The following is a 62,535-nucleotide window of genomic DNA, read 5'->3' on the forward strand; positions in this document are numbered from 1 at the left end:
GTTTTTGTTTTTAAATGGAAACTTAAAACACCTTGAATCTTAGAACACTAAGTTCTTAATAGAAATTAAGTCGATCCTGTAGCTTAGTACCAACAAAAAGAAGCTTTTAACATCGCCGTTATCGAAGTAATCGGTTAGAGAGGAATTTCCTGCGGTTTGTTCGAAACGTACTAGTTTTTAATCATCTTAACCTTTCGTATACACATATATGAGGAAATTTCAAAAGTAGTTAAAAATGTCAATAGTACGATTCATGCCGACAAAAGTTCAAACTATACAACAAAACTGTTCTGCTTTTAAAAATCTTCAAACAGACCATACAAAATGTCTATTTAAAAATGACTTCAATCAAACCAATAAATCTGTTTTTTTTTTTTATAATATTGTTTGTCAATGCCTGCACATTGCAGTTTTTTTATTTAATGATAAGTGTTTATAAATTAGATTAAAAAACTAAAATACATTAAGGCTTAAAAAATATTGTGATAATGGCTTTTTGTTGATTTCTTTCTGTTTATTTTGTTTTTCCTAAACGAATTCGTACTTCGCCTGCTTTTGTTCGAGAGAGAAAAAGAACGAAAGTTAAGAGTTTTTCTTTTTTTAATTTTTTACAGAGATGTTCTTATTTTGTGTTGTTTTTTATTTGTATTTTTTTTACTTTATTTCTTATGTTATTGTTCATTTATTTCGTTATTTTCTTTATTAATTTAGAGGAATACTATCGTTTTGTGTTTTTATGTTTTCTCTTAACAAAAATTTAATTTTTTTTACTTAATTTCTTTGTTCTTAAAAAGTAAATTAGTTTAACTTCGATCACGACACAACAATTTTTTCTTTTTGTTCTGTTTCAACACTTTTTTACGTTCAGTTTATAAACGTTTATATATATATGTATAACACATGGTACATATATATTAATATAAATTTAAGTTGATTTATCCGTTACTCATGTTTGTGTTTTTTTTTATTTCTTTCTTTCATTTGTTTATTAAAAAGAATCATGTTCTCCTCATTGCAATAAAGTACATCTTTTTTATCGCTTTAGTTTTTTAGTATCTTATTATTAAATTTATTTATATATAGATATTTTTTATATCAATCACTTTCTAGTTTCAGTCAAAAAACGGGTTTTTCCTAGACCTTAAGATAATTTAAAACAATTAAAAAATAACTTTTTTTGTTTCCTCAATCGAAATAGTAGTGTTTTTTTAGTTTTCGTAAGTTTTTTTGTTTTATTTTTATTTTTGCTTAATTTACATATTTTTTATCATAATTTTAATTTTATATTTATCTATTTTACACAGACGCATGGGACACAAGGTAACGTGCTAAAATCATAGGTTGATCATGTGAGTTTGTTTTATTTTTATTTTTTACAAGTTTTGTGTATATATATCGATTTTATTTAATTTCATTTCAGTGCGGTTCATTGTTAGTTGGATGCACTTTTAAGGGTTGTTTTAATCTAAAACTATTAATTGGTTGTGTCCTTTAAAGAATTGAATAAACAGAAATCTTATATTATATCACGAAGCATGTGGTCTAAGTATGGAATGCGAAACTAATCGTTTTATAAAATTTCCTTCTTTTTTACTTGATTCCACTATTTAATATTCGTTATTGAAATGTCATTGAATTGCCAATTCGAAAATCAAAGTTGATTCGTTAAAAGCTAAATAATAATGTAAATTACAGAATACTCAATTGAATTCCACAATCATAATTCGCACGGTTAAGTTATTGTTTAAAATAGTAACAATACACAAATGAAGCACAGCTTCAAAAATCAAGACACATACATATGCATATAACTTAAATTTGTTTTTAATTTAATCTGTTTCGTTTTAAGAGATGATTAAAATACCTCACACTTCAATGATGCAGACTCAGCTAGAGTTTATTTGAAGTTTATGAAAGCTGTTTAGAAATTTATTTATTAATTAAATTTTATAAATTAGCTCGAGTCTAATTTTGAATTAAAATGAACAGTAGAATAGTAAGGCAAAATATTTAGCTCGGTACCCACGATTCAACAAATTTTAAGATAATACAGAAACAATCATTATGAACCGAAAGCCACACAGCAAAAGTTCGCTCACAATCCTTATTTTCGAAATACAAGTCAACGCTTGAATGAAATTGCAAAAATTATTTCAATGTAAAAAAATTGTTTTGTGAATGTGCGCCTTACAGAATTCCAAAATGTTTTGTTGTTTTAATTGAAACAAAAAGTATTCCAATATAAAATAATTGCTTTGTGAATGTGCGCCTTACAAATGTTTGTTTTAAATTTCTTGAGAAAGAGAGACGTGGACAGAAAATTATTTAGAAATCAATGAAATTCTTTTTGGACGAAGATAAGGAGATACGAGTAAATGATCCTGTTTTTGTGGAAATTGATAACTTTCCATATTATAGAAAATTCAAATTCTCTAGAGCCGTTAATTCCCAAGTCTCAAAATGTAGAAGTCAAAATTTAAATCCTTTTAAGGTTTGTACTTTTTGTATTGATATAAGAGCAGGGGTTGTTTTCACAATAAGAAAAAAAGGCAAAACAATTAATGCACCAAAAATTATATCTGATACTTGTTTCAAGAAGATTTTTCCTGTAAGCTTCAGGTTTGAACTTCTGCCGATATGGGTATTCGACAATTTCTTGAAAAGTTAAATCTAGACACTATTTTGTTTTCGTATGAAGTTTATAATGCTTATCTTTAATTCTATCTATTCGCTTATTTTATTCGGAGCTAAACATGTAGCAATTATTTACAGCTCAGTTTTTTGTACGATATTAAAACATTTAAGGCTCCATCTTCTTTTGGGTAGTGATATTTTGTTAACTTATCAAAAATCAAAAACTTAAATAAGCCAGTCCAGAAAATGGAGAACTTAAGAACAAACAAAATGTACATAAAACAGAATACAAAATATAAGAAAATAATAAAAATTATATAACTTTAACATCAAATACCCCGAAATATACAAACAAATACATTTAAACATTTCGTGAATTATTAATGTGGGTAACGAATCTGGTGTTTATATCACATGTTACTACTACATACCAAGTATTTTCTTGTACTGATATTTCAAAACATAATACAAAATGTGGAAAGATGTGAATTTTTTAAAAGTATATACCTATGCATAGTATATGAAATAACAAATTAATCCCAAGTATTCGAAAATTAATTTGTGACTCGCAATTTTAAAATTTTTTTGTTGCAATTTTAACAAAACTCTTCTTAAATGAAATTTTTTCTTTATAGGAATTACTTTGACCTTATTGCTCTTCATGATCGTCAATTACATATGTTAATATTTGAAAAAATACAAATATAATAGGTATAGTAGGTTTTAATTTTGTTTAACGTGCGTCTGAAAGCTAAAAGAACCGCACTGTGCACTCGCTTAGAATTCTTTTTCAGCATCTGTTTCAACTTAAATGAATTTTTCATATACATATTTGTATTTTTTTTTAAATTTAAATATATATGTATATATGATTATATATATGTGTGTATGTATGTATGACTGATTCAAAAAAACTATAATGTCTTATTTTAATATTGTATTGCTTCCATAAGCAAGTGTTATCTGCTAATTTCAACAGGTGATCTAAACAAACAAAAAAAAACAGTGGAAATCGCTAAAACCTTAATAACTTAAATCAATAATTAGAACTGCACTCTTTTAAAATATCATTTAAATTCTCTTAAAAAAAGACCAAGGTTATATTTTAAATAAAAAAAAGTTTTAAGTTATGAACCATGAAACAAAAAAAGGGCTCTTTTAAAATTTGTAAAGTAAAGTAAAAAGTATTTTGAATCTGAAATTTGAGCAAATTATTAATTCACCAAGTATAAACAAAAAATCTAGTTGAATCGAAAATGAAAGACATTTTAGGTTTTTTTAAATCAGTGTAATGTATACATTCCGGTTCATTTAAATAAAGACAACAAAAAACAGTGTTTCATGAAATATGATTTTTAATTTTTCACAAAGCTGACAAATCTCCCGATGTATTCTTTAATAAATAAATTTCTTTTTTTGAAAACTTTATAAAAAAAAGTAAGATAACGAATTAATAACATCATTTCATATGGAAATTACACCCATTTCTTATTTTAATTGGTAATAATTAGGAGTTATCATTTAAAGCACATCGCTCTTTTAAATTAATGTACAATTGTGGTCTGGTTCAGAGATTAAAACGAGTCGAGTTATTTTCATGAATATCGAGTACTCGCTCGAAAAAAGCGGGTTTGACCAAAAACAGTCTAAACACAACCAATACCCTTACGAGTTTTCAGTATCGAGTATGATGAATTGTGTACAACACACAAAAAAGCGAGCACAGCGATCATGGGCAAAACAACCAAGATCAGGATGATCTGATATAAAGGATTCATGTAATAAAATATGTATTCTAGATTTATGGGTTTTGGGTTTCTTAAAATAAATATGAATACAATTTTTGTTAGCAATGTTTTATGATTAGGTAACAAATAATTGCATAATATTTAGTTGAAATGAACGAAGTTGAGACAAATACAAATTAAGTAGGCAAGACCCAAACGGTAATAAATTTGGGAGCTTAAGTATTAAATTTTTGAAATTACAATATACAAAAAAAGGATAGAAGCTTTTTGTTGAACACTTATATCCTTAACACCATAATCGCAGAATTTCTGAAGACTTTTATATAAAAGTTAGGTATGTAAATACATTTGTCTTTGATATTGATGATAATTTCTTGATTATGTTTGTTCATACATGTATCTCTCTACCTGCTAACAAACTTTTGAAAAAATATATTCAATACGAATGCAATTTTCTTAAACTTGCCAATTTCAGTTTTCAACCACCCAACGCTCATCGGAACAATGTACAGATAAAATAACCTATCCCTAAAACCAAAACAGTCGTGACTTTTCACGAGCACTTTTAATGAGTTTGAGTAGAATCTAGCTCTGCTTTGTATTAGTTGGACTGAGGACATGTTGAAAAATTTACTGAGAGCGTTCACTACTGATGGCTGCCCAAATTAGACCTGTGTCAATCGTGATTGATTCGGTCTTTATGACCCGTTCATCAAAAAGATTGAGTGATTGCAATTGTATTAAACCAAATCAATCGTTCTTAATGTCAATCGTTTCATCATGCTGTCTTTCGTTTTAAAGGAAAAGAAATATGTTTCGTTCATCCAACTTATTCTCATTCAAATGAAATGATATAAAATGGGAATTAGACATAGCTTTGAAACAATCAATCAATTATTTCAATACTAATTGTTTAAAAGACCGAAACTGAATGAAAATGAAGTACCTTAACCTTACCTACTCTACTGCAAAAAGTTCCATAAGGTTCCACTCGCTTATTTTCCATTAAAAACCAAAATGAAACAGAAACCTAAATGATTAAAAAAGTGAACGATTGGAATAGAATGAAATTTGTCCATTTTATTCGCATCCAAATGAAACAGATACCAAAATGATTGAAAAAATGAACGATTGAAAAGAACGAATCATTGAACTGAACGACATATGAACGATTGAATCTTTTAAAATGAACGGTTGACACACCTCTAGCCCAAATAAATACTGAAACGTAACGTTGTTATGCTTCAAGCTTTATAAAGTTGGTACTCTCTACCATAGTCATTCTTTCAAACAACAAGCGCCATCTATACGTCAGGTCGTAACAACGCTCGTAGAGATAAAACGATCGAAAATGTAATTGTCTGATATTCGAAAATACACATTTTAATCTCAGGTCGGCATGCGAGTTGAAATAGGATTTTTTGCAACTGAAAGAAATATGACCATTCGACCATTCACACCATTCATGTTAGAATGCATCCATTTTTTATAAACGGCCTTCTCGAGTTGTCTGTTCAAATCTGAGAATTCTCCGATTCGGAAGATTTAAAAACAAATTTCGTGCACATTTTTTGAGTAACTTTTGACACAATTTCTTTGCGAAACAAGTTAAAACTTTTAAAAATTTGGTTTTCCAACACTTTCTTAAAAACTAAGAAACATTTTGTGTGTGTAAATTTGTGTGTTTAAGAGAAATCGCTAACATGAAAACAAGCACGCATCAAAAAGAACGTCAAGTGTGCAGTAACAGATCGCATGCAAATGAACATCCAACGAAGCATGTGTTTTTAATAATTGTCTCCTCCGAACGGACAATCTCACTAGGGCTGATATATGAATGTTTTTTTTTTACAGAACAGAGAATTGTCAAATAAACAAGTAATTACATCAAGTTTTTGAAATACATTATAAATTTAAAAAACTTATGTTGAAGACCATCATTTTTAAATCAGCAGAGCATATAGCAAAAATCACAGTTCGGATTCAGAATTAGCACCAACAAAATGCTAAACGTATTTTTCAACATTTTTCAAAACTTCATATAGAGTCAAATGATGAATTTTGAAGAACTTATGAGAATTTCCAAAAACTAACTGAGATATCAAAATGTATCTGTATCTGAAAGATTAAGGTTTGTATTGTGCAAAATTATCACTTTTTTGTTGTATTCAGCCCTAGCGTTAAAAATACCGTATTTTGTTTTTCTTTTACAGTTTTAAAGACGTATATTTCAAAGACCTGACCAGAAGAAAGCAATTTATTTTGAGAAATGATTGTTTGATTTCTGTGGCACAATATTGACCAATTTTAATGAAAGTTGATGAAAAAATTGTTTTGCAAAGAGTTAATGAAATGAGGGTATCAGAAGTATAACCAAAGTAATTTAACATTATAAAGCCCCCAACCATACTGAACACAGAGAAAGGCGCTTTTATGCTGAGTCAGAATTTTTAAATTTGTTACCACATGCATTTGACTTGACTATCATAGTTATGTAGTAATTTTCCTGTCTTCGATTCACTGTTTAATTAAATTAATGTGTTGTCTATTGAACGGGAGTATATATATTTATAATATATCATTCTTTGTTCAGGGACACTAAAAAACTATTTTATTTTTGTATATATAGTGAACAATTGATTTACTGGCAGGAGAGACCTTTAGACTAAATTGCTATTCACCTAATAACATGGTGAAATGCTTTCTTTACTTGATGGGATATGTCACTATTGCAACCTTGCCGTTTGGAAAACAATGTATATAACATAAGTTTGGTAATTATTTGTTATTCGTGGGCGAAACAAATTATTAAATTTCTTCTTAATGAGCTGAGTTCGTTTGAGTTGAGTCAATATGTATAACAAAAATGCTCGTTACGAAGTGTGCAACACACAAACTGATACACGACTAAAGGATCTATAAAGATTGACATTAATTTTAGTAACTGGGATTTACGTGTCTTTCCTTTTAGCCAACAAATGTATGGTAATTGAAAATAAAGTTTACACTGCCATGTATAGAATATGTGTTTTCATTATATACAAACAAAATACCTTTGTGGCTCATGGTGCATCAAAAATTGGTATATTGGCTTTTCACTTGTATATATATGTAAATAAAACTGAGCACACGGCTACAGAAGAGTTTCAAAATTGTTTTTATGAGCTTGGGGTGGAACAAACATGTTTAAATCGATTGCAAACTCCTGCTCTACGCCTAAAAGACATTATGGTCTATGTTGTAAATTTCCGGCCATACTTCAGGATGCTTCTATTTGGCTTGGCAATGGTACATTTGAGGTTATGCGTTAATCTCAGCTTTCCTGCAAAGTACAAAGGAATGTTTTATATCAGCCTTTCGTGCCAAAGCCTCGCCGAAAATTTAGTGTTAATTTCGTTTATTAAAGTTAGAATTTCTTATGGAATTCTCTTTTTTAACATTTGTATGGCATTAAGTAACATTACTACAGAACTTCGGACTAGTTTCGTGATCTCATTTATGAATATGACTTTTATACAGTGGTAAAAATAATAAAAGTTTCTATTGTTTTGGACATGACCTTGGCGATGATACTATATAGTCAGTTTTATTGGTGAGAACACTTTAAAGCAGCACCAGTTATGGAACAAGCGTTCGAAGATACCACTTAAAATTAAAATAAAACATTAAAAATGTTTAAAAACGATTATAGTCAAAACATTAGTAAAATTAATGGAAGATAAAATAAATGCATTATAAAATTCAAACAAGCTCTTAAGATCTTAAACATTTGCTTGGCTATCATATTTTTTTTGCCTTTAGACTTTTGGCAAAGATCAATCAATTTTTCACTATAAACAATGAAAATAAAATAGTTCTTTTAAAGCCCACACAAATTAAGTATACGCACATACTTTATACAACACATACATAAGGTATGTATAAATACATTAAATATATACATGTACATGTATATTTATGCGTTTATGTAAGTATATATATATATATATTTATATGATTTATATGCATATATAAATTTTGTTCCTTAATTTTATGTTAATATTTATAATATTATTAATGATAAGAAATTTTAGTTGAAAAAAAAATTCAAATTTTTTTTCTTCTTTTATAAACTATGTGTTGTTTTCTTTTTTGTTAAATTAAATTAATTTAAAATTAAAAAAAAACATTTGTTCAATGTTTACCTTTTTAAGTTATTTTTTTTGTTTAGTTTTACTTAATATTTTTTATTATTATTTAATTAAATGTTTAAATAAAAAAAATTAATTTATAGTTCACCGTAGGGCTTTTTCCATTATGCAACAATCTGCAGGTGAAAAGAGTATATTTTTTGGTGGAGATAAGGACGAAAACTTGGGCGCGAGCTTATTAGACGACGTCCTCGTTGGTGGTGGCACTTTCGATGATGTTGATGATGATGAATTACATAGCCGCATCACACTCCACGATGATGAGAATTTATATTGAAATAAGTTTATTAAAGTAACTAGGACTGTTGTTGTTAGAATAATAGGATTACAATCAGAAACAAAATTCATAAAGGTATTGATTGTATTGATACGATTACGGTGATTGCTTGTGAATAGCAATATTTGCAGCAATGATTTAAATTTCTGATAAACGCTTTTGCTTGAAGTTTTCGTTTTGAAACGCAGGCTGTATTTGCCGCTGCTGCTTCTCGCCGTCGCAATTAGTGGTTTTGTTGTTCCTGATTCGTTTGGGAGTTGGTGTTGTTGTTCTACTATCCTTCGACGCCGAATTTTATATAAAGATGGTGCTGCGCTGTTGTATGTGAGTTCTTCATTTTTGACAACTTCATTCGGATGTTTGTCGTAATCATCTAATACAAGAGTAAAATTGTGGGAAAAAAGAAAGAAAGAACAAAAAAAGAATTCGAAGAACATTTAAGGATTATTTTAGTTTATTTAAGTTGGAAAAAATGTAAATGTTTTTAAATATCGTTGGTGGCAAATATTAAATCAAGTTGTGCAAGTTACGTTGATAAGATTTTATATAGTATTTTGTTTATAGTACTGCGCAAGTAATTTTAGCACATTCATATAATAATTCAAGCTATATATTTGCATTATATAAAAAAATCTATTCATATAAAATCAAAATAGTACATAAAGGAACCATCATCACACTAGGGAAAAAGTCTCTTTAGTATTTTCTAGTAAGAAACTTACGTTACACTTGTTCTAATCGGTAGCTCGAAAATATTCAATGTGGTTTTCTTAGTTTTTAATAGCAACTCCAATTATTTTTAAATTATATACATTTCCTTAAAAAATTATATGGGCAAATTTACCAAATCTGTCTTTAAAAATAAATGTATACTTCAGTATTGGGCAGTTAACTATGCTTTCGAATTAAAGGCGCAAAATTTAAAATGATTTAGTGATTTAGCTAATTTTAAACGATTTTAACATCATACTATCTCTTAACAATTTCTTTAAGTAAGAGTATTAATTTTTGCTTTAGGAAAAGTTAAAATCCCGGAATATGTAATCTTTAACTCAAGCAATTTGCTAAATCCATCTGACAACTGTACATTCATTCTTATAAGAGCAGTGGATGGAATGGTCCAGTCAACAACGTATTTGCTGCCTTATTTATTTTTATGAGCTGTCGCTTTTACAACATGTTTGGATGCTCGTTTTTTTAATAGAGGGAAATCAGCAATTTACTAGTAATCAAAGGTTTGCAATTTTGAACTTCCTTAGTAAATCGCTAAAAATTTAGCAAATTACTAACTAGTAAATTGTGCAACCCTTAACAATAGGTTCTTTAAAATTTTGCGCCAACATATTTTGGTTGAATAAAGCAAAATCTGTATTTATGGCACAGTCTACTTGGCAAAACAACTTTTCTTTAAAAAAAAATCTCATTTAAATAGTTATTGATAAACAAAATTTTAATAAAGTATGTTGCTGATAAACGCAGATACTGTTTTATTAAAATATAAGACTGCAAGCAAAAAAAAATTAATCAATGACTGAAAGTTTTTTTCCCATGTTTGCTTCTGCGAATAAAGACTCTTTGATTTGGTAAACTTATCGCGTAGATGTAATTGCAAATGAAAAAAAAATTAATATTAAAAAAAAACTATCGGACGTTTCTATGAAAAAATAATAAAAAGTAAATTTACACACTTAAAAATAAAATTAGATTTTATATCAATTTATGGTAGGGAAACAAAATTTACAAAGCTACGTGAATAAAATAAATATCTACTCAAACTACTACAAAACAATACAAATGACACGTTCGCATACGTATTCATGTATCCTAATTAGTATGGTGATTCCAATTTTACCCGACAAATAAACCTTACTCTTCAATTCCCATAAATAAATATTTTTGTTAGAAACTTCTGTTCTACTTCTGCACGCGTTTACTCAAAAACAACACACACACAGTGCGTAGTCTCACTTTTAGGTGACGACCTGTTTTATATTTATAATTTTATTTATTAATTAAGAAGCAGAAATCGCTTTTTTTGTTCATAAACATGGCATGGGAATTAAAGAGTAATATAGGTCAAAATTTGAAAACCAAAGGCTTTTATTATAAACATTTCAGAAAGGCACTGTTTGGTGTTAAAATGTCATTAAACATGGAATATATGAAAATATACTTTTTTTTTTAATGTGTTACAAGAAATTAAGTGAATTAAGTGGAGAAATTAGATACTGCACCTTTTTTGATTCTTTAATGGTAAACATCGAGTAATCAAAAAAATTTAATTAGTAACTGTTTCATGACTTACGACAAACTTTTAGAAATTTCCATTTTAATTTTGAATCGAAAATCATTGGTAACATTGTTTCACAGTAAATCTCGAATGCACTGTAATTATGTACACTATATATATTACAAAAAAAAATCTACGAAATTCGGGATAAATTGGAATCATAGGTATAATCTATATCTATTTAAAAAATACATATTTGAATATAAAAATAGTAGACAAATTTATAATATGCATTTATGTTTCAATATTGATAGCTAGTATAACTGTAAGAAACCAGTTGGTAGGTAAAACAGTTAAAATAATGGCTCTCCTCTCTTTTTACTTTATAATAATTAAGTGGTTCTCATCATAGCACCAATATGGACCACGCTTTAGAATATGAAATATTTTTGTTTTTTCTTGTTTGTATAGTTGAGAAATTCAAGACGGCAGTGATGCAGTTTAATTGATTTTTTTTTTTGTAAGTAACTTACCATAAGCTTTTTTATTATTGTTATTATTATTTATGTTTATATTTTCTCTGAAAAACGAGTAGTGACAATTGGTTAGCCCGAAAGTATAGAAACTTTCGCGATATGAAAAAATAATTTCTTTTCTTTTGTAAATTTAGACATTTTAGCCAATGCAAATATTACCCATCCCATAGCGCACCCACTGTCGGAAAAAGAGTTAACAATAAAAGAAAAAAAAACAAAAGTTTTTTTTTGTATTTTTTTTGAAAAGTTTCATCAAAATTGTCAAATCGAACAGAGCCAAAATAGGTTTTGTTTTTACAAAATAAAATTTAAAAACAAAAATAAACCAAAAAATTTGATGCATTCAAAATTCATAGCCACAAATGCTGTCCAAAGCAATTTAATCAAAATTTTATAAAATATATCTGCATGGAGGAGGATCTTTAAAGAGGAATAATGAAATAAGAGCAAGCGAGAATTTGTAATTCAGAATTTTATGAAATATATGTTTTTGTATTAAAAGGACTCCAATTTTTTTAAATAAACATACTGTTTCTTTCTCTCTCACTCTTCTGTCTTTCAACTATTCCTTCTAAATTTTTCCTACATGCGTTTAATCGTTTTTTTTTTATAACCAAAGAAGGGAGTGAAAATACTTGTTTTAAAAAACTCAGTTGGATAACTAAAAGAAAGAATTTTTGTTTGTTTTTGATTTTTTTTTGGGTTTTGTTTGCTTTGATTTTTTTTCTTTTTTGTAGTTTTTCTGTTACTTCTCTACTTACTTGTATTCTTAGTTGGCTTATGGGACGGTGAATAATTGCTATCGCTGTTATTAACAGCGACGCTATTTATATTAGAAGGACGTGGTGAAGTTTTATGAGGTGGATAGAAATGCGGGTGAATACCAATTGTTGATATAGATGTATTATTTAAAGCGCCCGGATCGCTGCCGTCTTGGTCCCCATTATGATTATTATGGTTACCCCAGTCGGGCCAATTTATTGTGCTTTGCACAACGTTACTGCTATTTGTATTAATATTTGCCATTGGCGCAATAAAACCCCCATGCATACCATTCTTTTGTGATGGATGTTGCTGTGAAGACGGCACGTTATTGATTCGAATGCCAGTCGGATGTTGTCCATTGATGCCATTCATTCCACCACCGCCACCAATGCCGATACCGTTCATGCCCATGTTACCATTACCAATGTTGTTGGGTTGCTGTGATGGTTTTCGGTTGTTGTATTGGTCGATATTGGTGTTGATAGATGTGCCACTGTTTCCGTTGATCATCAGACCACCATTGCCGCCGTTAATAGCACCACCACCCATGACAGGCAATTTAGGCAGTGGCAATTGTCCAACACCATTTATATTTATATTATTATTGTGCTGTTGTTGTTGTATTGCGGTATTGCTATTAATGTTCCCGCTATTGCCACTGTTCACGCCATTGTTACCAATTCCTCCTCCGCCGCCGCCACCACCGCTACTACCATTCCCTCCGCCCATGTTGCCATTCGTTCGATTATTTTTATCTTCTGGTGCACAACAAACTTTAAAGACAACTTTCATGTTGTTCGTTGAACACCGACCTCCTATCCGACGGTAGAGATCGTCTTTTGATGATGTCGCTAGAAAAAAGTTTGTGATATTAAATCAATCAAAAATCTTTATAAATTATATAAATATTAAATTGTAGTGCTATTTTTTTTTAAACTATTGACACATTAGTAATTTAAAAATTAAATTCACAATATAAAACTTGGTTCAAACAAAATAGAACAAACAATTTTTGTTTTTATTTTTTTTTTACTTACAAATGAAATAGTAATCATTTCCAGGAAGGAACTCCAAACCACCTGGCTGTGGGGTGAATGGCCGGAACGTTATTGTAAAAAACATAAGTCTTTGTGGCTTATCACAAATGGCTATGACACGCGGATCAGCATTTGTTATTCGACATGTTTCGTATTCAACTTTCGATACATTATAAATTATGTATTTTTCCGTTTCGTTTTCAAATGTGCCAGGCTCATAGACGGGACAAATTATGTGCACTTGATCGAATTCAAAGGCAAGATTACCTTTATTCACATCGATAATATGGTCTGTGTTATCTATACGAAATCTGTAAACGAAAAACAATATTGAACAAAAGTGATTAGTTTTAGTTATATAAGATTAATTTCACATTTTTTAACATCTATTAAATATACTCGTAGTAGCTGTGACAGACGTAGGGGCAGTCAAAATTAATTAAATAAGAGCTGTGTCTCCTAATTTGCTGACTAAAGTTCAATCGAATGATTGCGTGATTGGTAACTTCAATAAATCAAATAAAAGTTTTATATATCTTTTCTATCGGACTAAGTAGTAAACCTATATACAAAAAATAAAGCAACATTGCCTAAGAAGCCGTATTATGTGTAAATTTAAAGCTTAAACCTTTATAAACTTTGATCAATGGGCAGGCAGATCAAAACACGGTTATGTATTAAAGAAGCATCTAACTAAAGGACTTGGGTTGTTTTCAAGACCAATTCCAAAGGTACAGATGTCTTGTGTTATTTGATGTTTTTTTCAAAATTTTTGGTTAACACGTTTAAGTCTATAACATCAACAAGAAACAATTTTAGTATGTTGACGCCATATGTAAGGAAAAAGTAATTACTTTGCTTGATAAACAAGGATAAAATGTAGGAAAGCAATCCTGTATAAAAGTCAACAGTGAATTGATTTGTTGATGGAATTATTTTGCTACGCTTTGTTGAGCTTAAAAAATTGACATAATAAGCATATTCAAATTTAGTCGCGCAGTGTCTCTATTCCGTAGTGATTAGTTATGTTATGTAATGTAAAAATCAGGTCTTATGTCTTATTTAGTGTAAAGGGTTAGGTAAATGTTTGGAACTCTTTACCGTTGATGGATGAATTTATAAATACTTATAATTTTGTTTACGTAATTCTTGATTGATCACGCAAATTGACACTAGTGATGAAAAAAAAATACTTTTGAAACATAGCAAATATTTGTATCAAGAGCAAAACAAAGCCTTATCCCTTTCTTTTGTACTGCATGCTTAGCCGCATCACTCGCACGACTCGTATCACTACCTAGTTGTAGCCAAGGTAGCACTTTGGCATTTAAAATGCCGAAATGAATATTTCATTGACGTTTGATTTTGTTTTTAATTTTATTTTTAATTCGCTGTAAAAAGATGAAGAACAAGCTTTGAGAATTGAAGTAAGCTCTTTAAGGCGTTTATTTATGTCAGCAGTAATCATACTTTGTTCAAAACGGTGTAAAGATTTGTCACACCGCACGGTAAGATAAACCATGAGATCACCAGAAAAAGGTTTATAACAAATAACATTCCCGATACAGTATCTTTGCTATATTTAACATTATTTTCTTGCTTTTGAAGAAAGTTCAAAATTAACAACTACAGAATCACTTTATAGAACTACAGAAATAATGGAAGAAGTTTTCCATTATTCAGGCATTCACAATATTTATTACGCTAAATTAATAGCCGAAGTTCTTTAGGCTTGGGACAGAATTGCGAAACATTTATAAACACAAATATTCAATTACAATTATGTACTTGAAATTGTCGATTATTTTTAATTGTTATTGAAGAATATTAATTGCAAATTATATGTTATTGAAGAGCTAATATAATTACATAAATATAATTGAAAATAAAAGTAATGATCAAAAAAGCAGTATATGATTACACAAAAATGTAATTAAATATTATTTTCGTCAATTAAGTTTGCAAGATAATTTAATGAAATGCTTAATTTATTTGAGTATGTTGCTTTGAAATAATAAATAAATAAGCATTCCTCTGAAGAACTTGAATTAACCTATTACATTTTATAATTTCTTGTAATTATTAATACAATTACTTATAATTCAAATAAAAGTTAAGATGAATTACGAAAAGAAATCATTGTTCAACAACTCTGCTTTGGGATTAATACAAATATGACAATAATTGTAGTTTGTATTCAATACGACAACCGAAGATGCTCATACATAAGAAACATTCTTTTTTTTAATTTCTTGTATCATAAACAAAATACTTGTTTTTTTTAAATATATATAAAATATTGATAACAAAAATATTCAGTATTATTTTAAGTGTATATCCATACCTTAAACAAAATTAAAGAGATACTAAGTGACGGAATTCTTTAAAAATTAGGTTAATGAGATGCAAGAGCGAAAAGCCTACGAAACATCAAGGCAGAAACATTTCTACAGAACACTACCAACAGAACCAACGACATTATGAGTTGAGTGGGTGGTTGGTTGTACTATCCACCCTTATGTGAAATCACAGACTTACCAACATAAACACACAATAAATGTATATTTAAATCAGAATTCTCGTAGGTACTCTTTGCTTCCTCAATCATATCCAGCCTTCGCGCATAGTTAACTTTTTTTACTCGCATTGCCGCAAAATTTTCAACACTCTCAGTATGTTATTAAAAAAAATCAGAAAAGAAACCTTTTCAAATAAATATTTTTTAACATACCATGGATGGAGTCAGTATTTCAATCTGAAGGAAATTCATTTAGTTATTATAAATTGAAAAAATCCATAAATATCCTTAAAACTCTAACCTTGCGACCTGACAATTTTAAATCTGACTAGCAGACAAACCCAACCTTCATACATCGACCTCGTATGAAATATTAAACATGCAACCAAACACAGCTTTTATTTTTGCTTAAATGCTGAAATTTGATCAGACCATCATCGGAGAGTTTAAATTTTGTTCTTATTACTACATATGGAACACTGACCGGCAGCACCAGATATTTTGGTTTCATTTTAGAAGAACCAGGATAAAACCATATAATCTTTGATGTTAGGCAAAGAGAACGTACGAATAACTCAGAAACTGATCACACCGGCTCAATTAACTAAAGACGTTATATCAACACGTATATGAACTTTTCTGTCTTATGGTCATAAGATTAAATTAATACAATATTTAGCAGTTTTTCTAGTCTCAAGTTCCTGTTGTTAAACAAAAGGCCGTTGAACCAATTCAAAAACCTAAAATGTAATTTTTTGACTTGAGACCTTTTTATTTAACGTCAACAAAATAATCATTAAATTTTCAATTTTTTGTTTTTTATTTTCTTCCCGATTTTTGTGTGTTCCAATACAATATTTATTAAGAAAAGAAGGATCATAAATTAAAGGGCTTTTAAAAGGTGTTCACTACAAATTAGATCTTCAAACCAATCAAAGCCCCATTCTGGATTTATGTATGTCTTTTGATGAATCAATAAGTCCTAGTTTTCCGTTAATGTTTAATCAATACAATTTTGACATGGTGTATTCAAAGTTTTGAAAAGTTTATAACAACAGTGTCAAATATGTATTTTCTTAATAGTCTTTGAAGCAGACGGCTGTTAATAAGCAAAGAGACTTATAGTTTCACAGAAAGGTGATTATGTTGCCATTTTTATAGCATTGATTTTCAAAGTTTTTCATTCACATAAACCAACCATTCATTCATATCAAACAGTCAACAGCAAGTATTTTATCTGAGTCCTCTCCATAATTGGAGAATTTTGATGCAAATAAGAGATTCAGCGATAGTTTTGGCTATTTGATTGAAATTCAAAGACGTTGGGTTTTTTTTTATTTGCATTTCGAGCACAAGTGCACCCAATAATCAGTAAACGATCACTTCTGAAAGTTAGGAAAGATGTTGCGTTCGGTTTTTTGAACCTTTGTTACATATGAGTGCTCGGATATACTCCAAGGTTTTTACAATATTTCAAGATGTCTTCACTTTTTTCGAACTGGCTCCTTTTTTCCTACACACAGTCAACAAATCCGTCCAAAGTAAAAGCTTTGAGAAAGCCATTTATGTTTTTAGAATGCATTTTTATTTTAAGCTAAGAAAATGTTTTCAAAATCTTTTGCATTTCTATTTGCGACAGGCAAAGAATCGTTTAAGATTTTCCTAGGTTCAATGTGGGAACAGATACTTTTTTTTTTTGGATAAACGCAACATTTTACACGGCATCCGTACTATAAGTGGCTGGGACGAGACACACACTAATAACTCGTCTGTCGACTAAAACTTTAACAAAATATTTATAACAATATTTTGTGTAGTATAAATAATTTGAAGTCAATATCTTTTCTTATTCTCCTAATACTTGAGCCGAAACCATTTCTTGTTTCGTGTTGTGTTAAACTCAAAATTAACAACAATATTTTGAATATGATGAAATAGTTTGATTTTGAAATTTATTTCTGTTAACGAGATTTTTAATCAAAAACCAATTCTTACTTCTCAGTACCATTTCTTGAAAGTTTTTATTTCTAATGTACAAAAATACACGTAAGGTTTTACTAAGAAAATTTTTCACAGAATGAAATAATTTTGAAGTCAATACCTTCAATTATTCACGAGATATCGAAAATCGAATATCTGTGTTTACCAATTTTGCGTACTATTTTTTGTCGATTTTAATTTTTATGAATAAAACTGACTTTTGTGCTTTTATATAAATTTTACTGAATGTCGAAGACAATATTTTTTTCTTGTAAGATGCAATTGGTTTGACGCCAATATTTTTAATTATTGAAAAGACGTTCGACTCGAAAATCAAATTTTACCAAGTTTGAATAACGTTTTATAGGTTTTTATTTAAAAAAAAATGTGAATTGAATTTTTTTTCCAAATTTTACTAAACATTATTTTTCGTTGGATAAAATTGTTTTTTTTTTTTCGTAAAATATTCGAAGCGAAAATTATTTTTCACCAATTGTTTTTTTTTCGTCAAAATTATATTAGTTTGGTATCACGCCACAATACATACAGCCCAATTATAAACGACAATTCTAGGGGAAATATTTTCCTTTTCCCTTCTCTCTCATTCTTAATAAAAATTATTATTCCAAACAAGTTCGAAAATGGGAAAAACTACTCCGGGAAAAAAGTAGCTATTCTAAATGTCAAAAAAAGGGAAAATACGAATTCATTTGACGAGAGTTTGTTCCCGACACTTGAGCTGGAGAGTTACGAAAATAAATGTAAGTTTTTCTTTTTGTTGCAATAATAATTGATAACATTTCAAATATGTAAGGGTCAAAAACAACAAATAAGGGTCAGCTTCAAATACTTTTGAATTTGATGGAAGCTCAACTATATTACGTGTGGCTTCCAAAAGAAAACAAAGGAGGAAGTGGCATTGTTTTGGCAAATGGTGGAAAATGAGCTGAACGGAATGGAAAAGAGTAAACACTTAAACAAAAATTTAGTAGATTTATTTTTATTAACGTATATATTTATGTATTTGCATGTACATACATAATCATAGGTTTGGAGTGATCAGAAAAAATATGTTCGATCAAAGGCGGCTGCGAACCTGAAAGCAAGGAATTAGACTGGTGGTGGACCAAATAAGTAGCAACCTTTTTCGGATTACGAACAGGTCATCTATATTTCGATTGGAATGAAAGAGTCCGTAGAAGATGTTCCTGCAACAATGTTTGGGCCGGACGTAAGGAAAAAGAAATCAAATAAAGAAAATTTAGAGCCAGCAAAAAAAGTCCCTAAAGGATCTTCTAACAACCCTTGAGCTTTGATGTTCTTCTAACTCCTCTTCAAACAAGATTCTGTATTACTATCTGTATACTAAAATTTATTTGAAGTCGATAACTCCACTGGTTCTTGAAACGTCGTGAAATGTCAAAATTTTCAATTCGACCAATCGAACCGATTACAAAAACGTTCTATGGAGAGTTAAAAATACAAAATAAATATCATTTCAATTACTTTGCAAAACACACATAACGGCAACGTAATCATATAGAAAAGGAGAAAAGAATCTATGCGACTAACATGGAAAAACAGGACATCGAAAACAGAAACGAAAACCTTCCTTCCCAGTTCATCTTCTTTTTTCTTGCTCCCTGTCTGATTTTTGTTTTTCAAACAGAACACTTAACCTAACCATAGCTTTTCAAGAAAAGATAAGATAGAGTGGTGCGAAGCAGAGTGACCACATTTCTTCTAACTCATGTTTTATCCTACCTCACGTTTACCAACCATCAAAGCAGAACTCCTCATAAATGGTTAGCAAGATTAATCTATGTGTGCAAATGCACGCAGCGATTTTATAGAAGGGAAGTTTGTTTATGTTTCCGACAACAGCAATCATCAATACGAACATCACAACGACAGGATACGATACTCATCACGTCACCAACGCAACAGCGAAGCAAAAGTACCCCACACAAATGTGGGAAAGAAAATGAAAAAAGAAAAGTCATGATAATGCTCAAATCAATAGTTATTTTCATAAAATAATTAAAACTCGAATTGAGAATTTTTAGGATTAAAAATATATAATTTGCAATTTTCGCGTGGTTTTTAAAATATGGGTCTCAACCATGAACCATGAACTAAGAAAATTTTGTTCGAAGTCACTTTTTGGACAAAATTTGTAATATATATTCAAAATTTGTAATTTATATTCAATCATTACATGCTATTATTTAAAAGGTGTAGTTTTGTACTTTGCATATGCTTAATGCTTTATCAAATTGGTTTTTATGTTTTTACAATTTCAGCCGTATTATAGGCGTGTACAAAATTCAAAAAATTATTCAATATTTTCATTTATCAATTCAAGATACAATGGCGCAAAACTTTAAAAGATTTAGTTAAATGTTGAAGCCATTTTTAGCAAATTTACTAAGATCAAAAGATGATGTACCTAATTTTAACATCTTACCATCTCTTAACAATTAGCTTAAGTTGAAATCACGGAATGGCTACTTTAACTCTAAAGTCAAGAGTTTTAACGAACTTTCACTTTTTAGACATGTTTGGATGCTAGTTTTTTAATAAAATGCAATTTACTAGTTAGCAAAATGAAAAGAAAGGTTTACAATTTTGGAGTCCCTATTAAATTACTAAATATTCAGCAAATTGCGAATTGTGAATCCTATTTTAAAGATTCATAGGTATTTCTCTAAACTTAAACAAAAATTTCGATTGTCACATCATTATATGTTTAGATAAGTGAAAAATATGGTTATAATTTTTGAAACCAAATACACAGCCCAATACTGTTTAAGCAACATTTAATTTACTGATACTGAAAATTTCGCATCAAAAAATAATATTGGTAATACTAGATACTAAAATAATAGTAAATTTGCGAGAATTATTCTCTATTCTATTTACTTGAACGTATCCCACAGTCAATAAAATGTGATAATTTCAAGAAAAAATGTGGCTGGGGTTTTAGCCACACTTACCATTCGTGCTAGTCTGTCCATTTTTGTAATACGAGATTTACAGTCGAAAACCAATTCCTACCAATTTTAGTAGAATTTCTTGAAAGATTTACATTACATACTCAGCAAATAAATGTACAGAGTAGAGACACAGCACCTTGAGCGACAACACAAGACATTAATACAGGACAGAAGGACAGAGGAGAAAAAACAACAGACAGAAAGAACACATGACAATAGCACGCAGTAGGTTTCGAGACTGTCTACTAACCGCCCTCACTATTATCGGTGACCGTTTGGATTTTTTTTAAAGAATTATCTTGCTTTATTAACAAAATCATTTTAAAGACAATACCTTCAATTATTCACGAGATATACAGAATCGAACATCAATATTTACTAATTTGTGTAATACTTTGTAATTACTAATTTGTGTAATACTTTGTATAGATTTTAAGTTTTATAAAAAAAAAACACTTTTTAATACAAAAAAAAAATCAAATTGTTTGAACAATATCTTTTATTTTTGCCAAGACATTGGCATTTTTTCCAACTTTTGGTATTGTCTTTTGTTTTCTTTTTAGATTTTTTTTTTGATTAATTCGAGAAGACAATTATTTTTTTTCAGTTTTTGATTTATAAAAAAATAGCTTTTCTAATGTTTTCAAAATTATATCAGTTTGGTATCACGTTTCAAGTCGCTACGTTATTGGTTCATGAAATATTTTATTTCGACAAATCGAAACGATTACAATAAATCCCTATGAGAAGATAAAAAGAAAAATGTTATGTTTCGAATGCAAATTCTTACTAATATTCTAATTGTGAAATTGTAAGTAGAATGCAATACTACCAAATTACTTTACAGGGTGATTGGTATAAGGTGCACTAAAAGGCTATAGCGAGTAGGGTTTGTTAATACTAGAAGAAAAATTGTATTCGAAAGGGATTTTAGATCCTTTTAGCAACCTTTACAAACATTGACTTTGAACAGAAAAAAAAAACAGTAAAATAGCTTTTTCTAAAAAAAAAAACACTTGTTTGGTTTTGCACGAATATTTATTTTTATAGGTCAACATTTTAGAAAATATCTCTTTCCCGCGAAGGAAATAGCTCTCAACTCCCGTAAACGGTTAGAAGAAATGTGTCCTACAATATTCAAAAAGTAAATAATTCAATAACAGGTTTTCTCTCATAGACTGATTCTAGTGTATGAGGGAACGAATGAATCTTTAATATTTACATTCCGACGTAAGATATATTTTAACCGCCCTTTAAAGGCTCAACAACACCTGCATAACACCAATGAAGTTATAGACTATGATGCAAATTTAGAGACAGTGATTGTGTACTATTCCATAAACCAAATTAATTAGTTTTCCTTATATTTTAATATCAAAACGTAAAATTCCCTACATGTTGGATCAAAAGGATCAATTCTAAAAACAATATTTCGGTTTAAGTGCTTTTATGTTTCAAAATTAAAATCGGTGATGATTAAAAAAGTACAATTTTGATGAAAATAAATATTTAGAGTTGTTATTTTAAAAGTGTTTGCATACACTTGTTAATCCCAGCTAACATTTGATACCAAAACACATTTTAAATTATAGCTTTTTGTTTTGTTTCAGTTTAAATGTGTGTGAATAAAAAAAAGAAAAGAAAAACACACATATTTTAAAGCGTAAAAGTTTCATTAATACGTAAACTACCCGTAAAAAATAAGATGCAAGTATATCTGAACTCCACACCTCGATTCTAAGATAAGAAAAATTAATACAAATATCCTTAATTCGTATTACTAGCCTTTTAACTTTTAAACTATAAGTCCTACATACAAACTTTTTTTTATGAAAAGAAATATTGGTTGATTCCCTTTCAAACATAAATATCTTAATTTTTTTTAAGATGAACCGTTTTTTCAGTTATTTAAAAATGTGCGAGAAGCACACCATTTAAAATATTTTATATTAATAAAATCGGATTGGTATATATTTTGTCTCGTGAGAACTTTTTTTTTGGCGATTAAAATATCAGTTGATGAGGAAAGATGTTTAATCAATATTACTCAATAATCATCACTCTAAAAAAAACAGGACCGAGATCACAATCAAATTTCCCTGCTTTTTCATCAACATTCATACGGAGCTCGAGCCGCAGCCAGTACTACACATAATTAAGAGGTAAGTGAGAGAAATCAATTGTTGGCTGGAATGGTACAGGGATGACGTATTGAATTGAATCTTATATCAATTACATGCTAAAACAATTTCCACTGCGTTATTTATAAACCCAATTAAATAGTTACCTTAGAACCTCAGGCTAAGTGGAGACCCAATGAAAAGGCGCTGTTAAATTGTACCAACGTTCCTATTGCTGACCTTACACAATTCACAGGTAACTTATCATTCAAAACATATCCAAGCACGGATCAAAAATTTAAGTTTTGAAGATTAGAAAAAAAAAGGATCCTGTCCTATAGATCTTGGCTAATTTGAAAACACTTGATGAGTAAAATTTTGTAAGCGTATACAAAAGATTGATAGAAAGAGAAATTAGATAATGTTATTTAAATTTTGTAATGCTGACCGAGATAAGACCACATTAGGTTTAAGAAGAATAGTCTCAGATAGAAAAACACAGATAGTTGGAGTATTGTCGAAACTCTATTTGATAGCAAATCCTTATCTTGACACAATAACTTTGAGCGAATCACATTTGTATGTTTTTTCCTTGATTGGCCCTATACCTGGCTCTTAAACATCATGGATCAGCACCCAAATGCAGAAAAGTTATAAAACATAATCCTTTGACACACTAACGGTGAGATGCCATTCAAAATATGAGTATTCCAATAAAATAGGGACCCAAAACACAAAATAGAAAAGCAATTCAATGGTTTCGAGGTAAGAACAATAACCTCTTTCTCAAAACCGAAAACATCAATGAGCTATGAGTCACAAGGACTAATCAGCCACTTAAAACATCTTACATGGCGTCACACCAAATTTTGATGATAAATAAAGGGTTGAATATATTGGAAAAGCTTCTAAATCTTGCAAAGAACAACTCAGAGCAGATTTAATCTTTGATGGTCAGACCACATAATAAAATACTCGAAAATTTATTACCGACTCGGGCTGATTTAACCGAGTGTAATATGCGCAACTTATTAGAAATAGAAGATACTGTAAACTACTTTCGAAAATGCTCCCAAAAAAATAAAAAGAATATATTCAGAAAAGGTTTTTTAAAAAATTTAATGTTTAATGAATGAAGTCAAATTGTACGGATTGTGCAAAATTAAGCTTAGATATAGAACTATTATAACTAACGAAGATAATTTATTATTGTTCATAAAATTGTTAAACTTTCGTTTAAATATTGTACTGTAAATAAATCAAGGGCTTATTATGTTCATTGTGTTTTATTGTCAATCATTGTCAATTGCAGATGGCAATTTCCATGCTAAAATAATTTGTGTTAAATATTATGTGGTATAATGTTCATTCTACTGTAATTCAATCAAATCTGTATCTATCTGTCTATTATAAGATTTGGAAGATACAGACAAAATTGGCCTTTAATAATAGAATGATCTAGTTATCGCAAATCTTAAATGTTTGTGGTGTCTATGTGCACAATTTTCATTGATGAAGCTGCTGATGCTTTAATGTAAAGCATCCTTAGCTCTTTCCTTCAAAAAAGTGTAAATATTTATTCACGCACCAAAATGTGCACGCAAAAATGTTCGAACTGTGAAATAGTTAAATAGGAAACTTTTGTGACTCTTGGATTAAAATACATTACGAAATTTATTTTTGTTTACTTTTTTTTCATTATTGCTTTTGTGCGCCATCAAAATAAAACACCAACAAGAGGACTCAAATCCTTTTTCTCATTTTCAGTTTAAATTCTAACCCAACATTGCGACATCATTCATCAACTGATATACCAACATTATTGTGAGAGCAAGTGACGAAGATGGGAAGTGGTGATGATGATGGTGATGTTGATGACGGGTGGCAGCTACACCAGCATTAACGCAGTATACTAACAAATACAGTTTTTTTTTGTATTAAATAGGAGTAAGTCAATAACCTTTGACTTCACCAACAAAAAAAGAGTAGAACTAGACACCTTGCCATCCTAGTGGTTTAAATCATTTATGCTTACCTTACCTTATCAATACGTCAAATAGAAAGACAAACAATAGTAGTGACAATAGCATACTAACAAAATATATTTTAAGGTTTTTAATGTCTAATGTCCTAGTAAGTTTACATTGGGTACATTTCTGCAGTTAAATGAAAATATATATGAAGCTTAAATTAGGAACTTTGTATTGGTAGGAAAACCTTACTCACAGGCACATGCTTGTTTTATTTAATTATAATTGCAAAATAATTAGACTGATTCTCAATAAATTAAAAATATCTTCAATTTTCAACGTATTTTGTTTTTTGGTTAAAGCTTTTTTGATTAATTTCACTGTTCAAGTTTTGATTTTTTAGATTGGGCCGCTCAGCGCCTTCTTCTATTTTCTATACAAAATTGTACTGGTGCTTTTCTCACGATTGCTTTTTCTTTTTTTATCATAAGAACATGAACATACATAAATCATTCTTTTACAAGACTCCACAATTGCATACGACTATGTTCTCCTACTCAAATGTGTTGAAAAAAGTCAAATGTTTAATCGGCCGTATTTAGGTAACTGTCGGAGCGGAATTTTCTCCGCAACGCATTTTTCGTCGGAAACTCAATTTCGGTTCGACGTACCTTTCATCAGAAGAGATTTTACAGAATTTCAACGACGCATTACGTTGGATATAAGTTTCAGGCAGAGATTTGCAAATTAACCGATAATCGAAAATACGATTTTCAATTTCATTACGCAAGCGTTTTCAAGAAATGTAATAAGATGCACCGGTTTGTAATTCAAAACAATCGAGCAAAGTCCCATTCCTATATTCAGACATATGTTTACAAAATTGTATACACAGCATAATTAATTTATTTTACCAAATTATTACAAACAATAATAATAAGAAAGGGATTGCGTAGGATTGCCGAACACAACGAGCTAAAGCCACGAAATAGAAAAAAAAAATTGAGAAACGAAGATTCTTCTTCCAGATTCAAGAAAAAATTTAGCTTGGATAAAAATAAGCTTGCTTTTGCCTCGGTCTCCGAAAGCAGTTTCCGCAACAAGAACCCGTCGGAGGACTTCGGAGAAAAAACTCTTTGTATCTGTCAGAAATAAAACCGTTACAAGTTCTCAATCGCAAAATCGCATTTAAATGGCATGCGATGAATTTTTGTCGGGGAGAATATCCGACAGAAGATCGGAGAACTACCGAAGCAAAATGTCTCATATTCGTAGGAAATCGAAGAAAATTTCGCTCCGACGAATATAAGACGAATTTGTCAATACAAACAATTTTCAAGGAAAAGTAATTTTAAAATACGAGCTGAATACGATGGCGTGGTATAAAAAAGATTAAAATGGGAAATAGTTGAATACGCTAGATTTTAACATTTTTAACTTTAAGAGAAAGTTGTAAGGAATTTGTAAATTATTGCAAATCACTAACAAGACTAAGTATTACAATCTTGTTATAATAAATATTCACCTTTTGTGTGCACTTATGTATCTGTTACTACTCTCAACTTGCTCGAAGTTAATTTTATATTTAATTGTTATGTTATCATTTTTGTCATATTTTGGCAAAACAAACTGAACTTAACTAAATAGAAAAATTTGTTGAAGTGTTGTAAATTTACTTACATGCTATTTGACGTGTTCCAGTGCATGTAAAATGTCTTGGCACAATTCGATACAGTTGACAAGAGTACCGTTTCTAAGCATACTAATGTTAAAATGGTAAAAAACGATGTGGCCTTAAGTCCAGGTAAGATTCGAAAACGAAATTGTGGTGTATGGTGATGATGGTGGAGGTGATGGTATTGCTGCTGCTGTTGTATCTGTTGGTGGCTTGAACGCTGTTGTAACAATTTTGTTCTTCCTGATAACAGGCTTGATGCTGTAACAGCTGATATTTGCTCTGCAGATCTAGCGTTAATAGTAGTTGATTGTGTCGCCGTCGTTGGTAATGATGACGACACAATTCGTGATACTAGCGGTTCAGATACTAATTTGCTAGTTATTGTTGTGCTAACAGCAATGCATGGTAAAGTAGCTGCTGCTCTAGTTAAGGGAAATAGTTTTGTTATAATTGGTGCTTTTGTTGTTGTAGGTGGAGTTGTTGATGTGGTAGGTGGTGGTGGAAAAGGTGATCGTAAAAACGTCCTAGATAATAAATATTGTGATCTCTGTTCCGTAATGCCTAACACTTTTGAAGCGGTTGTTGCTGACGAAGATAATGATCGTAGAGGTGACGCTGCTGTAGATGATCGAGGTGGACGCTTTTTACTACCACCTAACATATTATCATTACTTTTCACTACCATTTTGTTTATATTCTGAATATAATCTTTAGACATAGTTTAATGCTTCTCTTAAGTGTTGTTGATGTTCGTTATTATATATAATTATGTATATACGTATATTAAACTATATAAACTCCTTATTTATTTCTAATGTTTGTATTTACAAAATTTATTAAATTCATCGTTGAAGAGTTTGTTTATGTTGTTATCTATTATTTATAATATTCTTTTTCCCGATGTTTTAATAATTCATCCAGCAAGTGTAATTTCCTAGAAATAAAAGAAAAAAAAATATTTATTTAGATAATTTTTCATAGAAAATATGTTTTAAGCTTATTTTGTATTTTAAGTTTAAGTTTGGCAAATATTTCAATCACCGGGGCACTACACACATTAATAATACGTTGTGATATTTGTTTTAAACAATCAGAAGAAGAGGTTGTCATATATAAGGCCATACTAAAATAGTTTTGTAAACGCATTCAATTTTCAGGTCCACACTGTATTAAGTTATGTCCAGGAATTTGTAATTTTTTGTTCACAACTTGGAGTGGAAAATAGGGAGGATGAAATATTGATAGTGATAAATACTGCAGAACATATAATTGACTTTTTTTTTAAATATAATATGCGCACACTTAATTGGATATTAATACCCTTATTATGCAGAGGCACAGTGTGGGCACTAGGAAACTTGAATTCTTAATATTACAATGACAGGGAAAGACAGAGTTTGGTAAGGCATTCCACATTCGCGTAGTACGGATAAAGAACGAATCTCTGTATTTGACTGGAGGGTATACTAATGAGCATTACTAGAAGCGCGAGTATTACTTGAACTGTTTAATTGGATGAAGGCAGATAATTGAACTGATTAAAGAAAAATATCTGTTAAACTATAAATAAGTTTTTACTTACATGCATAAGTAATATTTTGCTTCGAATCTTATACCAAAATCAATCGTTCTTCATTAATTTTACCATCTAAATATACCGGTTGTGCACCAGATTATTTTGTACTTTTGAATAAAATGTATAGGACAACAAAAATAACGCGACAAACAAAATTGTGTCAAGTATTTTAATCCCCTAGGTTCAAAAAAGACTAAAACTTTATTCAGAATTTCGGAATGTCTCAATATAAAATGCAAGAAAACAACTGATTTTACTTTATTGCACGGGCATCCAAAATACCTATTAATGCATAGTAAAAAGAAGTCCGGGTATCAACTCTAAATTATATCTAAGGTGTATGGGTTTTTAAATATATTTTTTAAAACATTGACCACAGTTGTTAAAACTAAATGTTGTACAAGAAAAAGATAATTGCACGTTTCAACGTACGCTGCACTAATGGAAACCCAAAAAATCTCTATAAATAATTAATACTTTCGATATACGCGTACCTATGCATATAACTTATTTACGTGCAAAACTGACGAACCTTTTAAATAGATTTTTTTTTCAGAATGGACAATCCAACTAATTAACAATTTACTGTATCTAGTTTATTTTATTCTGGAGTTTCTTTTATTGTGTTATTTTATTATTTACAGCAAAGGGTAGTATTTAACTGACATAAACATTAAAAAAAAAACTAGAATGGGAAAATAAAAACAAGACACACTTTTTTCAACTTTCAGACTTTAAAATCCTGACGATGAATGACTATCCCAAATAAATGTATTCATTAAGATATCTGCAGGAATTCAGAGGCATAAAACCTTATTCAAACACTGGACATCGCTGACTGCTTTATTGTTAGGAAGTATGGAATCTGTGTAACTGTTTTTTCTCATGCACACATGATTTGAGTCATTAAGTGTGCTCGGTCCTTTTAATCCTTAAAATTTTAAAACATGTCCAATAAAAGAATATAACATACAGTTAATAAAACACATTGAATTCTATTTGGGTACAGAATTTATTGAACACTTGTTTTTCGTTTTAAAAAAGTATATAGAACTAAACCTTTTATTATTCTTATGAATTATTTTTTACATCGGAAGCATAACATTATATAATAACAATCGAAAGAAATTCACTTACAAAATCTGCTTCAATAAGGAGGTGTTATCTTTTAAAAAATATATCAGACAAATCAACATTGAAATTTTAAATTTTTGACGAATTTGTAACGAAAAAAAATATCAACTGCACAGTTTTTTGTATTGTTTTCTATTTTTGGTGTGGCTAGGTTAAAAAATAGTGGTAAAGAAGATATATGTAACCTCACTAAACATTCATCGAATTCTTAGCGATTAATTCTCAAAATTTCCAAACTAAAGTAATAGCAAGTCAATAATTTAGTTATTGTTTGTATAAAGTAGTAGTGTAGTGGCAAGTATTTGTTTAATATTTCTTTAATTGTGATTTTTAAAAGATTCTGGAGTCCATATCTATAGGAACAGTTTATTTTACCCCATTAAATTAAATTAATTGTATTACTTTGATACTGACATCTTTGAGTGGCAGTTCTCCAAAGATTAAGCTTATATCTTTACTCTTAATCATCTTACACTCCATCAGAGACAGCTCTAGTTACTTCATTTTAATCAAAATCATTGATCCTTCATGTCCATGCACATGCGAAATTTACGAAAGCCATTGGGGAAAAACAGTATCAAACAAATTAATCTTGTCGAGGAGCATGTCCAAAATCAATCCTCATTTCTAAGCAAACTTAATTCGTCTAGTAAACCCGACATGCATGGGCAAAAGTAAAGTAGGTTCTCGAGACGACTATGAAGTGCTAGAATTGCTTAACTTTCTTGAATTATCTTATACTCTTATGAACACTCCTGGTGCATCGCGAAAAAAACAAGCGACTTCAATTCGGTCACACGTAGCTGAGTCACCGGGACAAGGCACTAACTGCTTCAAATGCCAAAGCGATCACAAAATATCAGCGTCCTTCGTTTATTTCGCTAAGTATTGATTCTTGTCGGAAATTCATCTTACAAATGCTTTAGCCATTTTCGTTTTCGAGTCTTTAAATAGCGGCATCACTCACTTGTCTACTCCAATCAATCTAGTAGTCCTGAACATTCTTCGAAAGGGAAACCTTCTACCGATTTTCCAGTGGACAACTCAAATGCTGACGTTACCTCCTGTGTTCCTGTTGGTAGTTCCGATTCTTTCTTGTTTACCAACCATTCTCTCGATTTCAAAAATTTGTGCCTACCATTCTCTCCAATGTTCGTTATCATCAGGGTGAACTAATAAAATGCTGAGTTTTACTAGACACAGGGTCACAGTCTTCATTAATTACAGAAGCATTAGCACAACGTATTGGTCTTCGTCGAAAACTTTCTCGGATTCCTATTTTAGGACTTTCTTCTACAAATGCTGGTCACACTAACCTACATATATATGTCAATTTCATTCACGGGTTAGTAACACCGTTCTACAGTGTGATACACATATTTTGAGCAAACTAACTTACCAACTCACTCTGTTGATAGTTCGTCGTGGGCCTATATTCAAAGGAGCTGGAGCTAGCTGATCCACTATACAATATTTCGACTTCGGTAGATGTTTTATTAGGAGCAAACAGAGTTTGGTCGATTCTATAACCAGAACAAATCTTAGGCCCGGAAAAAGACCGTAGGCGCAGAATACTTCCTTTGGATGGGATTACAGAAAAATTCGTTTTTAAATACATTTCTTGAGTTGGCATCAATCAATCCTCTGAGGAAGTTTTCACAGTCAGGATCCAAACAGATAATGGTCGTGAATTAAAAAAAAAAATTACTTAGAGCGACAATATAGAAAATTTATGGAAAATTACTTAAGTCTTGGTCATATGGAACGTAAACCTGATGATGAGACATTTTTATCTTCTACATCATGCGGTGTTTAAGCCCGACAGTTCTACGACTAAGCTTCGGGTCGTTTTTCATGGCTCTGTGAGTGACTCAACCTGGCAGTCTATTAATAGCCATACGTATAGGCATTTCTATACAGAGCGACTTTTTCGGAGTTTGTTTACGTTTTCGCCAGCATCGATTCGTATTTACAGCCGATATAGTAAAAATGTTTCGACAGATTTTGATCCGAAACCACGAAACACATTATGAGAGTGTTATCTGGCGAAATTCACCTAGGGAAAATGTGAAACACATTCGAATCAAAACTTATGGAACTACTTCAGCTCCATTGTTAGCTGTTCGTGTCTTGAAACAGATTGCTGGGGATTATTAAGTAACATATCCTACTGCAGCTCAAATTCTTTCGAACGATATCAACGCTGATGACATTATGACGGGGGCAAACTCTATTGAAGATCTTATGAGAATTCAGTCAGAACTAGTAAAACTTCTATCGTTAGCCAAAATCCAACTCAGTAAGTGGAGTATTCTTTTTTAGATTATGAAGTCATCTTTCTTCATCAAGGTATTAGGAATATACTGGAACCCAAGCAATGATGTCTTTTCATTTCGTTCCAATCTTTTACAAGAAGAACTCTGCTCTCGGAAGTTGCTCGAATATTCGACCCATTAGGTTTTTTGGCTCCATCCGTGATCATCTTTAAAATTATGTTCCAAAAACTTTGGTCATCAGAATTTAAATTAGAATGGAATGCCCACTTCCATAAAGGATAACTACACAATGGATGAACCATCGAGATGAACTTTCTTTGTTTTCTTTGTTCGGGTACCACGTAATATATTTTCTGAAGACATAGAACACGGGTTTTTGGAAGCCTCGTAGTTGGCATACGCGGAAGTTGTGTAAGTGCGATCAAGATCGATCTCAAGTGAAATAAGAGAGACTGCAATCACTGCGAACACAAAGGTCGCTCCTTTAAAACCTCTTTCTATTCCCTAATTAGAGCTCTGTGAAGCTCTTGTTTTATCGAAAATCTTGAAACTCATTATAGCTTTTTTGAATTAATGTTCACAAACCTATTAGAACATGTGCGTGGTGTGACTCAAAAATAGTGCTTTATTGGCAAACGTTTTGTGGCAAATCGCACAACAACTATATTAGAAACGGTTCCAAGTCATTCGTGAAGGCATATTGCTTCCCAATCTAACGCGCGGTGTTTCCCCTTCTGAACTCGTAAATCATAGTCTATGGTGGTTTGGTCTATCTTGGCTATCCCAATCGGAAGAACGTTGGTCAAATCATTTTAAGCGTTGCACATATAATGAAGTTGCTAATAAGTATCCAGTTCGACTCGAGGTCAGGCCATTGCTTAATAATAACTTTGTTTCGTGGTTTTATGCAAGCGTTATTTAAACTTAAGTGACAATATATTTTCGTGGCACCGGTTAATTAGAGTGCTTGCATATATTCGTCGTTATATATAAAACATACGCGTGAAATCAACTGGCGTTCGCGTTTCCAGTATCTTGAAATTTCACGACATTCATTTTGCAAAAATGTCTGTCCTAAAACATGTGCAGCTGATTTCCTATCACAGGGAAATAGACGACTTGCTTAAAACTAGGACTTAATCGCCGAAGTCAAAATTAATAAGATTCTCTGTGAAGGACTCTTACACGTCCGCGGTCGTATAAAACATGCAGCAGTTTCATGTTATTCTATAATACTTTCAAACACTAATAAAATTTCTTTCCTTATAATAAAGGACATTCATTACAGATATATGCATGCTGGAGTGTCGGAAACATTTACATCTGTGCGACATAAGTTTTGGAAACATTGTAAGAAACGTGATACATCGCTGCAAACCATGATTCATGCAGCGCAAATCAACTTGTGAGCAACTCATGGGAAACCTTCAACTTAAACTTCAACGGTTTTGATTACGCTGTCCCACTCACAATTAAACTTAATCGAGATCGAAAACCAAAACTGGCGAAGGCCTATATTGCCCTCTGAATATCTTTTTCGACCAAAACAATACACTTAGAGGTACTACTGATGCGTTCCTAGCTGCTCTGCGTCGATTTGTTTGAATCGGAACATTTACAACGACAACGGAGCAAACTTCCAAGGAACAAAGCGTTTCCTCTCTGAAATGCATCAACTAGTACATTTTATTCCACCCTCCGCACCTCACTTCGGTGGGTTGTGGCAGTCAGGTATTCAACTTCGCCGGGTCATTGGGTCTATTATATTGACATTTAAAGAGTTAACAACAGTAAATTGTCAAATCGAAGCTATCTAAAACTCTAGACCTTATTATGGATTTAAAACCTACACCATCTTATTTTCTCATAGGTGAACCAACAACAGCTGTGATTGAGCCAAGTCAACTCTAAACCTCAACAAATCGTTTGACCATAGGATTTTTTGCAAAACATGGTTCAAGAATTCTGGAAGCGGTGGCAGCAGGAGTATCTAACGAGTCTACAAGAACAACCAAAATGGCAAAAACAACTTCCAAATCTAAAACCAGGTGATATTGTGGTAATTAAAGAGCCAAACTTACCAAATGTTTCACCCGTTCCTGATTAACTTGTTCGTGTGGCCACTGTAAGAACGTCAAATGGGACATTTGACCTATCGCTAAATTGCCCATGCTTCCACTGTCCTGAAACTGGTTCAGGGGCGCCGGATGTTTGGAATTTACATCGCTTTATTTTATAATATTGATAGCTTAAATCTTTTTTACATCAAGAATTAATTTATATTGATTTTAAACATCATAATGTTACTATAAAACATTGTAAACTTTACTTATTGTTAGTTTAATAAATGAATCCCTTCCTACAATTGTGTGTAAATAACATTTGAAATCAATGCTAAATGATATTATTGTGAAACGGTTTTGCAAAATTGTATGTATGTGTAATGTATATAATGGAAACTTTAATGTCTCTTATTTATGTAAATGGATTATGATTGTAAGAAAACTTGCATTGTTTCTTTTTTTGAATTCGATCGCCAAACTGGAAAGGTTTATAGAGATCTTGGCAAGAAACAATAAATTTATAATATTGATTAATTGTGTTGCCACCATTTAGTGATTTATTTCATTTTAATCAAAATCAAGTATAATGCAGTGGTATTACAATGGACCCTTGAGGTCTACGTGCGTCAATGACATCTGGACAGCCATTCCAACCTAACCTAAGTATAATGCTGTCACCTCCAAGTTTTAACATTGGTTTTCTTAATAAATCAATTTTTGTATAACACTTTGAAAAATACATTCCATCCCTCCGTAAAGCTTTTGAGTTTAGATACTATATTTCCATCCAGGTTTTGCGTTAAGCTCAGCTTCATGTAGGGTATAAAAAATCGTTTTAATTCTGACGTCCGTGTTAAAGCTACGGTGCATATCTTTAGATGACACACAAAGTTTAAATTAAACTTTTATTTTACTGTCTTTTTATCTTGGACGAATATATTCTGGTTTATTAATACGCGCTAAATTGGAAATCTCCTTAAACCATGTGCACTATTTGCACATTTGTGTGTACTCATTACATTCATTATTGAATAGTGTGACAAAATATTAAACGTTTCTTCAATGAAGTGTTGACTTCACTTAATTGAAAAAAGAACAGTTAATTTTAATAAGAAAGACATCTTCCTAGGATTTTGGTCATAGTTGTAGCTCGACACCTAATTCGTAAACTTTAAACTAATTTAATAATGATTTTGTGGGCTAGAATTCCAAGCCTTTGACCTAAGGATCACTTAAATTTTTATATTTTGTGTGCCCAGCTTTAACTTTAGCTTCTTTTCATAACTGTCATATGTGGTTAAAACTTTAAATATCCAATTACTCGCATGAGCATTGCTCAACCCAAGTACGTTAACAAAAAACACAACAAAGAGTTAAATGAATGCTTTTCGGAATGGTCGTTCGACTAATAAAACTAGAATCATGGTTTTCTATGATTTATTGGTGTTCCTAGCAGATTTGCTGAATGTTTAGGAATCAATCAAAGTTCGTTTTCAAGGATCATAATCTTAATTCATGAAAAAAATGTCAACAAATACGTTAGAGGAAAACATGTTATTCAGCTTGTTTCTACCGCGATTAAATATTTACGAAAAATTGTTCACTTTACATAAAAATGTATTGATATTGAGATAGGTCAGAAACGACGAAGGCTGGTGTTATTGATGGCTGGTCCACAGAAAATAATCAATTGAATACAATATTATTATTATTCTTTAATAATTTGATACTTCCATTGATTCTTGGGGTTCGCCAACTTGAAACACGAAATGGATGTTTCAAAAAAAACTATTTTAATAAGTCAGTTTTTTCTGTTGTTTTTTTTTGTATTTAATTAATATTCAGCGGAAAAATATTTGTATAGAGTCCACCAAGAATAACATTATTAGTTTTTTTAATTTCTTTTAAAAACTAAGATGTAAGCTACGGTAGTAAACAAAAGTACAAATTACTACTTTAAATTTAAGTATTCAATTATGGATGCGACTGAACTTATTGGAATTTATTAGAAGTCCAGGCACAAAAAGTCCATTCAAGTTCTGGCTGAATGTTCTTTGACTACGCTGCCGTGCAGGAATCAGACCACCATCTTTTTTTATCTGGATAAAAATGAAGTTGCAACGGATTCACTTACTTAAAGAAAATTTGAGATGTAAACATTCCCTATACGTTTTTGCATGAAAACTCGACCAATTAATGAAAACCACGACCGAGCGGGCGGGCGTATAATAACTAGGCTTGCACAAGCTATTAAAAAGACAAGTCCATATTAATACATGAAAGTTCAAAAATGTTTGCATTTAAAAATTCTATGTTTATAGGTTGTTATTTATCTGTTTTGAAATTTAAGAAAAGATTATCTTATTCAAATACATATTTTAAAATTATTATTTACTTTAATTCACTTGAGTGCATAAACCATTTTTGTTTTACTAATGTAAGATTCGTTGGTAAGTGAAAACGCTGACATTTATATTTCTGCACAAAAACATAGAAATTGAGGAAAAAAATAATTTTAAATAAAATCAGGTGTTGAAAATAAAAAAGTACACATTTTCATGTCCGTCAAGTGAGCATTACCCCTTTTACAATTTTAGAAAATTAATAATGCAATCGTTTGTCGTGGTTCTAAAATTTCAAAGTCGTAATTCTAACTTGACGGACATGACAGTTTCACCATTAGTTCTTCGTATGAAAGTATACTTGTTTACTCTATGGTAAGGCTCAAGAGAAACAACTTCGATAAGCAACTCTTTTAAGCAAATAGTTTACAGTCTATTGTTCAAACCAAATGCCAAAAACGTGAACGTCTACCCTATGATTTTGTTTATTTAAATTCTACTGTTTTAATCCTTGAGATTGAATAAGTGTGAAAATGTCATTTACTTTCTTCAACATGTTATCAAAATTGATTAAACGTTTGTCAATCAAAATTCTGATTGTCAAAACCGGTATAGCATTTGTAAGTATTGCATTTGTTTTTTTTTTATAAAAATGTTTTTATTTTAAATATTTTTTTTTGGTAAAATTGGCCCTACCTAAACGGACAAGTAACATAGTAAAAAATACTTGATTTTGAACCTTCTATAACAAAAGTGTTATCAATTTTGGACCACGTGAATGAATATATGTTTGCTTATTTAGTATATCTAACTAACTAATTTTTAAAATAACATAAATAATAAATGATTAATTTAAGGCACAAACAAATAGACACAAAATTTATGAATTTGAAAGAAAATGATTTATAAAATTCTGAAAACTGATAACTAAAAGTGCCGAAAAACTCTAATTTCTTAGACTGTTAGTAAATAATATAAAAAAATAAATTAGATGGCGAAACATTACTAAGGGATTTTAAATTAAAATCCCTTTCTTCAATATTCAGTTGGAGTATTTATGTATATTATTTTATATAACATTTAAAAAATCTTGAGAGTTGTTAGGTTTTACATGTTTTAAATTTTGAATAAACGCTAAACCGGTATTCATCAGAAAAAGGAAAAACGGTATGACATTTTTGTAACGAGTCTGTTGTCTAATATGCTATTATATCAAGTTTGAAATATATTAAAATATTTAAAAATAATGTTGAAAACGGGTATTTTTATAACTTAAACATAACGAAATCAGCACTTAAAATTAACTCCGAAACCTATAGGTATTCCAAAACTATAGAAGTATTACATTCAAGAATTGCTCAAATTTGCATATGAAGTCAAATATAGACTCATAACTTATGAGAATTTCCAGAACATTATTTACATTGTATCTAGAAGGTAAAGATTTGTACTTAGCAAAACCATCATACAATTGAGCCGTTTATTTTGAAAGTGGCATAAGTCACTTTTTCCAAAAAAAAAATCGAGTTAATGGCAACACTAAATACAATTGAACGGTATCTTTTCATTTTTAAAAAATTTCTCGACTTAAAAAAAAGTGACTTATGCCACTTTCAAAATAAACGGCTCAATTTATTGTTAAGAGATATTTTGAGTTTAAGCTGAGTTCTAAAAAAAAACATTTTTGGTTGTTTTTAGCATTTCTAAAGGAATATATTTTAAAAATTTCATGTGATAGAAAAATGGAAAAATTCAATAATTAAATAACAGAGGTAGTCAAAGAATGGAAAATAAGTGAGCATCAAGAAATAACAATTGAAACAAGAGAAAAAAAAGCAAAACGTAACAAAGCAAATACAGTCAATTTTTATTCGGGGAAAACCTACTTGGAAACATTGATTTTTTGAATGTTAAAACTATGGATTGCAAAGTGATAGCTCGTGGGGTTGATTGCCTTAAGATAACTAAGTCTATTAATGCTTAATGTAAAATACAATCATATATAATAATGATTGGCAAAATTATAAAGAAATGTCATCCAGGATTCATTAAGGGACAAAGCTGTCTGTCCCTAATCAATCTAATAAATGCTGAGTGGAAGACAGCAGTGCATCGGAAAACGAAAATAGTCGCCGTGTTTGTTGTCGTGCCATTCTTAGTTCGTTTCCATTATTTTTCCAGTTCGAAACTGTGAGAAACACTTCTGTGATATTTTATAATTATTTCCTTTTGTTTTAGTTTAACAATTTGATACGGTGTTTTTTTCCCTATTATTTTAGCTTCCGTATCGAGGTTGTATTTCCAATCTGTATTTCTAGTTATAGGTTCCTAATAAAATAATCCCTAAATCTGGTAGAAAAATGTAAAGGCCGTCTTAATCCTTTAGAAAAGAACCGTTTTTTTTTGTGCAACAGTAAAATTAATTTTGTAGACCAGTGTTATTTATCTTTTCAAATAATTTTTTTTGTAAGAAGGAAATTTTAAAGTGAATTTTGTAGAGTTTTAAAGTTACAACTCAATCATCAAACTCTTGAAAAAAAAAACTTTTCATAAACATTGAAATTCGTATCTAGCTTACGGAGCCGACGCACTAGCTGTTGTATGATAAACAATTTGAAAACAAAAACAACAACACAATTAAAAAAAGATATTTCGAGCGTTTTCTGAGCTCACTTTTGGACTATCCATCACTAAAACCATTGCCTCGAGCAAAAAGATTTAAAGTATTAAGTGAAAACTTTCAATACATTCGACAATTATTGTTTTTTGCTCGATAAAATTTAAGAAAAGGTATATTAGCTTTTGATATTGAGTCGAATTTTAAATTTGTATTTATTATTCAGCTTTTTAAAATATGGTCACTGTACCTATTCAAGTTGTAATGCATAAGGATAGTCGCCATCAGCACCAGTATCAATCAACCGGTTTTTCTGGACATATCTATCTATTTGTTTTTTTTTTTTTGTGTTGCACTAACAATTTTTGTAAGAAGATTCTATTATTTAGCTTTAATATTTTTTGATATGGGGCTACTGGCTCCACCAATTTGTTTTCGTTATTTTTATACAAAACTATTATTTGTATTTTTCATAACTTTAATTTTGATGTCTTTCCTGGTCGGTTTCTCTTTCACTTTTTTTTTTATTTTGGGGTTCGCTCAATCCTGTTTATTCGTATAGAAGTAGGTAGGTACTCTTATATACCTCAATTTTTCTACCGTTTGCTTTTCGGCGAACACAAAAAATACTGCACAGAATGGAGAATCGTTAAAATATTATGTACCTATTCCTGTATTATCGTCAATTATATTGTGCTTTTTTCAAACATACCTACTTATATATGTGCGTGCTTTTACTTATGAACATATAAATAGAATATACCCAGCTACCTTTCTTCAAATCTACCTTTAAAATAAAGGTATACCTAATGTAACTACTATACCTAAATTTAAATAAATACCTACTCTGTATTTTGATGTGAGAAAAACACAATGTTAACATAACAAATAGGTACAAAACTTCAACAAAAAAAAATTATGAACACAAACAAAACCGAAAAACCATCCGATAGATGGCACCTCAATACCTAGTGGGTGTCTAGATGAACCAATAAAAGATAGAATTACTGAAAATATTATTGGCAAATGGTTTTTTTTTTGTTAAATAAAAGGGATAATACATTTGCATACCTACATACCATTTAAAACAAAACAGTCTTTAGAGAACAAAATAATACACGAAGGTTTAAGATTTATTTAATTTGGCTGTTGTTAGTTTTAAAAAAAGGAATTTCTTAACTTCGTTAAACCTTAGCGATTGGGTAGCAATAAAGAATCCTTAACACCAACAAACCCTAATATCAATAACGAAAATACAGTTTTTACTTATTTTTGTTGAAGTTTTTTCTTTTAAGGCAGAAGGAATTAAGTGCATTCAAAAGAAGAAAAAAAAATATGTGGAGCGCACGCACCAAAACTTAACACAGACACATTTAAATGAACTAAAGAAATCCCAATAAAAATACCATCTCCATCACCGTTGACTGGGATGACGGTGGCGGCGACGGTGGTGTGGTGTGGTGTGGTGTGGACGGCGACTCCGACTTCGACGACGTTGAGTACGACAACGACACAGCACAGCAAAGTGACAGAATAAACAGCAAAAATGAAGATAGAAAATGTATAAAAGAATGGGTTGATTGGTTGGTAGTTGGGATTAGAATTTAAGAGAAAAAAGAAAGGTACAAAACCGAGTTCTTGATTTGAAATGATGATTTTGGTATTTGTAATTTTTTTTTTTTTTTTCATTTTTTTAAGATTGAAATTTGGTTTGGATTTAAAACTAATATTTCACTAATTAAAAGAAAACCCTACCTTGTTTTATTCCAATTGCGTTGGCCGAAAAAAAAACAGAGCAAATTCGTAGAATAGTAGTTATTTTTGTTTTGTTGTTTTTGTTGAAGAGTTGAATGGATTGCAAGCGAGCACCAAAGATTTAAAAAGAACAATCATTTACAGCTTCTTTTTCTGTCCGGGTTGCTTCGTCCAGAAATAGTTTTTTTATGTTTTGTATTTTTATTTTATTGTCATTTTACTCCAAATATATTGTTTTGTTTATGGGTTCTTTTGTCTTTTATCCAAAATTTTACAAGAAACGACCACGACACAGTAAAATGATGGTAGGAGGATGTAGATGATTGAAAAATGTAAAAACAACAAAAATTACATATTTTCCAATAAGCATACCAACATTTATACACCACACACAAACACACACAAGTAAGAAAATAAATACAAAACAAAAACTCCGGTAGCGCTCAAAATGAAAACTTCACCAAAGACGAAGACAATGATGATGATGGACGATGGACGATGGAGAAGTAGAAGTAGAAGGACAAAGCAATTAAATAAACATATTCTTCAGATTCACGACATTTATAGAAGAAAATACAATACTAAAAAAAAACATGAAAAATTAGCACAATAGACACTTTTCCTCTTATTTATATTTTTGTTTTAATTTTAAGTTTTCTTGTTTTAGTTGAAAGTATAAGAAAATCCACCCAACTCATCAACTATATGAATGATGATTTGTATGTTGGTGATGGAACCGAAGAATGAAATATTAGTCAAGTCGTGTTCGTGTGAGTAGCACCAGTAGACACGAAGGACGAGACAACACAACAGACTCGACGAAACAAACTAGAGAGAGATGAATATACAAATTTGTTGGGCCTGTGCCTGTGACAGAAGACTTCTCTTTTATCTGTTGTATAAACGAAACTTTTCCCCACTCCAAACAATCCTTACGATTTATCTTTTCTGCTCTTTATGCATTTAGTTACTAAAATTTGTATGTTTTTGTTTAATTGTTTTCCTTTTTTTAAAAAAATTATAATCAGTTTGCAATAATTAAGAACTTAATTAATTCATTTATTTTAATTTTAACATCCTTACATGCTCTGACACTGACACTCGCGACCACCAACACCAACTTTAAATATAACGAAGCACGAGCAGTCGAAGACCAAGACACAAAATAGTGAACAAACTTCCTTTTTCTTCCTTCTTCTTTTTCTTTTGTTTTATAGAGGAAAAATTTAAATTGAACGAAAAAGTTTCGATTTGAAGAAAATCAAATATGACTCCTAACGATGTTTATTTATTTTATCACTTTATGACTTTAAGTACAACTTTAATTTTCAAATCATTTTTGTTGTTCGTTAGCTCCCAATTTCGATTTTATACCTTAATTAATGTAGCATTTCTTACTTTTGTGTGTTCTCTCTTTACTGTGCGGTTTTTACTTTTTTTACCTATTTTCGTTTCTTTTTTAGTGTTCTTCCGGGAACCGCTTACACAAAAAAAAAAAAAACAGACAGACAGCCAGGCACGCGAATATCGAGTGTCACGAGCTTATTATTATTCTAGACGAAATGCTTACGACAATTTTGATATCAAAATATAAGAATCAAACAAGTAAATAGTAAGGGGACAAAAACGCACACGATTTTGTATTTATTTATTTTTTTCTATTTAAATGCTCGCGACAAAACGACACGACACAAAGTTCTTTAGACCGTTCTCTACGGAACCTTAATTACATCTGATTTATAATGGAGTCCTTTAAGTTCAGCGGAGTGGAGTTTTTTTTGGTCTTGCTCTATCTGTCTTACTCTAGATTGGGTATCTATTGTACTTTTTGTATCTTGTCCCTTTCTTGACAACACCAAGAGTTGCCAGATCTCGAGACTTATCAAAAATGTATATAAATATGCATTCTTATGATAAAAGTTTATGCATATCAACTTTTATAATTAAAAGAATAGAAATTTGGAAAAACTTTTGTTTATAAATTAAGTATGTTGATTTTAATTGAATTTTCTGGGGTGTGGAGCGTAACGATATTCATTGAATGCCTTTCGTTATTGTTTCATTGCAATTACGTTTTATGAAAATAGTTTTGTTTTTATTAAGATAGTTTTCATTTAAGATTGCTTTTGGCATCCGTAGTGCTAACTCATGATGTCGCACATTTTCTAAACTGTTTGGCGTTGATTATGCGTAGGCTGCATGAAAACTTAAGGACGCATTATGGCAGCCCTATGAACTGCTTGTCTAAGGCCACAATCAAATTGAACTGAATCGCTGAAGCTCATACTGGAAATAAAATACAGTACATATCCATAACACTAAATATACGTATCTAGATACATTATAGTGGTTTTGCTGGTAAAATAAATTTCCAAAAATACTCTTTTTTGAAGATACCAATTGTCAGTAGCCATGTTGTTTTACAAAGGAGCTAAGTAAACAGCTGATTTAGGAGTTGATTCTATAGGTGCAAAAAATTGTTGTTGGAATTTCCATTTTTTCATCGACATTACAAAACTAACAATGCAAATAAATTAGTTTTGGAAGATGAAATTTTCATATGTATATGTTTTTCATTACATCGTTAACTCTTTCGATACGGTGAGTCTGGTAAATGATTGAATAAACGGTATATTGCAATGTAACTTTGATTTATGACAAAATTAGAAAACCTTCTGAACCTTCTGAACCTTCGTACGTTTCGAAATTTGAAATGTTGCCTTAAGTTATGTTATCGATTTAGATCGTAAATATCGTAAGTTGGATTTTTTCACTTAATGACACATGAAATCGCAAAATATTGAAAAGTCGTTAAGAAGCCTGAAATAAAAAACCCATTTGTTTAAATTGCTTTATTTTTAATTTTGATGAAAAGTCGTAAATTCCAACATCAGATCTCATCACTTTATGTGGCAAACGTAGAATAAACTCCTCCTTTAAACCACGCGCACATAACTCCTAAATCAGCTGTTTAGCTTGTAGGTAAAATAAGATGGCTACCAAGAATAAATTGAAATTAAATTATTATGAGTTGTTTCATTAGTCCCCCTTGACAATTCGAGCCGAGGATATTGTTGTAACTTAACATTAAACAGGAACAGTGCCAATTCATAACCTGGTGTTTCAAAAATTCCTTATTACGCAAAATAATATGATGATGGGAGTGGTCCATATAACTTATATTGATAAATGAAATTAGAAAGGCATTTGTAATGAAGACCTTCCTGTAATTTTATGTGGTAAACGTAGAATAAACTCCTCCTTTAAACCACGCACACACAACTCCTAAATCAGCTGTTTAACTTATAGGTAAAATAAGATGGCTACAAAGAATAAATTGAAATTAAATTATTTAGAGTTGTTTCTTTAGTCCCCCTTGACAATTTGAGCCGAGGATATTGTTGTAACTTAACATTAAACAGGAACAGTGCCAATTCATAACCTGGTGTTTCAAAAATTCCTTATTACGCAAAATAATATAATGATGGGAGTGGTCCATATAACTTATATTGATAAATGAAATTAGAAAGGCATTTGTAATGAAGACCTTCCTGTAATTGGAAAGGTTCAGACGACATGAGGGACTTGAACGTTAGGCAAGTTTCTAGTATCTGATTGGCCAGCTGCCAAAAAATTACGTTCTAATTAAGACAACTTTAATGGAACGTTGAATGGAAAGTTATTCAAGCAAAATCTCTTACTATGAAGTCAAGTCTACTATCAAAATGACAGTTGATTTATTTTCTGCACAACTTCATTGGATACTTTCTGCAAAAGTGTTCATTGTCAGTTTTGATACTTGAGAAACTTACTAGTTGCCTTGGCCGAAATTAACTTTCAAATAACTGCAAATGGAAGCCCATTATTACCAAAATGTTACTGGAACTAGAATGCATGTTTGATTGTCGTCAAGCCGCTTTATTGACTTTCAAACTTTGGTATCCAGCTATTAGTGGAAAGTACGGAAATGGTCTTAAAAATTTGGCCCTAGAGACTTGGGGCATCTCTAATTCTTGAGGTCTTACACTTGTGTTTTTACATTTAATTGAAATTTATTTGTTATGATTAATTTGAACATATAAACTTAGCGATCGCTTATCGACAACGATTTTCTTATTTGCATTAAGAAACTTCTCTGGGCATTACATGATAGGTTTGTTGTTAGGTGAAGTTTAATTGTGATATTTTTGTTAAGTGTTTCTGCTAAAAAGTGGATGAAATATGCTTCGACCATTAGTTGTTGTGTTCATCCAGAAGATTGTATGGAAAACTGCTACTAAAATTTTAAACTTTGTCAAGCTGTCCTTATCATTTATTAAAAATTCTGACCCTTATTAAAACCAATGGATATTCCTTTGGTGGCTCTGGTGGCTTAATCCAAATTGTTGCTATCATTTTGTTTTTAATTAGAAAAATTGCCAGGAACTTAAATACTTTTCATTTACCTAAATATATTTATTTAAGCTATGGGCATTTTTGTATCCATCTTTAGACGTTTTAACACTTGCATCAGAAGGATGTATGCCTTATTTTTACTGAGCAGTGATTTTTAAAATCACTGCAGTATAAATCCTTAAAGTCTGGATGCATGGAACAAAAATAGAAATAAATTCTGGCTGATTTTGACTTCCCAAGTGGGACAAGGTGAAGATCAGTATACTGCTCCACACTTTTGGCCCACTTATTTGGGTTCTACATTTGTTATGCCAAAAGCCTTTTATGGGAAGATCACATTTCATGTATTTTCCTGTCAGGCATTTTTAGTTGATACTAAGGTCCTTATTTTTCAATGGGCCACTCTGGGTTGAGAACTTTTATGACATTTTTGTTGTTGGATTACCAATTTCAGATTTATACACTACATTTTTGTACATATTTGGAAGACGATATACAACTTCTCCTTCATCAACAAGATCTAGCAACTCATTCAAAACCTAATACTGATTTTTGAGGATGCTTTCAAATTCTTGTTTTATTGCAATAATATCTGGTTCTTGATTTATTGACCAGAAGTTACAGCAAACGTCAATACTTACAAACATCATGTACTTCTGGAAAGAGGAATCGATGTCATAGCGCCGTAGAAGCGGGGTACGTGTTGATCACCGTGTGGAGATTTTTATTGATTTTAGTTTCTGTGTACAAATAGATCAATTTTTTACATTGTGGAAGCTCGAATACCGTTGTTATTGTCAGAATCACCTTTTGTTCCGATGTTGGTTGGGAGCCGGTATTTATTTATCAAAACAACGTCATTGACTTTTTTTTATCGCTTTGAGTATGTTTGTATTTCCAAAAATACTTTGTTGACAGTAGTCTTCCAAAACATACAAATATCACCGCGACAACAAGAAGTGTAAAATCTATATACATCTATCTATATATATAAAAATCGATGCCACTTTTCGTTGTAATGTTATAACTCAACAATGCCTTTACCGATTTGGCTAATTTTGGTCTTGAATTATTCGTGGAAGTCCAGAGAAGGTTTGTACGTAGAGAAAATTAAAAAAATATTGATAAAGTGTAAAATCAACATCTTTCTATGCTCCCATATACAAACAATTTGTACCAATACTTCAAAGCTTATTTGAACCTTTGGCAAAACAATCGAAGAAAGTAACGTTAGTCTGTCAAACAAATTTAATGTGATCATATGTCATTTCATTTATAAGCGATAACATTGGTCAACAAAATTTTAACTATTTTTTGCCACTTTTTTGATATTTTTTGCTTTAGTTGGTAATCATAAGAAAAAAAAATAGTAAAAAAAAATTTGTTGGCCAAAGATTTTATTTTATTGAGTAATTTAAAATATTGCGAAATATAACAGTATTTTTTTTGATAAATGACTTAATAAATCTTAGATTTTGGTCCCTTTTAATTGCCCAGCAGTAGTCCGCTCACATATTTGGGTTCCATTTGCCCTAGTACCGATTTTCCATATTCTAAATGTGTTGATAGAACCTCTCATCGTGCTCGTCGCTGACAGGCACTAAATTGTCAGGAAAAAAATCGAGGTGGGAGTCTAAAAAGTTCGCAAACCAACTCCCTGTAGCTGTCACTCTTGTGGTTACCCAACAAATTTGCAACAACATATTTAAAAGCCTTCCATGCAGATTTTTCTAAATCGCTTAGTTTTTAGACGAGGTCCTAATAGTTCTTATTGTTTTTTGGACAAATTTAGATTCCGAACTAAATCATTTAAGTCTCCTTGAGTTATGAAATGTGGCACGTTTGCGATTCCTTTAAACTTAAAGTGATCGTCCTCGTCAACACATTCACCTGAAGTGGACGGGTGTGAATGGTCATTCTCAACAGACGTAGTTGCAACTAGTAATAGTTCTTGCAAGTTTTACAATTACAGATTGGTCTTATAGCCGAAGATAAGTTAGGGTAAATACTAGTAACAGTATTTTTTTTTCTTGTATTTTATACCGTTTATGTCAGTGAGACAAAAATAGCAATCCGAAACGTGATCTCGCTGCTCAGTTCATATCATGGACACACGTTATGCAACAGACATAAGGAGCCCAGGATTTGTCTTGATGGGCGACAGAAAAACCAAAACATTGGTGATAACACTCCAACCCAAGATTCGTAAAGTTTCGTCTTTGTTTTTGAATGTCAGTTCTTCGCAAACATAACATTATAAGATCATTGTTACACTTCCTCGACATGTTCCCAGGGTAAGTAAAAAAAAGGTATTAAAATGCAACCACAAATATTTTTAAAATGGTTTACTTGGAAGCGCTTCTGTTAATTTGGTGCGAAGTACTAGTTTTGAGTTATACCGTGTCAAAACAACACTGAGGCTAATTGACACCTGACAATTGTGAGACTAGATTGACAAAACAAAATTAGCTTAATTATTGCTTTGTTGTGTTTATATTTTCCAAAATATTGTTGAGTTGTTGAGTGAAGGTAAAATGCCACAACAAGCAAGACTAAACATGCATTCGCCATGTATGCTTGATGGAAAGTGTTCAAAACGATACCCAAGGCAATTGACTTCAAACTGGCAATGACTGATATCCTTTGTATCGACGTAGATCACCTAATGATAATGGCAAAACGGCAACCATTAGAATGCGTAATCAGGACGTGGAAGTTGATAATCCTTGTTTGGTTTCGTATTGTCCATTATTATCGAAAATATTCAATGCTCATATAAATGTGGAATATGTAATTCAGTCAAATCAATTAAATATGTTTGCAAGTATGTAAATCAAGGGAGATATATGGCGGTTTTCGGTGTTGCTGGCGATAATAGAAATGATAAAACTATTCAGTATCAAATGTGGCGCTAGTAGTAATGAAACGTTGACCGCTTTTTTAAATTATGCGAAACTATTACAGTTGTGATAAATTTGTTATATTCTGATGTGCCCCAGTATTACACATGGAATGTGTCTTCAAAAAAATTTCACAGACGTAAACAAGGAACGGCAGTCGATGGGCATCCAAGCATTTTCCAAACAGATGCTATTGGGAGAATATATACAGTACATCCAAACAATGCGATTGTTTTTATTTGCGATTGTTATTAGTTAAAGTCAATGGCCCAAAAGCATTTCAAGAGTTGAGAACAGTCAACTGTCTTTTATGTCAAACATATCGTGAAGCTTGTCAACTCTTGCATTTGTTGGAGGATGACGCACATTGCGATTCAACACTTCAAGATGCATCTACTTCAGCTATTCCACAACAAAAACATGTTCGCCATCAAATCCACTTGAATTATGGAACAAATATAAACAGAATACGTTAGAGAATATTTTAATTCGTAGGCGTCATTTTGAAAGAAATCCCGATTTGTTGATTACCTTGGAAATATACAACGAAGCTTTAATAATAATTGAAGATATGTGTCTAAGGATTGTAAATAAAGCATTAGCACAATTGGGTATGACCGCTCCAAATCTTGAGATACATGATTTTTTTGATCGTGAATTGCATCGTGAGCAGGAGTTCAAAAAAGTACTTCGATTAACGTCAATTATTTAAGGGATGAATGCTCAATGGCGAATAAAAAATCAATAGAAGCATTTAATCGAACAATACAAGATTTATGCGGTAATCAACATTGCTTTTCATTGCTCGATCAACTCCTGCTGATGAAATAAACGCCTGTTTGAAGCCATCAATTCTTTCGAGATATGTACGAAAATTGACACTGAACATTAATATGCGTATTCATCTACATAAGGAGTTTTCAAAACAATTGTTAGAAATTGGTGATGGCAAAATACCAATCGCTAGTACCAATGGATTGATCACTTTACCCAACAATTTGTGTACCATTGCGCAATTCAGAATTACAGAAATCATGATTGGTTGAGATAACGCACCATTTTAGCAATGCCATTCATTTTCAATTTCAAGTGAAACTTGCAGATGAAGTCACGACATATAAATCAATTGACAGAGTTATGAATCAAGACGAGGTAATGAATTATCCAATTGAATTTTTAATTGCTTGCATCTGAAAATTGGTTCTTTGATTATATTATTGCGAAATGTTAATCCACCAAAACTGTGTTATGACACCATATTGGCAGTGAAAAAGTTATTGCCAAATTTGTTTGAAGCTATAATCTTAACTGGTAAATCAAAAGGAGAAGTGTGTTTGATACCGCATATCCCTATTATTCCAACTGATATGCCATTTGAATTCAAAAGATTACAATATCCTGTGCGTTTATAATTTGTGATGTCCATAAATAAGGGCCAAGGGACAAACACTTCACTTCTGCGGTCTCAATTAAGAGAAATTAGAGTCGGTACCCCCAACTGTTTATTTATTCATGCTCAAAATGGAAAAACGAAAAATTTTGTTTCTCCAGCTGTTTTAGACTCATTGTAGGAGTGCCCAATTCTTTTATATTTTTCAGTTTTTACTCTTTGCTGATAAATATAATATAAAAAATATATCATTTGGTTCATTTTGACTTTTAAGTAGCTAGCAATTTAAAATATTTGTTTGTTTGAATAAATTAACTTAATAATCTTTTTTTTTATTAATTATTATATTATTTGAAGATATTGATTTTAAACTAATGTTATCTTCTACAAATATTGTTTTTGTCATTTTAAAATTTAAAATTTTGAGAAAAATCAAATTCACCTCTTTTTTCAAAAAAAAACAGGTGCCCTTTTAATGATTTTTATTTCATTCTTTATTGAGACTTAAATTTAAAAATTTGGTATTACAATTATGCTATAAGGACGTTCAATGAGGCTTTCTCATAAAAAGGCAAAGTCAGTGTATCATTCAACTGTGGTTCTATCAAATTTTGGAACCTATTGTGCAGGAGTTCAAACTTTGATCAAATTTATCATTGATAAAATCTACAATTTTTTGACGAGTTGATTTGGATGGTTAGCAGTATCATTAAATGTTTTACCTTGTTAAGTTATAGAATGTATATTTGGAAAACTATTTTTTATTGGCTCTATGACACTTTCCACCGCGAGATTATTCTTATTCTTATTCTTATTGTTATTCTTATTCTTATTCTTATTCTTATTCTTATTCTTATTCTTATTCTTATTCTTATTCTTATTCTTATTCTTATTCTTATTCTTATTCTTATTCTTATTCTTATTCTTATTCTTATTCTTATTCTTATTCTTATTCTTATTCTTATTCTTATTCTTATTCTTATTCTTATTCTTATTCTTATTCTTATTCTTATTCTTATTCTTATTCTTATTCTTATTCTTATTTGTATTCTTATTCTTATTCTTATTCTTATTCTTCTTCTTATTCTTATTCTTCTTCTTATTCTTATTCTTATTGTTATTCTTATTGTTATTCTTATTCTTATTGTTATTCTTATTGTTATTCTTATTCTTATTCTTATTCTTATTCTTATTCTTATTCTTATTCTTATTCTTATTCTTATTCTTATTCTTATTCTTATTCTTATTCTTATTCTTATTCTTATTCTTATTCTTATTCTTATTCTTATTCTTATTCTTATTCTTATTCTTATTCTTATTCTTATTCTTATTCTTCTTCTTATTCTTATTCTTATTCTTATTCTTATTCTTATTCTTATTCTTATTCTTATTCTTATTCTTATTCTTATTCTTATTCTTATTCTTATTCTTATTCTTATTCTTATTCTTATTCTTATTCTTATTCTTATTCTTATTCTTATTCTTATTCTTATTCTTATTCTTATTCTTGTTTCTATTCTTATTCTTATTCTTATTCTTATTCTTATTCTTATTCTTATTCTTATTCTTATTCTCATGCTGCTGGGAGAAATAGTTAACCAGGTTCTAAATCATACCAAATTATCGGTCTTATGCGAGTCTTATAAATAAGAATTTTTGATTTTTGGGATAAATGTTTTGACGAAGTAGTTTTTTTTTTTATAGATGTGGCTATTTTCGATTTATTTAATATGTTCCGTGTGGGTTTGTTAAATTTGGACTTATTTTGGTATTACATTCCTAAATGTTTGGTTTCTGTTTTTAATGAAACTATCTTGTCTTCAATACGCAAAGTTAACACTCCTTGCTATTTTTAACAGCCTTTCGATGTCCACTTCCATAGAAATTTCTAAAATCGGTTAGCCCCCATTATCAGCATTTATTTTAAAACCCCACGGCTTCAAATACGTGAGTAAATTAGCTAAGGCCACTTGTAATTTTCTAATGCATAAGCTTGGCTTAATGGCAGCAGCTTAAAGTTATTTTTATCGGCTGCCTATAGAAGTGCAGTGCTATAGCCTCGGGACTAAAATTGAAAAATGGAATATCATGAAAAACATTCAATAATTTTGACCTTAGGTAAAGTTCCCTGAGCAGCTGCTATAAGGACTGAGAAAGAATCTTAAAACTCCGATCCAATGGTAATGGACGCGGTTCTTGAGTTGAGAAAACTGATGATTATTCTTATAAGAGCGTCAGGACGGCTCAATCTGATTAACTTGAAGATAAAACCCTTCTTTTGATGAAATACGATGAACCCCCCTTTCAATAGCCACCTAAGCCATATTGGTTCTAGGTATTCTGTTTTTTTGTACGACACGCACGTTTCGATAAATTGGTAAAAGTCAACATATTTTTTTTTAATAAAGCAAGAATCAGAGGAAGATAAAAAGTATCGTATTTTAATTTAAGAAAAAAAGGAACAAAAAGTATAAAATTGTTTTTGGATCGATGTAACTGGAGAAGTTTGTTTACTAAGTTGCGAAAAAAACAGGTCAATTTATTCATATTACGTATAACACTATATCCTATACCTATACATTTAAATAACATTTTCCATTAAATCGAATGCATCGAACTTACTTAACGTGTCCTCCTTATGCTGTGGTGCATTTTTTACGCATCATAAGAACTTTAACACGATCGAGTGCAGAATTAGAAAGCTTGCACTTATGACTTGGTCGTTATTGCCCATGAAGTTTGTTTGTTCATAATAAAAGTGGGTCCTTCTGTTGTAGCTTCCAGCAAGTTAAAGTGTCCACCTGATTCTTGATCATTGACTCCTGATTTCGGCCCGGCTGCTTTAATTATTATAATATCATTATTAAAATGTTGCTGATCAATTCAAGTGGCAAATATTTATTAAGAGAAGGAAACAACATACCTATCTAAGTGAGATATGTAACGTATGTATTTAGTATATTCAAGGCACTGAAGTGTTAGGTGTTGAAATTTGTTTGATATTTTCTTTTTCTTTTCTGATAGTTTGCACGTACAAACAGTGGCGATCATAAGTGGATACATAGTGTCAAAAGCTGACTTGGAGTGATTTTAAAATCAAAAAAATAAAGCTATCACACATTGTTTTTAAAAACTGTCAAATCGATTTTATTGAAATAATTTCATAGATAATATTGATAATAATATTTTGTAAGAAATGAAGTTATTCTGAAGGCAGCAAAATTATTCATTCCTGAGATATTTGAGTCAAAAATCACTTATTGGTTTTTTTTTACTTTATCGAATGGTTATCGAATAGTAGCAATAACATCCCTTATGAGATAAAACTATTTTCAAGCCATTATCTTTATTTTCTACCAAGATATTTGAGTCGAAAACCAATTTTTACAAATTTTTAGTAGCCATTGTTTTAGGTATTTATTTTTCGATTTTTCGAAATGTCAATTTGTTTTTTTTTTTTTAATTTTACTAGATGTTTAAAATGTTATTCTTCATTATTATTTTGGAATTTTTTTTTTGAAAGACATTTGGGGTGAACATTTTTGACCTTTCCATACGTTTCAAGGTCCCTAGAAACTAAAAAAGAGATTTTCGGAGAGATCTTAACAACCGACTTTAAATAAATTTTGTTGTTTAGGTAAAAAAGCAGAAAGATGCAGAAAGGACTTTCAACAAAGCATATTTGTTGGCCTCAAATATCTCACGAACCAATAACTCTAGCCACATAAATAACATTTTTTTTTAAATTTATTTATTTATTTCGGTATTCATGCGTTGCTTTTGAAATGCATATCTATCTACCTTAATGACACAACACAATGTGTGAAATTGGGAAATTTTGTTTTAAGTATTATTAAAGTTTCATCTGGAGTTCCTCAAGGAAGTCACCTTGGACCACACCTTTTTAATATTTTCGTATGTATGCTGATGACCTTAAAATGTATCTTTACATAAAAGTTAGAATTGATCATCAAAATCTTCAAAATGATTTAAATATTTTACCCGTTTGGTGTGAAAATACAAAAATGTAATGTTTTTACTGCACATCGAATTTTGGTTCCAATGACAAACAACTACCAAATTTTCAATCAGATTCTTGATCGCAAATCTGAGATTCGTGATCTTGGAGTCATTTTCGATTCAAAGTTGTTGTTTTCCTTACGCTTTAAAATCAGTTTCATGACTTAAGTTCGTCCAATTCTTGAGTATTGTTCAGTTTTATGGTCTCCTTCTACTTCTATTAGGATAACACGTATTGAAAGACTGCAAAAGGCTTTTACAAGATATGTAGTTAGGCAGTTAAAATGGAGAATTGACACTCCGTCATATGTACCTAGGTGTGCCTTAATTGGACTTGATTCATTAGAAAAAAAGGTCTATTCAGTGTTTGTTGTTTGTGCATGATGTATTTTCTTATCGTATAAAGTGTCCCCCGATTCTTACTTACTTTGAGATCTATATTCCGGAGAGAAAATTGTAGTTACGCCGTTTTTTTAATAATCCAAAACATAGATACAATTATGGTTGCAATGAATCCTTTTCTAGGTGTATTAAACTTTTCAATTCTTTATGAAATGAACTTGATCTCAACAAACAGATTTGAATTTAAAATTAATTTACAAAATATTGTACATTACCTTTAAGATAGATATTTAAATATACTTATTCATATATATATTTATATTGTATGTATATATATTAAGTTGTATTACTCATTTAATTGTTAGTAATCTGTAAGATATAACATCCGTAGATGAATAAATAAATAAATAATTACATTTAACATCATATTATGTGAATAAACACTATATAAGTATAATTAAAAAAAAGCAACTATCTTCAAAATAATAGTATGCAACGAATCATAACGTTTTTGAAGTGGGGTAAAATTTTGAGAAAAGTAAGATTGAGAAGTTTGTTTGTTCGATGGAAAAAATCCAACAAGAACATTACTGAAAGTTGGAAAAAATTGATTTTCGACTTAAATACCTTTTGAAAAGATAAAAATAATGGCTTGAAACTATTTGCACCTTAAAAATTAATTAATTAATTGAAATACAAAATTTGGGATTATTAAATACCTACAGTTAAAAATTCAAAATTTTCGAATTCGAAGAAAATTGAATGCGTTCATTTTATTTTTTTTACGTAAGAGTAAACATTAGAAATGGACTTATTTCGTTAATTTGGAAAATAAATGTTTTTTTTTTAGTTGCAACTTAAAAGTGTAGAGTTTGCATACTTGTTAAGTTTAGTTTACTTTATCAAACAAAGTTACAATTCTTGGGTGATTACTTGATAATAACATAATATAAAATCACAGTTTTATTAATCATTGCCATCATAAAGGTTACTTAAAATTTAAAGAAAATCATTTGTAAATTAGAATCTATTCAGGCACCCAGACAATGGTATATAATTGGCCAAACGTCACGAATTAACATAACACCAGAAGACTTTGTTCGAATGTTGATATTTGTTGAATAATGAACTACTGACCTATTGCTGAACTATCTGTGATACCTAAACTATTTGAGTCAATCGTATGTAGCGTCCTTTCTTTTCACTGTATTTCAATTATCTTTGAAAACCAGCATGGTTTTGTTAAAAACGTTCAATTGATACAAATCTGTCTTCTTCTATATTTTTAAAAAACGTAAACAAGTAGATTGTATCTTTACTGATTTCAGCAAGGCCTTTGATAAATTGTTTCATAAAACATTACTTTTAAAACTATTAACGACTGTTTCATAAACTGGATCTCCTCATATTTGCAAGATAGACGTTATAGTGTTAAATTTCGTAATGATTGTTCAAGTTCATTTGATTTGAATTCTGGTGTCCTTCAGGGTAGTCACCTTGGTCTTATTCTATTTGTTTTATTTATAAATGACTTGGTTTTGATCATACAAAATTCGTCTGACCTAATATGGATATGCTGATGACATTAAAATTTAAAAAAAAATTAACTCTACAGCTGACTGTCTTCTCTTGCAAGAAGACTTAATATTATTCAGGGAATGGTGCAATTATAAATCTTCGTTTTAAATATTGACAAATGTAAAACCATGAGTTTTACAAGCAAAAAAGTTCCAATCGTTTTTATAGTTACATCTTTGAGTCTTGTCCTTAAATTGAGTATATGTATTTTCTGACTTAAGTGTTGTCTTAGATATTTAACTAACATTCAATGAATATATTACCTTCCTAGTTAGAAAAGCAAATAGAGTTCTGAGCTTTATTAAGCTTTATTAATGTTTTAAAATTACTTTTTGTTTCATTTGTGAGACCAGTTATGGAATATGCTTGTACAGTATATGGTCACCTTACTACGCCGCCCACGTCACAAGACTCAAGCCATTCAGAAAATATTTTTGCGTTTTTGTCTACATTACAATATTCATAAAGACTTTCTCTCATAAATCTACCTTCTTTGACAAATCAAAGGATGTACTTGCAGTTTTGTTTTATTGTTAGAATAATAAACTGACAAATTTCATCACCATCAGTTCTTGGTAGTTTAAACTTTAGTCTTTCAAGTATAAGATTCCAGAAACCATTAAATACTAATTTTAGTAGATCAAACTTTGGTGTACATAGCTCCTTAAATCAATTAATTGACATCTATAATAAATTTAACTCTTGTATTAATTCACCAAATGATAATATTATATTTATTAATATTTTTCAACAGTCTAGTTTAAGTTTTTAGATTGTAAATATATACTAAGTATTGTTAACATTAGTATTTAACGAATTATAAATAAATAGAGAGGTATGATTCCAAATAATTTACGTCCTGCTCCATAGGAAGGCATATTTATACTAATGTAGCCTTTTGATATTTTCTATATCAAAGAAGCCTTTTCACTTATATTCCATCAAATCTTTATTTTTGTTTTTTTTTTTCAATTCTAAAAGAGTGATCTTCATGCTTAGAACACCAATCTACTCAAGAGTAGATCTAACTAACGCGTAAGACAGACATTTAAAAGTGTATGGATGAAAGGACTCTTAAATTGCGTCAGATCAATTCCAAAATTAAGTTACCCTTTGCTACTAAAAAATCTATATGTTTCAAGAAATCAGTTTTATTTTCAAAAATTACACCAAGGTCCTTTTTAAAGGTTATTGTTGAAAAAAATGTATTGTTTATTTTATAAGAAAAATTAATTTGATGAACGATTTTGAGAAAAGTTTAAACAGTGACATTTTGCAATATTAAGGTGCAAGGAGTTAATCAAACACCAATTCGATAGTCACTCAAAATCTTCTTGCAATAAAATGCAATCGTGTTCTGCTTTTTACAAAGAAAGACTTTTAAATTATAGGGCAAACGTAAGGCACTTTAAATTTAAAAATACGCTGGGAATGTCATCAAATAAGACCAGAAGAGGACCGAGATGGCTTGAGGCTTTCCCGAGGTAGCTGTGAAAGCTTAAAAAAGAATGCTATTAATTCGATGCTTTAAGTATGCATATAAAAAGTTAGAGTGTGAACCTATTTTTGGTAACTTTATAAGTTATAAATCATGATTATAAATAAATAAATAAATAAATTAGGTGGTGCAACAGTCCGTAGAGAACCAGGGCCTAGTGACTTACAACTCTCAACCATTCCTGTGTGCGAGTCATTTCAGGGATGGAGGGGACCTACAGTTTTTATGCTGGATCCGAACCGATGGGAAATCACTTTTCATGAGACAAATTACTCTTGGAGGATTTGCCAATTCCTCGCAAGTTGCAGTACCCGTGCACAGGCAGGAATTGACTCAAGACCTCTAGCATGACAGGCCATAGCACTTACCATCATGCTACGGGTACTTCATATCATGATTAACCTGATCAAATACTTTAGAGAAATCTAAACATCAAATTGATACCCGTTCTCAAGTCCATTTAATACATCATAAGAAAATATTTCAAGGTTTATGCTAGTAGATCTACCAGCTATCAGATTAAATAAAATTCAATTGAATTATATTTAATTAAATTAAATTATTTAACATATAATTAAACTAACAATCGATCCATGTTCCCAAAGGCAATTGTAAAGCCTGAAAAGATGAAATTAAGTTGATACAACTTTGTTTTTCGTTATTTGCTTAGGACCGTATGGTATAAAAGAAAAAATAAAACGGAAGGAATAATCCGCTGATTTGAATTTATTTAAAAAAGTGTTTCTTTCGAAAAAAGTATATTTAATATTTTCTTACTACTCAAAAACTAAAATCCATATCAGCATCTGATTTTATGTTTTTTTTATTAAAAACAAATAAACAAAAACTACTCTTAATCACACAAGTTCTTTAAATTTGTGGCACATTTTGCCAATAACCCTGTATAAAGATGCACAGGGTCTTCTAGGCTTTTAATAGTATTCTAGCTTTTTAACTAAAAAATAATATTCTAGTCCAACCATTCATTCTAGCCATAGATATAAGCTGTACATTTGCTCTCTGGGATCAAAAATTAAAAGTAATTCAAAACGTTTTTGGTCATTTTCAATAAAAATTTGTTTGGTCATTTTTAAATACAAAAGGAAAATCGTTTGGGATTCCATTAAACGTTTCGTACAAAGGGGTCTCATCTAAGGATATAGATACAATTTGCGATAATTTTGCCTCATTTTTTCAATCAAAATTTATAAATGTAAAATTAAATAACAATGGAATGGCGCATTATCATTCTTTCAATGATATGGATGCTTTAAATTTATCTGTTGATGATGTTCTAGCGTCTTTATCCTCCCTTGACAATAATTACTCAGTAGCACCTGATAATTTCTCACCAATTCTTTTAAAGGGGTGTAGATACAACCTTGCTGGTCCACTTTGCTACATTTTTAACCTATCTTTAAGCCAAGGAATATTTTTAGACACGTGGAAGTTTTCTAAAAGCTCTGTCGAAAACTATAGACCTATTGCTAAACTACAATTAGTCTCTAAAATATTCGAAGCAATAGTGAAAAACAAATTATATTCTTTAGTTAGGAACTATATTTCTGAATTCCAACTCGGATTTATGAGTGGCAAATCGACAGCAACTAATTTATTAATTTTTACAAGCTACTGTATAGAAAAACGATTACAAGTTGACACTATCTATATCCATTTTTCAAAGGCATTTGATCGTGTTCAACATAATATTCTTATAATTGAATTGTTTGGATTTCACTCTGTGCTACTTTAATGGATTCAAAGTTAATTAGTTGGGCGAAACAATATGTTAAAATTGGCAATGTGTTTTCTAAAGAAATATTGAACTTTTCCGGCGTTCCCCAAGGTAGCCATCTTTTCATTATTATTATTACAAACTACCGCAATATCTTCTACACACAAAATGGCTTTTGTATGCTGATGATCTTGAACTCTTCAGCAGCATAAGATGTCTTGAAGATGCGGAAAGTGTCCAGAATGATCTAAATAAAGTACTTTTTTGATGTAAATTAAATGGGCTTTATTTTAACAACGGTAAATGTAGTGTTGTTACTTATTCAAAAATCTTAAATCCCTTGTGTTTTGAATGCACAAGAAAAGTTCTGACTATCATTGGTTAGCGTTAAATAATAGCGGTAATTGAAAAAAAAATGGTATAAAATAGAAACACAAGATTTGATTCATAATGAGAAAGCTTTCTACAGCGTATGGATTGAGGCCCTCATCCATAAGCTCCGAATTTTTAATATGCCACAGCCAATTATACAAATTTAATTTTCTTTTCTTTCTTTCAGAAACTTCTTCGTTAAAATAGATAGTTGCAAGTCAACGATTAGAGACGTAAAGGCTGGAGTAGCCCAAGGATCAAAACTTGGACCGTTTATCTACAGCCTGATGACATCTGACCAGCCAGTGCCAAAGAATTGCGAGAACCTGCTGTTTGCGGATGACTCACTCACCTATTCGTCCTCCAGCCGAAGCCCAGAGAGTAAAAGCACACATAAGCAGACTTTACGAGTCCTACCAGAATTGGGGAATAAGTATAAATGCCTCCAAATCGAAACTGGTATGCTTCCGGAGACCCGTCACCAACAACAGCCGCTGTAGATCGGCGGCAGTGGACCGAAACCTTGTTCTGACGTTCCCGGATGGATCAATGATTAAAGCCAAAAAGAACGTCAAATACCTGGGAATACACTTCAATGAGCTGATGCGCTTTCCACATTCCAAGTCTGTGATAACGAAAGCCAACCATCCTTTCTTGAAGAAAAACACTGGATTGAGTAAACGAACGAAGCTGTTGATATACATACAAACAACTGCTAAGACCGGTTATAACCTACAGTTTTCCGATATGGTTCGTCATATCAAAAACTGCAATGGAAAAACTTAAAGTCTTCGAGAGGAAGATACTAAGGATATGCACTGATCTTCAATTCCACCGTCAACGTCAGAAGCACTATAGCTATCGTAGAGTCTACGAAGAAGCTGAAATCAAGCCACTTGACCAATTCCTTGCATAAGCAGCAAGGAAGATAATCACCAAAGTCGCCAGCCACCCTAACCAATTTATGAGAAAGATGTACAATCATTAACAGCACCCGGACCCGAGATAGCTTTGTGGTATGGATATCTTGGACAAACTCCCCACTGACGACGACGACGACGTCTCCTTCTATGCTGGCCTGGACTCAACATATTACCTCGGCTGAACGCCGCCGCCACACCCAACCAACCTCCATCAGGACAACAGGGACTGAACAACCCGAGATGAACCTCACCTACTACACTCTTTTTTTATCCATCGACTTCATGTTAAACACATGTTAATTTTGTAATTTACAAAGTTAGGCCCCCTTTATGACAACAAATATTTTAATTTAAGTTATTATTAAATATTATTTATGTTAGAATTAAATATAAATTTGTATGGTTCAATGAATTAAAATGTAAACAAAAAAAATGTGATTCATACTGAAAACATATAGTTATAGCTATAATAGTATAATCATATTATTAATCGAAATAAATTAGGCATAATGCTTGAATAAAAATTGTACTGTTTTACTGTGCATTTTTCTATTTTCCGAACTTTCCGCAACCTAAAATTTGCTTTAGACTTTTTTTTTTATTGGGAAGGTGAAGAATTTCATCCCTCTCTTCAAGAAGGGTAGATATCTTAGTTTTATATTTTTTTTTCTTTGTATAAATCTTTGTCTCTATGAATTTACAATCTTGTTTGCAATCTGTTCGGGCGTGTGGAGGGAGACTAGAAATGGGAGTGTGCCTAGATGCAAGGCTGGACATTTGCCGACCTGGGTCCTTTGTGTTGACTTCATTATCGTCTTGGTTGTAGTACATATAAGCAGAGTGTCGTCCAACTCTGCTTTATCAATGTTTTTCAGCTCAGTATCAGCACATATGTATGTACCTACCTACATATCTTCTTTTCAACATTGTCACTATGCATAGCTCCACATATAGTGTTCGACCTCGACAATTGTTTGCGATGAGATGAGTTTTCTATCATCATTGTTGAATGTTTGCGTTTACCAGCTCGTAACACACATCTATTGAGCTGAATTGGTGCGGCTTTCATTTATGATTTGAAAAAAAAATGCACATTGTCAGCAGGTCTCGAGCCCCGTTCGCACGATATTTAGTATACAAACGGAGCCTATGGTGTATCCGATGTAGGGCAGCCTACCTAGCATGTTTACGCTTCGCTCTACGTATTCATATCTAATTTCTATAATTCAAAGAAAAAATAAAAGAAGCTATATCAACAAAGATCACATAATAAATTATATGTAAACAAACAAAAAACTAAAAAATTGCGACTCTTCTGATGAAAGGTGGTATCGCAAGACTACTAATTCGAAACGAAAAGCAGGAAAGTGAATAAAGTTGAATTTTTGGGGTAAAAAATAGTTATAGAACCAAGATTGAGTTTGGAAGCTTTTTTCTCTTCGAAGTTTATGATTTCCAATTGAACACTGCGCGTTTTATTATGCGGTAAAGATCAGAGTGAATAATTATGAATAATGTCGTCAATGAAACAGTTTGAAATGGATTAGGAGTTTTCGAAAAAAAGAACACAATTTTTAGTATATTGTCCAAGAGAAATAGATTTCGAATTCGGGATAAGATTACCGTAAAATAAGCTTATTACACTGATGGGCAATAAGAGTTAACATTTTGAACTATTTGGACAGCTGCTACTATTAAAGCTTATGACTTTTGATATTTGAGCTGTTAAAACAACTTAATTTCTAAAAATGTAACTATACATGCTTCAACAACACATAAATATTTTTAAAATTAATATCAAGAATTTTGAAGATGATTCGCAAAACTAAAGAACTTTTCGGTTTAAGTAGAGTACCTTTCTGACCGGCGATATTACCGTGCGTCATATCTTCGCTAATTGATCATATTAATTTCTTTTCTTACAATAAGAGTATAAATGAAATTCCTAATACAAGTTTTTCGAAAAATTCTGACGCACAGTTTAAAAAGCAAGAGAAGAAATGCTAAGTTAAAATTCTTAGAAATGTATTTATTTGTTTAATCTACAAGCTACAGGCTCAACAGATGCAAAAAAAATAAATACATTGGTATATGCAAAAAATAAATAATTTACAATTCAAGATTAATTTCTTAAAAATAGATAATACAAATCAATTTTGAATTTTTTTCTAGGCCATGCTATGTCAATATGACTAATAACTTCGTTGAACTCCTTAATTATTGACCTTGAAACTGTTAGGACACTTTATATGGTAACATAAAATATCTCGCACAAATTTTATATCATGAATAGTTCTTCGAGATTTGAGTGATTTCAGACCCAGAAGATTACGTGTAGCTTGAGAGTCTGGACGAAAATTCCAGCGCATTTTAGAAAACACATATTTTGTGAAACGATTCTGAACTTTCTCAATTCTATCCGAAAATATTTGTTGGGTTCCATATGACATCAGCATACTCAAGTAATGATCTAACTAGAGATGTAAGCGTATAGGGACCCGAAAAGTCAGTTGAGTTTCTTTTAATGAAACCAATCATAGAGTTGGCTTTAGCCCCAATTGCATCGATGTGCGGAACAAATGTAAACTTGGAATCAAAGGAGACACCCAAATCCTTTACTGTAGCACTTCTCTGAAGAGGGATACGATCAAGAGAATAGGCAAACTCATAAGTTGAAAGTTTCCTAGAGACAGAGATAGCGAAGCATTTCTTGACATTAAGTATAAGACAGTTAACCAAACACCAGTTTGATAATTGATCGAGGTCTATATGCAGATTAAAGCAATCATAAATGGAATTCACTTTTAAAAATAATTTAAGATCATCAGCATATATGAGACGTTGGCTGAATTGTATGTTTTTGCAAATATCATCGATAAAGATTATAAATAAAAGTGGACCAAGATGACTGCCCTGGGGAACTCCTGAGGTACATTTAAT

The 62,535-nt window shown here is 30.7% G+C and overlaps 1 protein-coding gene across 1 annotated transcript; it reads right to left on the bottom strand.

The window, feature by feature from the left end:
* Window positions 1-779: 779 nt before the first annotated feature.
* LOC129953416 (uncharacterized) lies at window positions 780-42,174 on the bottom strand. The gene is made up of 5 exons (XM_056066625.1): window positions 40,443-42,174; window positions 26,682-27,613; window positions 13,418-13,728; window positions 12,377-13,231; window positions 780-9,222 (listed from the first exon to the last, which is right to left on the bottom strand). Exons 2-5 carry the CDS (start codon window positions 27,362-27,364, stop codon window positions 8,657-8,659), a joined length of 2,415 nt encoding a protein of 804 aa, XP_055922600.1. The 5' UTR covers window positions 27,365-27,613; window positions 40,443-42,174; the 3' UTR covers window positions 780-8,656.
* Between the last annotated feature and the right edge of the window lie 20,361 nt (window positions 42,175-62,535).

Source organism: Eupeodes corollae, chromosome X (assembly GCF_945859685.1).
Source record: "Eupeodes corollae chromosome X, idEupCoro1.1, whole genome shotgun sequence".
NCBI classification, from domain to species: domain Eukaryota; kingdom Metazoa; phylum Arthropoda; class Insecta; order Diptera; family Syrphidae; genus Eupeodes; species Eupeodes corollae.

Excerpts from the sequence above, each read along its gene's own strand:
- LOC129953416 (XM_056066625.1), bottom strand. The coding sequence starts at position 27,364 with ATGGTAGTGAAAAGTAATGATAATATGTTAGGTGGTAGTAAAAAGCGT. Across the intron at positions 13,232-13,417 it reads AAATGATTACTATTTCATTT|CGACATCATCAAAAGACGAT; the intron begins GTAAGTAAAAAA and ends ACTTTTTTCTAG. Across the intron at positions 9,223-12,376 it reads TAAGCCAACTAAGAATACAA|ATGATTACGACAAACATCCG; the intron begins GTAAGTAGAGAA and ends CTCTTGTATTAG.